Source organism: Zea mays, chromosome 5 (genome assembly GCF_902167145.1).
Source record: "Zea mays cultivar B73 chromosome 5, Zm-B73-REFERENCE-NAM-5.0, whole genome shotgun sequence".
NCBI classification, from domain to species: domain Eukaryota; kingdom Viridiplantae; phylum Streptophyta; class Magnoliopsida; order Poales; family Poaceae; genus Zea; species Zea mays.
Window position 1 is genome coordinate 162,938,185 of NC_050100.1, and position 72,089 is coordinate 163,010,273.

The 72,089-nt window shown below is 48.8% G+C and overlaps 1 protein-coding gene and 1 pseudogene across 1 annotated transcript; both read left to right on the forward strand.

The window, feature by feature from the left end:
- Positions 1 to 27,899: 27,899 nt before the first annotated feature.
- LOC111589500 (uncharacterized) lies at positions 27,900 to 28,079 on the forward strand (annotated as a pseudogene).
- Positions 28,080 to 48,828: 20,749 nt separating this feature from the next.
- On the forward strand, positions 48,829 to 50,464 carry LOC103627151 (inositol-tetrakisphosphate 1-kinase 4). Its single transcript, XM_008647458.4, has one exon. The coding sequence runs from the start codon at positions 49,134 to 49,136 to the stop codon at positions 50,256 to 50,258; it is 1,125 nt and encodes a 374-aa protein (XP_008645680.1). The 5' UTR covers positions 48,829 to 49,133; the 3' UTR covers positions 50,259 to 50,464.
- Positions 50,465 to 72,089: the final 21,625 nt, after the last annotated feature.

The following is a 72,089-nucleotide window of genomic DNA, read 5'->3' on the forward strand; positions in this document are numbered from 1 at the left end:
GCCCTCTTTTGCGGACTCGATTATATTTCTAACGCTAACCCGGCTTGTAGTTGTGTTTATATTTGTAAATTTCAGTTTCGCCCTATTCACCCCCCCCTCTAGGCGACTATCACTGCGTGATGACCGCAAGCCCCCGAGTGTATCTCTCGTAGGAGCTCCTGGCCTTCGGCGATGGAAATGCGTCGCTGGAGGACGCCTGAGGGGCTGCGGTGGTATAGCTCCTTCCCATCTCCCAGCAAGACGAACGACTTGGCGCGCCGCGCCAACCGCCGAGCTTCGGCTCGGTCGAGGGGTAGCTCTCCTCAGTGGAGATATTGCAGGTACGGGGTCTGCCAGTTTCGATTAGGCGCGACCCCGCTTCGCTCCTCCTCGACGCGCAGTGCCTCACCCTCGGAGGCCGAGGGTACTTCGGGCTGAACCGAGGGTGCCTCGGGCCGAGCTGAGGGTGCCTCGGGTTGAGCCGAGGGTGCCTCGGACTGAGCCGAGGGTGCCTCGGACTGAGCCGGGGGTACCTCGGGCTGGGCCGAGGGTGCCTCGGGCTCGAACGTGTCGTCGATCTTGATGGAGGGTTGATGCAGGTCTCGGGAGAAGACGTCCGGGGGAACCGTTGTTCGCCCCGAGGCTATTTTAGCCAGCTCGTCCGCAGTCTCGTTGTAGCGCCGGGCGATGTGGTTGAGCTCGAGCCCATAGAACTTGTCTTCCAGGCGCCGAACCTCATCGCAGTAGGCCTCCATCTTCGGGTCGCGGCAGTGGGAGTTCTTCATGACTTGGTCGATGACGAGCTGCGAGTCACCGCGAGCGTCGAGGCGTCGGACCCCTAGCTCGATGGCGATGCGCAACCCGTTGACTAGAGCCTCGTACTCAGCCACATTGTTGGACGCCGGGAAGTGGAGGTGTAGCACGTAGCGTAGGTGCTTCCCGAGGGGCGAGATGAAGAGTAGGCCTGCGCCGGCTCCTGTCTTCATCAGCGACCCGTCGAAGAACATGGTCCAGAGTTCCGGTTGAATCAGAACTGTTGGGAGCTGGGTGTCGACCCACTCAGCCACGAAGTCCGCCAAGACCTGGGACTTGATGGCCTTCCGAGGGGCGAACAAGATCGTTTCGCCCATAATTTCCACCGCCCACTTTGCGATTCTACCCGAGGCCTCTCGGCACTGGATGACCTCCCCCAGGGGGAAGGATGACACCACAGTTACCGGATGAGACTCGAAGTAGTGTCGCAACTTCCGCCGCGTCAGGATCACCGCGTACAACAGCTTCTGAACTTGTGGGTAGCGGATCTTGGTCTCAGACAGTACCTCGCTGATGAAGTAGACTGGCCTCTGGACGGGCAATGCATGCCCTTCTTCTCGTCTCTCAACCACAATCGCGGCGCTAACCACCTGAGTGGTCGCGGCGACGTAGATCAAGAGGGCTTCTCCGACAGCGGGGGGCACCAAGATGGGCGCGTTCGTGAGGAGCGCCTTCAGGTTCCTGAGGGCTTCCTCGGCCTCAGGGGTCCAAGTGAAGCACTCGGCCTTCCTTAAGAGGCGGTACAGAGGCAGGCCTCTTTCGCCGAGGCGTGAGATGAAGCGGCTCAGAGCCGCAAGACATCCCGTGACTCTCTGTACGCCCTTCAAGTCCTTGATGGGCCCCATGCTGGTGATGGCCGCGATCTTCTCCGGGTTGGCTTCGATGTCCCGCTCGGAGACGATGAACCCCAAGAGCATGCCTCGGGGAACCCCAAAGACACACTTCTCGGGATTAAGCTTCACGCCTTTCGCCTTGAGACATCGGAATGTCACTTCAAGGTCGAAAAGGAGGTCGGAGGCTTTCCTCGTCTTGACTATGATGTCATCGACGTATGTGGCAGAACCTCCCAAGTTATTGGGCCCACATGAACCTGTCCTTGTCTCAAAGACCTCAGACAGCCATGCATGTGCACTAAATAACTTAACAGGATCCGTCCGATTGCCCCAAGGACATCGGATAAACCACTTACAACCAGGATCACAAGATTAAGTAACACCAATCACACACACAACATTTTTGCAGCGGAAATCTTATTACCAAATTTTACAGGTTACAAAAATTTTACATTATTTTATCGGAGTGATTACAAAAGTATAAGTTTGAAATATATGCTAGCTCAAGTGACCATCCTCAGTAAGAAGTATAGAAGGGTTACTTAGACTAATAAGAAGGCCGAGCCCACCGGCACTTAACACCATCATCAGCAGCACAAAACTATGACCTGAAAAACAACAGGGGATAAAACCCTGAGTATGGAATTACTCAGCAAGACTTACCCGACTAAAGAAAAGACTCTCAAGGATATGCTGGTTAAGTAGGAATCAAGGAAAAGACTTTAGCAAGAATCAACTTAGATACTTTTGCAGAAATAGCTTACTAAAGTGAGTCCTTACTTTCAATATTTTAACGCCAGATTAAATATTAATAGACTCTGGTAGCATCTAGTCTAATTTCACCATCTCATCAATACAACAACATTTTTATTCATAATGTTTACATCCTGACTTAGGTTGCAGGGCAGCGATCAAGTCTCCACTCTCCGGGGATATAACGGCGATCCGAATCGATTTACTCAGCTGAGGATCTCTAACCACACGACATATGTAGCACTTAACCCTTGCATATGTCAACCATTCCCACGAATCCTCCACTGCATGAACAGGTCCGCGCCACCCGAGAGCACACCACCCTTTTTAGGCGGTCCTTTGCCAGGAGGGTACGTGCCACTCTCGCCATCTCTCCACTCCCAGTGCGCGATTGTCTTTTCATGTATGGAATAGCCGGGTTCAAGCTTACCCTGTCCCATATCCAGGGCATGTGGCCAGTTAAGATAGTCCTTGATCATACAGGCCTACATACGCATCCAATCCTTAATTAACCTGGGTAGAACATCACCTGTTCATAGCCCAAGTCCCGATTTAAGTACTTCCATCCTTAGGATTGTTTGTGTTCCTTAGGATGAAAAGAGCATTATAGGGAACTTTGGAGTAAGATCCCACCATGCTCCCAATGAAAATATTCTTGCAGGTAGAAGTCATCCTTCCTCAGGATAACCCCTGAGCTAGACATTATTGCAAAAGACAGCCTCTATCCACAAAATCTAAGCAGGGCTAAGCATTTTTGTAAATCATATTTTGATACTTCATCAGAAGTATCTATAAAGGTATGGATATCAAGGAAGGTAATGCATCAAAGGGTGCCAAGCAACTCCTATAAACCTAATGCACATTTCACTAGACTTAAAGTGTGCAAAAATTATTTAAAAACACAAGGAAGGGATTGCATGCACCGGGGCTTGCCTTATTGCAGTGAAGAGGTTCTAGATCCCTCTATTAAACCCAGTTAGATGGCTCCTCCACTTGATCAGTAGCCACTGGAGTAGATTCCTCTTCAGTCACCACTTCAGGTTGAATCTTCACTCCTTCTGGTAGGAGTTCTATATGAAATGACATGATCATGGATGTTTATGCTTATGCAACTTGAAAAGAAAATACTAAAAAACATCACAACACTTACACCTCTCTAAAGGTGCACACAAAAACTAACAAAACCTTAAGAGAGCTAAATACTCTAATATCACAACACAATTCACCAATCAATCTAGGAAACCTTGCCTCATAACCAACCAAGTGCTTCATTTATGCCTTAAGCAAGGATCCAAACTGCATGTACTACAAGTTAAGGTGTCCAAAATTCAGCCACCTTCCACTAAACTTGTTTTCAGTTTTCTGAAACAGACATCTCACACAGACTGACAGAAGAAACTTAGGCGCATTTGATTCTAAATTTTATACAGCTCCAAACTTATTTCTCTGTAAGAAACTTGTTCACCCAACACAGCTACAAATCTCTTCTGTAAGGTCTTTAGCTTATAACCATACATACCAAGCGTTAGGGTGCATTAAAGTTGAGCAAACACACGGAAAATCCATTTTCCCAATCTGAAACAGCACATTACTAGGTCTGACAGAGAGTTTTGTCACTCCTTTTTCTCCAAATTCTACAAAGTAGCAAGCCAACACTTTGCATGATACTTGCTCTCCTTTACATGGTCTTTGACTTTTCTATAGCATTCTTACCCCAATTCTTCTGGGATTAATTACCACAAGGACCCAAAACTGAATAAACACACAAATTCAGACTTAAATATTATTCGAAGTCTGAATCCTAACACCTGACAGTCCACCTTTTGGCCACTTTTATTTCCAAATTTATGTGGAACCAAGTCCACCTCACTTTACAAAACTTACTCTATTTACTATGGTCTCCAGCTTTGCTATGTAAACTTTAATCAGTCACAAATGAATTCCAAACTAGGCATACTGCTGCAATTCAGTTCACAGAACTGAATAAAAAATTCAGTTGTGTTCAGTCTGACAGTCCAACTTTAGCCAACCTTTTCTCCAATTTTTACACAGCAACAAACCAAGCTCACATTACCAAAGTTATTCCTTAGATATAGCTCTACTACTTTGGTATAGTACCCCTAGGTTGAAAACATTCAGAACAATTTTTATGAAGCACCAAAGTGGAGCTCAACACACTAGAATCTAGTTTCAGCTTTCTGCACTAAATCTGGGATCCAAAAATCCGATAGCCTATTTTTGAGCGAATTTTACACCTGGTTCCCAGCAACACAATGGTAGAGTTCAAGCAGTAAATGGTGTGAGCTTCACTGACCTGAGATGATTATAGAACAAGCTTCATACGGGCCAGCAACTCCTTAGGGCATCCGAGCCATGGCGAGGTGGGCGAACTGTAGGCGTGGTCACCACCGGCACTTGATGCTCTGGACAGAGCAGACTTGGTGGCTATGGGAGAGGGTCATCGCTAGCAGAAATACAAGAACCCCAACACCCATGTAGTGGTCTGTGAGTAGAGCTCGAGGTAGAGAGGAGATTTCCTCTACTCCCTGCCCTTTAAATACCTGAACATAGGGCAATTGTTAACATGCAGTGGAGGTGGGTTTCCAAAAGTGCCAGCAACATATCAGTTAGCCTACGTGGCTCACATGCCTTCATACAACACCAGCACCCAGTCCCAATTTAAACACTGAACCTGGGCCAATCCAACAACCAAATATCTGATTTATCTATTTCTGCAGCTAGTAAACACAACCGATATGTCCTCTACTTGTGGATAGGTTCAATGGTTCAGAGTTGACATTTTCAATAGGGGCTAGGGTCCCTAGAACCTTAGTTATATGTTCCAACTTTACTTCAGTCTTCGCAACACAATAGGCCACTGAACTGGGTCACCTTCAGCAGCCAAGATATTACTTGACATACACAAATATCATCCCTATCCATATCTACAGACAGCAAACAAAACTCATTAATGCCCCACTTCTCACTGCTCCCATATCACTCAGGTTCATAGGATCAGCCGATACACTGCACCTGGTTGATATATATTTTTTTACAGCCCAAATATCCCTGCCGTCCAACCTGCAGGCAGTGAATAAAACAATTCATAATCCAGCTGCCCACAGCTCATAACGCAGTCCAATTTGGATATTTTAGCGTGGAGCAGTCTCTAGATCTTTGGTGATGTATCTCATCCTTATCTCCATTCTATACATACAATGAAACACTGCAGGACATTGAACTTGGTCCAAACTGATAAAAAGCTTCACCACAATCAGCTTTGAATCCCCTTCCCACTTGGATATTTTCACTAGGTTCCTCTCTGCTAAACAACCCCAAGCTCTTCCCTAATATATTCCTACTAACACTTACCAACGTATCAATTTAACCACACCAGTGGAGTTTAGCAGGAGAGGGAGATTCTTCTTCAGTTTGCTACTTTCAGCAGTAGTGCTCCTTTTAATCTCTTCTCTGTTCAGACCCCTCTATCTCACAATTATTCATAACAACAGACCACTCTCCCTTAACCAAAATTAGTCTCTACTTGTAGCTCTACCTATTTTGTATAGTAACTCATGATTGAAATCATATAGAACAAAAGTTATGGTACCCCAATTTACAGCCAAGGTCACTGAAAATTCAGTTTTAGAAATCTGAAACAGCATACACTAATTCTGACAGGGCAAGTTTGGGAGCAATTTTACTCACAACCTTGTACAGTACCAGGCCCACTCGCTTCAAGAGACATGTTCCCCTTCATATGGACTTTGACTTTACTACAGAACTCTTAACCAAAATCTCCATAGATTAATTATCATAGAGCTCCAAACTGGGCAACTTGCTGCCATTCAGGGTTCAGAACTGAATTAAAATTCAGTTATTAACCAACCTGACAATCCAATCTTTGAGCAACTATTTCTGCACTTTTTGTATAGGATCAGGTCCACCACCCTATAAAAAAGTTGTTCCACATTATATGGTCTTCACTTATTCTATAAACACCATAGCACAAAACCTTATAGAATAGCCACAAATAGGCTTCAAAACTGCTATCAAAACACTAAAATTCAGTTTCAGTTACTGTTTCCAATCTGAAAATTCAGAAACACAGCAGCACCACTTGAAACCACTCTTTTTCCTGGGTTCCAAATGTTTTTAGGGGAAAGTTGCTTAATAAAGTTTATACTTCTATAGTTCCTCTACAAGTTTGATACAATGACCATTAACCAAAACCTCTTGGATTCCAAACTACAATAGCCCAAAGTTTGCACAAAATACTGAAATTCAGACTCTGAATTTTATTAAGTCTGAACTCCACACTTTCCAGCAGCTCTACTTTAGACCAGTTCTTCTCCAAATTCCATATAGATTTAAGGCTAGGTTACTTAATCAAAGTCACACTCCTCACATAGCTTTATAACTTTGTTACAATGAACACCTTCAAAATGTTTATAGATCAGAAGTTAAAAAGGACCAAAATTGCCTAGTTGCTACTATTTTCAGCAATTCCAATTTGAGCTCAAAACTGAACTTTTGTGATTTACTCCAATTTTCTTCACACAACATGGGAATCTCCAAATAAGAAAGTTATTCACTTTTCCAAGCTCTACACCTTTGGTACTTTGATTTTTGCCCAATTCTCTCTAGATTTTGAATTCCTCGTTTGGGGCAAATTTAGGGTTTCAATTGTGGTTCCTTCTCATCTAGTGATTTACCAACTCAATCCATCCTCCTAAAAGCCAAGTGACTCCTTAGTCTCAAATCCAACTTTAGTACATGAAACTCATGTCCAAAGTGTCCTTGGTTTAGGAGTTGCTTTGTTTATCCACAAATCATAAGGAAGGTTTTCAAATCTCACTTAAGGTTTTTAAGGTTAATTCAGTTCATCAATTAATTCTTCCACTTAACTTACCTCCGGAAGCAAAGTTTCTCTAGGTTCTAAGTCTTGCCTTCAGCACTCTAAGACTTCAAACCAACTTGTCACTTGCTGGAGAGATGATATACTCCTGTTTAACTTGAGCCAAGTCCTTAAACTAAACTCTAAACCCAACACACAACATCACACTTTTGAAAAATTTTAACCTAGTGAATGCATTCTAGGTATATCAAACAAGATAATGCAAGTGCTTATGATGACATGCCAGCGTTTTAGTTATCGTAACACCAGGGGTGTTACAACGTAGGCCTCGACCGTCCGGCCAATGTGTTCGCCGAACACATGGTTCATGCACCGCTGGTACGTCGCGCCCTCATTCCTCAAGCCGAACGGCATGGTGACATAGCAGTACATGCCGAAGGGTGTGATGAAAGAAGTCGCGAGCTGGCCGGACTCCTTTATCTTGATTTGGTGATACCCTGAGTAGGCATCGAGGAAAGACAGAGTTTCGCACCCAGCAGTGGAATCCACGATTTGATCGATGCGAGGCAGAGGGTAGGGAACCTTCGGACATGCTTTGTTTAGACCAGTGTAGTCTACACACATCCGCCATTTCCCTCCTTTCTTTCTCACAAGCACAGGGTTGGCTAGCCATTCGGGATGGAATACCTCTTTGATGAACTCTGCCGCCATTAGCTTGTGGATTTCCTCGCCTATGGCTCTACGCTTTTCTTCGTCGAATCGGCGCAGAGGCTGCTTCACGGGTCGGGCTCCAGCTCGAATATCCAGCGAGTGCTCGGCGACATCCCTCGGTATGCCGGGCATGTCCGAGGGACTCCACGCGAAAACGTCGGCGTTTGCGCGGAGAAAGTCGACGAGCACTGCTTCCTATTTGGGATCGAGCTCGGAGCCGATCCGGATCTGCTTGGAGGCGTCGCTGCTGGGGTCGAGGGGGACGGACTTAACCGTCTCCGCTGGCTCGAAGTTGCCGGCGTGGCGCTTCACGTCTGGCACCTCCTTAGAGAGGCTCTCCAGGTCGGCGATGAGGGCCTCGGATTCGGCGAGGGCCTCGGCGTACTCCACGCACTCCACGTCGCATTTGAACGCGTGTTTGTACGTGGGGCCGACGGTGATGACCCCATTGGGGCCCGACATCTTGAGCTTGAGGTAGGTGTAGTTGGGGACGGCCATGAACTTCACGTAGCATGGCCTCCCCAGTACTGCGTGGTAGGTTCCTCGGAACCCGACCACCTCGAACGTGAGGGTCTCCCTTCGGAAGTTGGAGGGTGTTCCGAAGCAGACATGAAGGTCGAGTTGTCCGAGGGGCTGGACGCGCTTCTCGGGGATGATCCCGTGGAAAGGCGCAGCGCCTGCCCGGACCGAGGATAGATCAACACGCAGGAGCCCGAGGGTCTCGGCGTAGATGATGTTGAGGCTGCTGCCTCCGTCCATGAGGACCATGGTGAGCCTGACGTCACCAATGACGGGGTCGACAACGAGCGGGTATTTCCCCGGGCTCGGCACGTGGTCGGGGTGGTCGGCTTGGTCGAAGATGATGGGCTTGTCGGACCAGTCTAGGTAGACTGGCGCCGCCACCTTCACCGAGCAGACCTCCCGACGCTCTTGCTTGCGGTGCCGAGCCGAGGCGTTTGCCGCTTGCCCACCGTAGATCATGAAGCAGTCGCGGACCTCGGGGAACTCTCCTGCCTGGTGATCCTCCTTCTTGTCGTCGTCGCGAGCCTTGCCACCCTCCGCGGGTGGCCCGACCCTGTGGAAGTGGCGCCGTAGCATGGCGCACTCCTCAAGGGTGTGCTTGACGGGCCCCTGATGATAGGGGCACGACTCCTTGAGCATCTTGTCGAAGAGGTTGGCACCTCCGGGGGGTTTCCGAGGGTTCTTGTACTCGGCGGCGGCGACAAGGTCCGCGTCAGCGGCGTCGCGTTTCGCTTGCGACTTCTTCTTGCCTTTCTTCTTGGCGCCGCGCTGAGTTGACGCCTCGGGGGCGTCTTCCGGTGGGCAGCCCTCGGGCTGCTTGTCCTTCCGGAAGATAGCCTCAACCGCCTCCTGGCCGGAGGCGAACTTGGTGGCGATGTCCATCAGCTCGCTCGCCCTGGTGGGGGTTTTGCGACCCAGCTTGCTGACCAGGTCGCGGCAAGTGGTGCCGGCGAGGAACGCGCTGATGACATCTAAATCGGTGATGTTGGGTAGCTCGGTGCGCTGCTTCGAGAATCGCCGGATGTAGTCCCGGAGAGACTCTCCCGGCTGCTGTCGGCAGCTTCGGAGGTCCCAGGAGTTTCCAGGGCGCACGTACGTGCCCTAGAAATTGCCGGCGAAGGCTTGGACCAGGTCGTCCCAGTTGGAGATCTGCCCCGGAGGTAGGTGCTCTAACCAGGCGCGAGCGGTGTCGGAGAGGAACAGGGGGAGGTTGCGGATTATGAGGTTGTCATCGTCCGTTCCACCCAGTTGGCAGGCTAGCCGGTAGTCCGCGAGCCACAGTTCCGGTCTCGTCTCCCCCGAGTACTTTGTGATAGTAGTCGGGGTTCGGAACCGGGTCGGGAACGGCGCCCGTCGTATGGCGCGGCTGAAAGCCTGCGGACCGGGTGGTTCGGGCGAGGGACTCTGATCCTCCCCGCTGTCATAGCGTCCCCCACGCCTGGGGTGGTAGCCTCGGCTCACCCTCTCGTCGAGGTGGGCCCGACGGTCGCGGTGATGGTGCTCGTTGCCGAGGCGACCCGGGGCCGCAGGCGCTGTGTTGCGCGTGCGCCCGGTCTGGACCGAGGCTTCCCGCATGAACCGGGAAGTCGCGGCGCGATGTTCCGAGGGGTACCCCTGCCTTCGGGAGGCGGAGCTTTCGGCCCGTCGGACCGCGGCGCCCTCCAGGAGATTCTTGAGCTCTCCCTGGATTCGCCGCCCCTCGGTGGTTGATGGCTCCGGCATCGCGCGGAGAAGCATTGCTGCTGCAGCCAGGTTCTGGCCGACCCCACTGGAAGCGGGTGGCGGCCTTACCCTGACATCGTCGGCGATGCGGTGTTGGATACCCTGGGGTAGATGATGCATTTCTCCGGCCGGAGATTGGCCCGCCCGTTTCTGCCCGACGTCCCGGCGGATCGGCTCAAGTGCTCCTGCTCCCTCGTCGAGCCTGGCCTGCACCCCGCGGATTTGCTCGAGCTGTGGGTCATGACCCCCCGCCTGAACGGGGACCACAGCTAGCTCCCGTAGGATGTCAACGCGAGGCACAAGCCTAGGGAGATCATCGTTCTCCGGCACACCAAGATGGTTGCCTTCGGAGGGACCCCCTAGATCGACGTGGAAACATTCACGACTTGGGCCGCAGTCCTCGTCGCCGAGGCTGCGGCTACCGTCGGAACAGTCGGAAAGGCAGTAGTCGCATGCGATCATGAAGTCCCACATGGCACTGGGGTTACCAAGTCCGGAGAAGTCCCAACAGAAGTCGGGCTCGTCATCTTCCTCGGACCCCAAGGGCCCGTAGGTCGAGACGTCCGTCAGTCGGTCCCAGGGTGACCGCATACGATACCCTAGAGGGTTCGGACTCGCCTCTACGAGAGCGTCCGCCAAAGCGAAGCCGCTTGGCGGGTCGAGGCTGAATCCAAGAGGCATGAGATGGGAATCGGTCGGTACCTCTTGGTCGACGGGCGGTGATGAAGTCACGTCAGGGACTGACTGTACCGTCGTCTCAGGTACGAGGGTGACGCCCAGCAAGCCTTTCGCGAGCGCGCTGGCGTCGTCCGTTTGCTTGGGATTAGCGTGTTGCGGGGAGACGGCGCTCGTCTTCGTCTCAAACGTGAGGTCGATGCCCGACGCGCCCCCCATTGGGGCGCCGGTGCCGTCGACTCGCTCGACAGCCGACGAGGTGCCGCCTCCTGCTTGGCCTTGGTTGCCCCGCCTCCTCCTCCGTCGGCGAGGGAGAGGGCGGGGCGAGCTCAAATGTTGTTCTTCCACCACACGGGGAAGACGTCGTCGATTCCGCCGCCGGTGGGCGGGATGTCGGCCGCCATTGTCGCTGTCGTACGGCGGGGGAAGGAGTATCATGTCGTAGCTGCCGTCGAGGGACATGAACTCAAGACTCCCGAAACGGAGCACCGTCCCGGGCTGGAAAGGTTGCTGGAGACTGCCCATCTGGAGCTTGACGGGAAGCTGTTCGTCAACACGCAGCAGGCCCCTACCTGGCGCGCCAACTGTCGGCGTTTCGAGACTGGGGGGGTCCCTGTGCCGACGAGTGAAATGTCGCCGCGTGCTCCAGCCCAGATGGGTCGGCGCGAGACGGAGCGCGAAGGGGGGAAGAAGGCGGCCGGAGCGAGAGAGAGAGAGAGAGAGGTGGAAATCCCGTGGCCTTCGTGTTTGTCCCGCGCCCGGGTCGGGTGCGCTTGCAGTAGGGGGTTACAAGCGTCCACGCGGGAGAGGGAGCGAGCGGCCTCACACGAGCGCCTGTCCCGTCCTCTTCCCCGCGCGGCCAACCCTTGGTAAGAGGGCCCTGGTCCTTCCTTTTATAGGCGTAAGGAGAGGATCCAGGTGTACAATGGGGGGTGTAGCAGAGTGCTAATGTGTCTAGCGGAGGGGAGCTAGCGCCCTAAGTACATGCCATCGTGGCAGCCGGGGAGGTTTTGGCACCCGGTTCGTGTGGTGTCGTGGCCGTCGGAGGAGCGCTGGAGCCTGGCGGAAGGACAGCTGTCGGGGCTGTCGAGTCCTAGCTGACGTCCTCTTGCTTCCGTAAGGGGGCTGGGAGCCGCCGTCGTCATAGAGCGTGCGGGGCGCCATCATTACTTGTCTAGCGGAGCGAGCCAGATGGGACGCCGGTCTTGTTTCTCGTAGCCTGAGTCAGCTTGGGGTAGGGTAATGATGGCGCCTCCTGTTGACGTGGTCGGTCCGTGCCCTAGGTTGAGCGATGTGGAGGCTCCTCCGAGGTCGAGGTCGAGTCTGTCTTCCGAGGCCGAGGTCGAGTCCGAGCCCCTGGGTCGGGCGAGGCGGAGACCGCCGGCGGAGGCCAGGGCTGAGTCCGAGCCCTGGGGTCGGGCGAAGCGGAGTTCGTCGTCTTCCGGGGTTGAGCCCGAGTCCGAGCCCTGGGTCGGGCGAGGCGGAGTTTGCCGTCTTCCGGGGCTGAGCCCGAGTCCGAGCCCTGGGTCGGGCGGAGCGGAGTTCGCCGTCTTCCGGGGCTGAGCCCGAGTCCGAGCCCTGGGTCGGGTGGAGCGGAGTTCGCCGTCTTCCGGGGCTGAGCCCGAGTCCGAGCCCTGGGTCGGGCAGAGCGGAGTTCGCTGTCTTTCGGGGCTGAGCCCGAGTCCGAGCCCTGGGTCGGGCGGAGCGGAGTTCACCGTCTTCCGGGGCTGAGCCTGAGTCCGAGCTCTGGGTCGGGCGGAGCGGAGTTCGCCGTCTTCCGGGGCTGAGCCCGAGTCCGAGCCCTGGGTCGGGCGGAGCGGAGTTCGCCGTCTTCCGGGGCTGAGCCCGAGTCCGAGCCCTGGGTCGGGCGAAGCGGAGTTTCCTATGGTGCCTGAGGCCGGGCCTGACTGCCTGTCAGCCTCACTCTGTCGAGTGGCACAGCATTCGGAGCGGCGCAGGCGACGCTGTCCTTCTGTCAGGCCGGTTAGTGGAGTGGCGAAGTGACTGCGGTCACTTCGGCTCTGTCGACTGGAGGGCATGCGTCAGGATAAAGGTGTTAGGCCACCTTTGCATTAAATGCCCCTGCGATTTGGTCGGTTAGCGTGGCGATTTGGCCAGGGTTGCTTCTTGGCGAAGACTGGGCCTCGGGCGAGCCGGAAGTATGTTCGTCGCTGGAGGGGGGCCTCGGGCAAGACGGAGATCCTCCAGGGTCGGCTGCCCTTGCCCGAGGCTAGGCTCGGGCGAGGCGTGATCGAGTCCCTCAAATGGACCGATCCCTGACTTAGTCGCACCCATCAGGCCTTTGCAGCTTTGTGCTGATGGGGGTTACCAGCTGAGAATTAGGAGTCTTGAGGGTACCCCTAATTATGGTCCCCGACAGTCGGATATTATGCTCAGCGTATGCATGTGTGCTAGATTTCAATCTGATCCTAAGGAGTGTCACTTAGTGGTGGTGAAGCGAATCTTTAGATATTTAGTCGCTACGCCTTGCTTCGGGATCTGGTATCCAAAGGGGTCTACTTTTGACTTGATTGGATATTTAGATTCTGACTATGCCGGATGTAAGGTCGACAGGAAGAGTACATCGGGGACGTGCCAATTCTTAGGAAGGTCCCTGGTGTCATGGAATTCTAAGAAACAAACTTCTGTTGCCCTATCCACCGCTGAGGCCGAGTACGTTGCCGCAGGACAGTGTTGCGCGCAACTACTTTGGATGAGGCAAACCCTCCGGGACTTTGGCTACAATCTGAGCAAAGTCTCACTCCTATGTGATAATGAGAGTGCTATCCGCATGGCAGAAAATCCTGTTGAACACAGCCGCACAAAGCACATAGACATCCGGCATCACTTTTTGATAGACCACCAGCAAAAGGGAGATATCGAAGTGTTTCATGTTAGCACCGAGAACCAGCTAGCCGATATCTTTACCAAGCCTCTAGATGAGAAGACCTTTTGCAGGCTGCGTAGTGAGCTCAATGTCTTAGATTCGCGGAACCTAGATTGAATTATAGCATACTTGTGTTTATGCCTTTGATCATGTTCCTTCTACATTTTGTTGCTTAGTTATGGTGCTCAAGTTGTACAAGCACTCCCCGGACCTCACAAGTCCTTGTGCAAGTGACGCACGCATTTAGGGGGAGATGTGTTACAACTTGACCCTTTGAGACTAACCATGTGCTTGAGTTTGCTTAATTTAGTCTTGAAGGAGGATTGAAAGGGAAAAGGTGGACTTGGACCATGCAAGACTTCCACTGCACTCTGATGAGAGGGTAACTTATTCCAAGTTCATCTCTTATACTCTTATTGCCTTCTTACTCTTAGTTGAAGATTTTGGTGAGGCAATGGGGTTAAAGGGCCAAAATTGATCCCGTTTTGGTGCTTGATGCCAAAGGGGGAGAAAATAAGGCCAAAGCAATAAATGGATCAACTACCACTTGAGAAATTTTGAAAATAGTAGAATAGAGCTTTTTGATTTGTCAAAACTCTCTTGTTGTCTCTTTTGTCAAAAGTTGGTCTCTTGTGGGGAGAAGGCTTAATCATGGGAAAAAGGGGGAGTTTTTGAATCCTTGATCAATTTCTCGTGAAACAGCTCTCATTATGGTTCAACATGTGTGTTTGACTTAGAGATAGGAAATTGAGTTTGATTTGAAAAAACAAACCAAGTGGTGGCAAAGAGTGATCCATATATGTCAAATTTGAATCAAAACAATATTGAGTTCTTATTTGAATTGATTTTGCACTTGTTCTACTTGCTTTATGTTGTGTTGGCATAAATCACCAAAAAGGGGGAGATTGAAAGGGAAATGTGCCTTTGGGCCATTTCTAAGTATTTTGGTGATTTAGTGTCCAACACAAGTGCCTAAGTGTTGATCTATGCAAAGTGGTGGACAAAGTGCAAATCAAGTCAAAAGGTATGTTTCTAGACTTAGTACATTGTTTTATGGACTGATGTATTGTGTCTAAGTGCTGGAAACAGGAGAAATCAAATTGGAAAAGAGATGGCTTTGTTCAGCCAAAGTCTGCTCAGTCTGGGTGCACCGGACTGTCCGGTGGTGCACCGGACAGTGTCCGGTTCGCCAGGCAGACTCAGGCGAACTTGCTGCTCTCGGGAAGTAATTAACGACGTACGACTAAAATTCACCGGACTGTCCGGTGAGCCAACGGTCGGCCGGGCCAACGGTCGGCCGCGTGATCCACGCGGGACACGTGGCCGAGCCAACGGCTAGTAGGGGGCACCGTACTGTCCGGTGTGCACCGGACAGTGTCCGGTGCGCCAACGGCTCCAAGGCTGCCAAAGGTCGGCTTCGCCAAATAAGGAAGGAAATCCGCATCGGACAGTGTCCGGTGATGCACCGGACTGTCCGGTGCGCCAGGCGACAGAAGGCAAGAATTGCCTTCCCAGATTGCTCTCAACGGCTCCTAGCTGCCTTGGGGCTATAAAAGGGACCTCTAGGCGCATGGAGGAGTACACCAAGCATCCTTTGAGCATTGTTGATCACTCACACTCCATTCTTGCGCACTTGTTCGACATTCTTAGTGATTTGAGCTCCGTTCTAGTGTGAAACTTGTGATAGTCTCTTGAGCTCAAGTCTGGGTCTTGTGTGTGCGTATTTGCTGTGATCTTTGTGTCTTGTGTGAGTTGCTTATCCCTCCCTTACTCCGTGCTTCTTTGTGAACATCAAAGTGGAAGGGCGAGAGGCTCTAAGTTGTGGAGATTCCTCGCGAACGGGATATAGAAAAGAAAAGAAAAACACCGTGGTATTCAAGTGGGTCTTTGGACCGCTTGAGAGGGGTTGATTGCAACCCTCGTCCGTTGGGACGCCACAACGTGGAAGTAGGCAAGTGTTGTACTTGGCCGAACCACGAGATAAACCACTGTGTCTATCTGTGTTGATTCTCTTGTGGTTATTGTGTTTCGCTAAGACTCTTCTCTAGCCACTTGGCATTACTGTGCTAACGCTTAACCAAGTTTTTGTGGCATTAAGTTCAAGTTTCCCAGGATCACCTATTCACCCCCCTCTAGGTGCTCTCATGGGTGCGAAACCCTGTCGTTCCTCGATGCCTACTCAGGGTATCACCAAATCAGGATGAAAGAGTCCGACCAGCTCGCGACTTCTTTCATCACACCCTTTGGCATATACTGCTACGTTACTATTCCATTCGGTTTGAGGAATGCGGGTGCGACATACCAAAGGTGCATGAACCACGTGTTCGGGGAGCACATTGGTCGATCGGTCGAGGCTTACGTCGATGACATCGTAGTCAAGACAAGAAAGGCCTCCGACCTCCTCTTCGACCTTGAAACGACATTCAAGTGTCTCAAGGCGAAAGGCGTAAAACTCAATCCCGAGAAGTGTGTCTTCGGAGTCCCCCGAGGCATGCTCCTGGGGTTCATCGTCTCCGAGCAGGGCATCGAGGCCAACCCGGAGAAAATCGCGGCCATCACCAACATGGGGCCCATCAAGGACTTGAAAGGAGTGTAGAGGGTTATGGGATGCCTTGCGGCTCTGAGCCGTTTCATCTCGCGCCTCGGCGAAAGAGGCCTACCTCTGTACTGCCTCTTAAGGAAGACCGAGCGCTTCACTTGGACCCCCGAGGCCGAGGAAGCCCTCGGGAACCTAAAGGCGCTCCTTACAAGCGCGCCCATCTTGGTGCCCACCTGCTGCCAGAGAAGCCCTCTTGATCTACGTCGCCGCTACCACTCAGGTGGTCACCGCCGCGATCGTGGTCGAGAGACGAGAAGAGGGGCACGCATTGCCCGTCCAGAGGCCGGTCTACTTCATCAGTGAGGTACTGTCCGAGACCAAAATCCGCTACCCGCAAATTCAGAAGCTACTGTACGCGGTAATTCTGACTCGGCGAAAGTTGCGACGCTACTTCGAGTCTCATCCGGTGACTGTGGTGTCATCCTTCCCCCTGGGAGAGATCATCCAGTGCTGAGAGGCCTCGGGTAGGATTGCAAAGTGGGCGGTGGAGATCATGGGCGAGACAATCTCGTTCGCCCCTCGGAAGGCCATCAAGTCCCAAGTCTTGGCGGACTTTGTGGCTGAATGGGTCGAGACCCAGCTTCCAGCAGCTCCGATCCAACCGGAACTCTGGACCATGTTTTTCGACGGGTCGTTGATGAAAATAGGAGCGGGTGAGGGCCTGCTCTTCATCTCACCCCTCGGGAAGCACCTTCGCTACGTGCTGCGCCTCCATTTCCCGGCGTCCAACAACGTAGCCAAGTACGAGACTCTGGTTAACGGGTTGCACATCGCCATCGAGCTAGGGGTCCGATGCCTCGACGCTCGTGGCGACTCGCAGCTTGTCATCGACCAAGCCATGAAGAACTCCCACTGCCGCGACCCGAAGATGGAAGCCTACTGCGATGAGGTTCGGCGCCTAGAGGACAAGTTCTACGGGCTCGAGCTCAACCACATCGCCCGACGATACAACGAGACTGCGGACGAGCTGGCTAAGATAGCCTCGGGGCGGGCAACGATCCCTCCGGACGTCTTCTCCCGAGATCTACATCAACCCTCAGTCAAGACCAACAACACGCCCGAGCCCGATAAGGTCTCGGCACTGCCCGAGGCGCCCTCGGCTCAGCCCGAGGCGCCCTCGGCTCAGCCCGAGGCATCCTCGGCCCCCGAGGGTGAGGCACTGCGCGTCGAGGAAGAGCGGAATGGGGTCATGCCCAATCGAAACTGGCAGACCCCGTACCTGCAATATCTCCACCAAGGAGAGCTACCCCTCAACAGAGCCGAAGCTCGGTGACTGGCGCGGCCCGCCAAGTCATTCGTCTTGCTGGGTGACGGAAAGTAGCTCTACCACCGCAGCCCCTCAGGCATCCTCCAGCGATGCATATCCATCGCCGAAGGTCAGGAGTTATTACAAGAAATACACTCAGGGGCTTGCGGTCATCACGCAGCGCCTCGAGCCCTTGTTGGAAACGCCTTCCGACAGGGTTTCTACTGGCCAACCGCGGTGGCCGACGCCACTAGGATTGTACGCACCTGCCAAGGGTGTCAATTCTACGCAAAGCAGACCCACCTGCCCGCTCAGGCCCTGCAAACAATACCCATCACCTGGTCGTTTGCTGTGTGGGGTCTGGACCTCGTTGGTCCCTTGCAGAAGGCACCCGGGGGCTACACGCACCTGCTGGTCGCCGTCGACAAATTCTCCAAGTGGATCGAGGTCCGACCCCTAAACAGCATCAGGTCCGAACAGGCGGTGGCGTTCTTCACCAACATCATCCATCGCTTCGGGGTCCCGAACTCCATCATCACCGACAATGGCACCCAGTTCACCGGCAGAAAGTTCCTGGACTTCTGCGAGGATCACCACATCCGGGTGGACTGGGCCGCCGTAGCTCACCCCATGACGAATGGGCAGGTAGAGCGTGCCAACGGCATGATTCTGCAAGGACTCGAGCCACGGATCTACAACGACCTCAACAAGTTCGGCAGACGATGGATGAAGGAACTCCCCTCAGTGGTCTAGAGCCTGAGGACGACGCCAAGCCGAGCCACGGGCTTCACGCCGTTCTTTCTAGTCTATGGGGTTGAGACTATCTTGCCCACAGACTTAGAATACGGATCCCCGAGGACAAAGGCGTACGACGACCGAAGCAATCGGACCAACCGAGAAGACTCACTGGACCAGCTGGAAGAGGCTCGGGACATGGCCTTACTACACTCGGCGCGGTATCAGCAGTCCCTGCGACGCTACCACGCCCGAGGGGTTCGGTCCCGAGACCTCCAGGTGGGCGACTTGGTGCTTTGGCTACGACAAGACGCCCGAGGGCGCCACAAGCTCACGTCTCCCTGGGAAGGGTCGTTCATCATCGCCAAGATTTTGAAGCCCAGAACATACAAGCTGGCCAACAGTCAAGGCGAGGTCAACAACAACGCTTGGAACATCCGACAGCTACGTCGCTTCTACCCTTAAGATGTTTTCAAGTTGTTCATATACCTCGCTTACATATGAAGTCTAACCATCAAGGAAGGGTCAGCCTTGCCTCGGCAAAGCCCGACCCTCCCTCGGGGGCTAGAAGGGGGGCACCCCCTCTGCGTCAAAATTTTCCTCGAAAGAAGTCTTCCACCAAAACAACTTTCGCGTCTCCCGGCTATATCAGTAACAAGACCCCGAGAAACGAATAAGAGTGCATGTAAGTGGCAAGGCCGACCGAGCCGAGGGACTCCTACGCCTCCGGGATACGGATACCTCACTCGTCACCTACCGCGAAAAATAACTCTTACTTGGGTAAGCAATCCTGCTACTGACGAACGAGTCCAGATATGCGAAACAGGAGGAAAAGAGACACAGCTCTATATCACAACGACAAAGTGTTCAGGCCTCGGCGGCCACAAAAGACACATACGTATTCAAAATAAACTGCTCCAGCAGAATCAGGCATCGCCCGGAGGAGGAGCTGCACCCTCGGCTTCGTTTCCACCCTCGGCGAGATCCGCCGCGGCCTCGGACGACGGCGCAAGCGGAAGGATCTCTGCTTCGAAGGTGGTCGCCAGCACCGCGCTTGGGCCCGCGGCGGCCGTGTCAAGCCTCTGGACTTCGGCCAGGGCAGCTTCATCTTCGTCGGGAAGGCAATACCCCTCGCTGACTCGCTCCAGATCCACATCATAGTGGGAAGCGAGTACGACGAAGGCCCGCCTAACGCCATGATGCAGCGCCTCGCGGAGTCTGCCGCGCGCGTGGTCACCCAAGGCCTGCAGGCGACTCTAGGGGGAGCTTCCTGAGGGGACGTCGTCAAGACCAAAGATTTGGCAGAAGGCCGAGATAGCCTCGGACATGGCCACGCGGTCGGCCTCCTTCTGCTTAGCCGCTTGGGCAAGTGCCTTGGCGGACTCGTCGAGGGCAGACTCGAGCTCTACAAACAGCCAAAGCAGAAGTCTTCAAACACGAGTTGAAGAATGACGCTGAATCAAAATCTTAAAACAGCCAAGACATACCTTTGGCTCGGGCACGCTGCTCCGAGGCTACGGCTTGGGCGGACTGAGCAGACCCGACGACCACGGCTAGGTCCGCCGCAAGGGCTCCGGCCCGAGCAGACGCCTCGGCTAGCTGGTCTTCAAGGGCCTCAGCCCGAGTTTCAGCCTCGGCGGCCCGACCCCGAGATTGGTCCCGCTCGCCGATGACCCGGCCAAGCTCCAACTGCCGCCGCTGCGCCTCTTCGCGTGCCGCCGCTTCCTCTGCCCCCAGATCAACACAGAGCAACCGAAGGTCCACCACCTCGGCGCTCCGTTGGGAGAGGCACTCGGCAGTCTCGGCAAGCGTGGTCCTCAGGAACCACAGCGAACCCCAGACATCGGCCTCGCGGCGGATGAACGACGACTTGGCAGCGCTCAGATCCGTCAGATCCTGAGGAAAGGAAGCGGGGCGTCATAAAGAATGCCTTGATCACGTGAAAGGTATGGCTGAAATCCTTACCTAGAGGATCTTGGGAACGTCCCTGCAAAGGACCTCCAAGGTCGACCGAAGCGACTCCACCGTTGCCTCAGCACACTCACGAAGCCCGTCCCAAGACTGCTCCTCTCGCTCATCAAGAACTAAGAGGGGATCCGAAGCACCACGGGTCCAGAACCGGAGCGACTGACGCCGCCCGTCGGGACTGCGCCGCGCGAGGACGAGGTTGCCGCTCCCCAGGACGGGTCGCGGTTCTGCGCCCCCTCCTCCGAGGCATCGAGTAGCGGCGCCTCGGCCATCTCAGCGTCGGCGGCGACGGGTGGCTCCACGGCCAGAACGGCAACAGCCTCGGCAGAAGCCGGTGCCAGTGCCAGCAACACGTCTGGTGGGCTCGAGGCCGCAGCCGCGCCAGCAGTCTCCTTCGGCACGATGGCCGCCTCGACGGAGGGGTCAGCCTCGGGAACTCGCCCCACGGCAACCTGTGCCACCTGAGCCCCCTGCTTGAGGGCACCTTGTGTAGAGGCCAGCCGACCGGCGAGGCCCGGTGCAGCACCGGCCGCAGAAGCTGGCGCCGTCTTAAGGGCCTTCCGAGGAGCCAGACCGGTCGAACCGTGCCTTCGTTTGCTGGGAAGAAAGGAAAGAGCAGGATCAGGACACACGAAGAAGGAGCCGAGACAGAGGTATCCTCAGATACTTACCCACTCCGGGCCACGACCAATCGTGCCTGCGGGGAGGCCCCTCGAGCCTCGATCCCCGCGGGCACCGCCATGGTTTGCCTCGCTGCCGGCTTCGGCACCATCCCTGCCTCGGGCGCCTGGGGCGCCGAAGGGACGGTCCGCCCGGGCGTAGACACGGCGACCTGAGATGCCTCATGTGCTGCCGGCACGAGCAACGGCTCTTCAGGGGCAGGCGGGTCGGCCCGACTCCCCGGGGCCTCCTCAACCACCTCGGCCAAGGGGTCAAGTCCCCCCTCGGCCTGGCCCTGTTCTTCGGACCGGGACCCTGATGTCCCGGCCCTGGATACCGACGGCGCCAGCCCACGCGGGGGCTGGCTCGACGACCCCTGGCCCAGCCTCAGATCCGGGCTGAGGCCAAAGCGGGCAGCCATGTCGTCATCTTCATCATCATCGTCGTCGTCGTCATCGTTAGGCGTCTCCGGCGACGGCTCCCTCGGGAGCCCGTCCCTCTCCTGCCGCCGACGACGCCTCTCCAAGGCGTCCCGAGCCCACATCCGCTCGCGGGCCCGAGCCTTTTCCGTGTCCTTCTTCTCCTTCTTCTTCTCCGCAGCGACCCTCCGCGTGGCTCGGTCCACCGCGTCCTCCGGGACAGGTGGCAGGGAAGGCTTGTGAGACCCCACCTGCTGGAAACGGATGAAAATCTCGGCTGTGAGAACCAGAGGCAATCTGACACAAGAAGGAAGAAGGAGCGGACACTCACCAGGGACACACACCCGCGCTCGGGACGCATCGAGAGCTGGGTGAGGGCGCCGGTGTCTAACCTCCCTACCGTGCCGGCTACCCGCCTATGGAGGTCATCGGCGGGGAGGGGGACCGAGGACATCTGCAAACCCTCCAAGTCGACCCCCGGCGTAATCTCTGAAAGTAGCAGCCGCCGCTCCATCAAGGGGAGCACCCTCCGGTGATGGATGGCGGCAACCACCCCCGCGGCGGTGAGCCCTCCTTCTCGCAGCTCCTCCAAGGCCTTCAAAAGGGGCTGGAGATTCTTCTGTTTCTCGCGTGGGGCCCCATAGCGCCAGTTGCCGCCGGCGGTGGTCACCACTCGTTGAGAAAACGACGGGAGCCTCCCATCGTCATTTCGGAGGTAAAACCACCGGCGCTGCCACCCCTTGTTCGAAGACACAAGGATGGCAGGGATGTACTGCTGCGCCCGCGCCTGCCTCAACTGGAGGATGCAGCCACCGGCCCGCACCGCCATGCGAACTCTTCTTTCCCCCGTCATCGAGGCAAAAAGCTCCGCGGAGAAGAGATGGGTCCACAGATCCCAGTGGGGGGCAATCCCCAAAAACCCTTCGCAAACCGCCGCGAAGATGGTTGCTTGCGCGATGGAGTTGGGGCTGAGATTGTGCAGCTCCACCCTGTAGAAGTACAGAATCGCCCGCATGAAACGACTTGCCGGCACTCCGAACCCCCGCTCGTGAAAAGAGATGAAACTCAGCACATACCCCGGTGGCGGGGACGGGGCGGCTCTGCTCGGAGGGGCCATCCACTTCGGCTGCGGGTCACCGAAGAGAGGACGAAGCAAGTCGTCGGCAGCGAGGGCCTCCAGATCGTCCGCCGTGACGGTGGAGAAAGGCCACGGGTCGCGAGGCAGAATGACGGACACCCGATCGGCCATCGCCAAGCGAAGGAGGTGGCGGCAGAGCGGACAAGGTGCACGGTTTTCTTTCTCTGGCTATTCCCTCAGGTTGCAGAAACCTAAGCGGGAGGCAAGCGGCAGAGTAAAGAACTGCCACCAGTCGCTCTTCCAAATATATAAAGGCCCGGGCGAGACCCGTTCAACACTCCGCCTGAACCCGCAGCGAAATTCAAAAACTCGAAGGCGAAACGCCCGTTCCTCGAACGGCTCGCGCACGCACAACGGCTGCCCCGCGAACCACTCGTCCCATCGCATTAACTCTGCGGCAGGACAGGCAACACCTTTGGTAGGAGAAGCGGACGACGCTTCACCTCCGCCATGATGACCGCGTCAAAAAAGGTGTGCCACGTCGTTCAAATTCACATCCCTTTTTTCTCTTCCCCTTTCTCTCTCTTGCTACAGGGACCAGGAAAGGGGATACTCTAAAAGGGATCCTTCTCCACGAAGGAAGCGGGCCCCGAGCCCTCCTATTGATCAGAGGTTCGAAGGCTGGCCCCTCGGAAGGGTTCGACAGCCGCCTCAGAGCGTTCGGGCTCCGCGCCTACTACTGATCAGAGGTTCGAAGGCTGGCCCCTCGGAAGGGTTCGACAGCCGCCTCAGAGCACTCGGGCTCCGCACCCACTACTGGTCAGAGGTTCGAAGGCTGGCCCCTCGGAGGGGTTCGACAGCCGCCTCAGACCACTCGAGCTCCGCGCCCACTACTGATCAGGGGTTCGTAGGCTGGCCCCCGAAGGGTTCGACAGCCGCCTTAGAGCACACAGAGCGAGGGATGACTCTGGGTACGTCCGATACATGGCCGAGGCTCGGGCTACGCTCCCGAGGTACCCTAGGACATTTCCGAGACCAGCAGGAGCGATTTTGTAACGGAATCCCATCAGAGGGAGGCATCGAGCCCTCGGACCCTATCAAACAGGACCGGGTCCGGCAAATCACCTGCAGGTACTTTTGGAGCGCGCCTCTGGGCTACTAGTTGACCCTTATCAAATGGGGCACGGGCGTCCACTCGGATCACCCGTTAGCAACTCAGTGGAGACACCATGTTCGGCGCCCTCCGAGGGCAACATGGCGCTTTCCCCCCTCCTCCTTGCCGAAAGGCGACGCAGGGGCGTATGAAAAAAGCCGAGTCAGTCCTTGACCATCCTCTCGCTCTGTGCGGAGGCTCGGGGGCTGCTCTCGCAAAACCGGCTCCGGCCAAACCGTTGACAGCGTCAACATACCAGCCCGAGAACTCGGAACCTGACTATGCACCCGGGCTACGGCCAGTTCGCAAGAGGGAACAACCAAACCGGCCGAGGCGTCACGAAACATGCTAAGACCTCGGAGGAGTCAAACCACTCCTCCGAGGCCTCGGGGGCTACACCCGGCGGGTGCGCTCGCGCGCACCCACCGGAATGAAATGCAACCGAGAAAGGCCGGTCCCCTTGCAAAAAAGTGCGACAAAAGCCTCCAAGCGAGTACCAACACTCCCTTCGAGGCTCGGGGGCTACTGTCGAGGACCATAATTAGGGGTACCCCCAAGGCTCCTAATCTCAGCTGGTAACCCCCATCAGCACAAAGTTGCAAAGGCCTGGTGGGCGCGATTTGGGTCAGGGCTCAGTCCACTCAAGGGACACGATCTCGCCTCGCCCGAGCCCATCCTCGGGCAAAGGCAGCCGACCCAGAAGGATTCACGTCTCGCCCGAGGGTCCCCTCAAGCAACGGACGCACCTTCGACTCGCCCGAGGCCCAGCTCGGGCAGGCTTCGCGGAGAAGCAACCTTGGCCAGATCGCCACGCCAACCAACCGTATCGCAGGAGCATTTAATGCAAGGATCGACTGACACCTTATCCTGACGCGCGCTCCTCAGTCGATAGGGCCAAAGTGACCGCAGTCACTTTGCCGCTCCACTGACCGACCTGACAGGAAAACAGCGCCGCCTGACCTGCTCCGACTGCTGTGCCACTCGACAGATTGAGGCTGACAGCAGCTAAGTCCAGCCTCGGGCGCCATAGGAAGCTCCGCCTCGCCCGACCCCAGGGCTCGGACTCAACCTCTACGCCGGACGACGGACTCCGCCTCGCCTGACCCCCGGGCTCGGACTCAGCCTCGACCTCGGACGACGGTCTCCGCCTCGCCCGACCCTTGGGCTCGGACTCAGCCTCAACCTCGGACGACGGTCTCCGCCTCGCCCAACCCCCGGGCCCGGACTCAGCCCCGACCTCAAAGGAGTCACCGCCTCGCCCGACCCCGGGCTCGGACCGACCACATCACAGGGGGCCCATCATTACCCTACCCCTAGCTAGCTCAGGCTACGGGAAACAAGACCGGTGTCCCATCTGGCTCGCCCCGGTAAAACAAGTAATGATGGCACCCCGCGTGCTCCATGACGATGGCGGTTCTCAGCCCCTTACGGAAGCAAGGAGACGTCAACAAGGACCCGATAGCTCCGACAGCTGTGCTCCTACAGGGCTCAAGCGCTCCTCCGATGGCCACGACATCACATGAACAGGGCGCCAAAACCTCTCCGACAGCCACGACAGCATGTACTTAGGGCTCTGGCTCCTCTCTGCTAGACACGTTAGCACATTGCTACACCCCCCATTGTACACCTGGGCCCTCTCCTTACGTTTATAAAAGGAAGGTCCAGGGCTCTCGTACGAGAAGGTGGCCGCGCGGGAGAACGGGCTGGCGGATAGTCTCCCTCTCTCTCTCTCTCCCTCGTGAACGCTTGTAATCCCCTACTGCAAGCGCATCCGCCCTGGGCGCAGGACAACACGAAGGCTGTGGTTTCCCCTTTGCTGTTTCTCCCCCCTTTTGTGTTCCGTCTCGCGCCGACCCATCTGGGCTAGGACACGCAGCGACAATTTACTCGTCGGTCCAGAGACCCCCCGGGGTCGAAACGCCGACAACTTGGTTGTCCAATATCTCAGATCTGGATTCGTCATCGCCAAGATAACCTAAGTGTGGCAGACGTCATTGTGTCCTCCTCGGCGGCACACACGAAGAAGGCCAGGAGCAAGACCGACTCGCCTGTACCCGCATCGATGAGCGTCGGTCGGCTCGCGGCTGCGACCATGGGCAGGGGCAGCAGGTTGAGGAGGAAGAACATGGGGAAGGCCGGGAAGATGAACGGGACGTCTGACGACGGCGAAAACGATGGTGCGTGCATACTGTGAAACATCCTCGTGGATGTGTAATAGCTACTGTGCGGGTCGGTGTCGAGGATGGTGTCGAACGAATACGGGGAGAATGCGCCTGCTCCCATGTCCTCTGTCGAGAATGGGTGGCACGGAGGCGGAGGCATGAGGGGAGAGAGAAAAGAAGCATAATGACGAACGAGGTGGCGGCAAATGAGGCGAGGATCATCATTATCGTGCGGAGGTATAGATGGTCAAATGGGTCGTGTCTAGCGGGCTAGTCCGGGGCACGACCCATTTAATAGTGCATGGGTCAGCTTGACACGAGCGTCGTGTCGTGCTTGGGCCGTAGCCTCGGCCCATATTGCTGACCCGACCCGGTACGATTATATTTTTTATTTTATAAAAAATCGTATACATATGTACAATTTATATTCAATATTAAAACACTTGACCATGATGTTCTACTGGTTAGACGTCTTCACTTAGTATCTCCTGTCCTTCCAACTCCTGCACGACTCTTTTAACATTTTACGCTAATTTAACCAAATGTCCTGACTGGCTAATAGGTCGCATCAGGTTAATTTGAGATAGATGTGAGGGGTTGGGCTAACGGGTCGTCGAAGTTGTGTGCATGGAGTGATGATTAATTTGAGATAGATGTGAGTGGTTATTTGTAAAAATATGACGCAAGACGACCGTTGAAAATGTTGCTTTAAGAGCAAGTCCAAGAGACTCGGTAAAATGCCTTTGCTCGGTAAAAAAAAATGAAAAGTGTCGTGGAAACAGATTCCAACAAACTCGCTTTCATACTCGTTTCTTCATCTGACTCGCCATCACCTTCCCGTCGCTGGCCATCTTTACTGAGCTGCTGTGACTCGCCAATGCATTGTTTCGCCCACTCGCAGTCCCATTTCCCGCCACGTTCTCGTACCTGCTGCCACGTTGTGCAGCATACAAGTTGTAGGTGCTAGGCGTTCTTGTGCCTGCAAGCAGTGTTCTCTAGCTGCATGTCACGGCGACAGGTGGTTGCAGTCGTTCTTGTTCCTGCCGGCAGCGTTTTGCAGCTCCATGTCAAGTCCTGGGGTGGCGGCAGATGCAATACGTGGATGATAAAAGTTAAATTTAGAGAATCTATTGGTTAACCCCACCTTCAAAAAGTTGCCTATTTTAAAAAGACGTCCATAAAACTCTATAATTGGCAAGGATTTATAACTAGACTCTTGAAGTTGCTCTAATATAGTAAAGATATAGAGACAGACTCTTCACGAATAGTCTGTCCCTTAATTTTTTTCACTTACCTTCTAAAGATACTTAAAAAAACTCCTCATTTTTTCACTTACCTTCTAAAGATACTTAAAAAAACTCCTCATTTAGGGCTGTTTGGTAGAGCTCCCACTGATTTTGATTCTGTATTAGAAGTGGTTCTCTGAGAGAAGTGATTCTGTGGCTGAAACTGATTCTCAAATGAAACCATATGATAAACTCTATGGAAAGTCTGACTATGTGGTGGGAGTGAATCAGGAGAAGCAACTTTTTTTAGCTCCCAACCTCCAGTTCATTTCGAAGAATCACTTCATAGAATTTACTATGAAAGTGATTCTCAGAAAACTGTTGTTTGACAGAGCTCTGCAGATTTACTATGTAGAATCTGGAGCGGAGCTCTGCCAAACGGGGCCTTAATTAGGTTCTACAAGCCCTCAAACTGCTTTCATCGGGGGTTGAGGCCGGCCACGACTGTCACGCGTCAAGCGGGTCAAAGTACCATGAGTGGGTCAAAACCTCGATCCTAAACCTAAAATATTAAAGACCATTTTAATATTAAACTTATTACTCTTTCTATTATTTTATTTTTTCTCTAATATATATTTATATGAGGAATTCTATTTTACACTTTACTTTTACCACATCCGTTCACCGCTTAATCTCTACACCTACAAAGGTTTTATAGGGTTCCACCGTCTTAAACTCGTATGACGTTAACTTCCAGATACGTCATAGAAAACCACCTAAATCCAATATGATATGAAGTTGTACGGAGCGTAACACTTCCACATAATACCACCCTGCTAGTTGATTGGGTACGAGCGGATGAGTGAACTATAAGAAAAGGTTAGAGCTTATTTTTAACTCATACATTTCTCAGCTTTTTGTCAAGATAAAGTGTAGTACAATTTAATATTTAGTATGTGAATCATATGTCCACTTTTATATTAAATTTATTTTATGGAAAGGGTCTACACATTGGCATGCCACTGCGTCCTCGTGTGTCATCAAGCTATTGTACTGCTGGTATGGCCTGACTCACCCCAACCAATACCATCAAATATAACTATATGTCGCCGTAACGCATGGGCTCAGTTGCCATTTTTTACATTTTACATGTATCATTACATAGACAAATTATGTTATATGTTACATCTTACTCCCTCTGTTACAAATTAAAATTCGTTTTAATTAATTAATGGGTTCATACAATACTTGATATCTATTTTTATATTTGTATCTAGATTTATCTTCATCCATAACCAAGAGTTGGAACAATTAATATTTTGGGACGGAGATAGTATGACATTAGATTGATGGAAATGTAAACGTCAAAAAATGTGGATCCCAAAATATATTTCTAAGGATATTAAACATGTGTCCTAGTTTAGCATCTGTCGGTACTCTAAATCAGGGGTACCCTCTTCCACAGTATGAAGGCGCTGCACCCGTACGACACCTCCAGGTCACACGGAGAGCGGCATCCGACCCCACCCCATAGACAGGCCTAAGGGCACCACATGGCGAGGAAGGATAATACGTCACAGGAAGCACCGTTGGGTCCAGACCTCCGCAGAGGAACACCGGACCCCTGTGAGTATGAGCCCGGAACTCTCGTGGAGACATGTCAGGTCCCCCTGAGTGAGGTCCGAGCCTTGGCAGGGTCCCGGGACGGAGAGGACCCCGGCACAAGCAAGGGTCCGGTGCCGACACGTGTCCAGACCTTGCCCTATGCTCCCCGCTCAGGCAGAAACCCGTCGCGGCCGCGTGGCTTGTGGCCCGTAACGTAAGCCAACGGGCCGAACCTGACAAAAGGCCCATGCGGTTGTGCAGTCCTTGCATTTATTGCGGAGAGGACGCGCCGCCTGTCACCACGCTGACAGGCGACACACCCTCTCAGCATTTAATGCGCCCTGTCCAATCCGCCGGCAGGCGGCGTCAGGGTCACCCAGCAAACGGCGTGCCTGACCAGTCTGTTGGCAAACAGTGCGCTCGTGCCAAGCGGCGCACAGTACCCATCACCCCTTCTACAAGAAGCTTCCCCTGCACGCCGAGGATACGGAGATCTCAGGCGTCAGGCAACAAGAAGATTACCCCAGCAACAAATATCGGTGGCTCCAAACGCTATATTCTTTATGTCTCTGGGCCCACATGTCGGGGCCCAGCACCTTTGTGCATGCCCCCCTTCAACTATAAAAGGTGAGGCATGCGATGTTACACAGGGGCAGAGGCCAGGACATCCAATCTTAGGCTCACTCAGACACTCACAAGTTCATACAAGTTCTCAAGCAATACATCACACAGTGGAGTAGGGTGTTACGCTCCGGTGGCCCGAACCACTCTAAATCCTTGTGTGTTCTTGTGTTCTTCCCACTTTTCCAACTAACAAGCAAAACGCTTAGGCCCCTCCTCATCTTAGGATTTAGAGCGGGTGCACTCCACCACCCGGCCGGAGATTTGCTCTCCGACATTTGGCGCGCCAGGTAGGGGGCTAGGCATTAGGTTTTTGCTTGTTTTCCTTGTCCAAGCATGATGGTGCAGATCATTGAGCACCACGCCGAGACTTCGGTGGATTTTGCGGTGGAGGGAGAAGCTACTTCCTCCATACCGCAGGTTCCCAATCGCCCAGTGCCAGGCACTGCTGTTGTGCACGCCGCACGACAGCACACGACAGCGCAAGCGTCCCGGACTCCGTCAAAGGCATCACCAGGGGCGTTGTCGGCAGCCAGGGAGTTGTTGCGACACCCTCAAAGCTCCACGGCCTCACCAGGGGCCATGAAGCAATGGCGGGACGACATCGACCGACTACTCGGTATGGCACATTCTACCTCGACTAGGTCGAGGACGCGGTCATCCCGGCGCCAACACGAGGCGTCAACATCTGTGCGCTCGCCCTCAGTAAGGGGTGCGCAGACCAACGACCTCCGGGCAGAACTCAACCGCAGGCGTGCGGGAGAGGATGCTCGGGTCTTTTTGAAAAGGGCGCGCGAGCGCCGCCAAAACATTGATGGTCGCAACCTCGATCAAGACTTCGCTACGGTTGCACCGCAGACGCCAATGGGCACGCGGTCTCAAATGGGTGTCCCCTTGGCTGGGGTGGGCTGCGCCTCTCTTCCGGATCATCTCCGCGCGGCGTCATGGCCACCCAAGTTCCGGCCGCACCTGCCAGAAAAATACGACGGAACGTCGAACCCGTCGGAGTTCCTGCAGGTGTACGTTACCGCCATCACGACAGCAGGTGGAAACACCGCTGTGATGGCAACATACTTTCATGTGGCCTTGTCTGGACCTGCCCAGACCTGGCTCATGAACCTCACCCCGGGGTCAGTCTATTCCTGGGAAGAGCTCTGCGCACGGTTCGTTGCGAACTTCGCCAGTGCTTACCAGCAGCATGGTGTAAAGGCCCACCTCCATGTGGTGAGGCAGGAGCCCGGGGAGACTCTACGGAAGTTCATCTCCCGCTTCACCAAGGTGCGAGGTACTATACCTCATATTTCTGATGCTTCCATCATCATAGCCTTCCGATAGGGAGTACGTGATAAGAAGATGCTGGAGAAATCGGCTACACATGACGTGGAAATTGTCCCCACACTCTTCGCCCTGGCCGATAAATGCACCAGAGCCGCCAAGGGCCGTGCATGGCATCGACCCCACAAACCGGAGCTGCCCAGTCGGGTGGCTCGGGCGCCGTCCCCTGGGACGGAAAGAAGAAAAAGAAGAAGGATCGCGACTACCAGAAGCCACGGTCCACCGCTCTAGTGGTCGCAGCCACGACCGGGGGCTAGGGCGACCGCAACAAACGCCCACGGGCGCAGAGGGGTAACAGCGGCTCATGCCCAGTGCACCCCAACGGTCGCCACAGTGCCGCGGAGTGTCGCGAGATCGTTGACCTCGTGAAAACGCGTCAGTGAGCGGCGCGAGCAGTTTTCCAAAGACGGCTCCCCACCTCGCCGCTGACCTGGCAAAGAAAAGGTGGACGATGGCGAGGTGGCCGCGGCTGAGCGGGATCTCGGGTATCAGTCGCCCGAAGGGGACCTGAAGGATGTTTTCGCCGGAGGCTCCTATTCCGGTGAAGACAACTAGGCGGACCCCAGGGGGACCCCGTGCTCCCTAGTCTATGGAGCTGAAGCATGCCTTCCTCCGGAAACCCTTCTGGATCTCCCACAGATCCAGGCAGCCAACAGGTACACGCAGAAGTGACCACAACCAAAGACAAGGGCTCCCGTGTCAAATGCAGGTGGGGACCCAGGGTCGGGACCTAGCCCTACAGCAAGTACCAAACCAAGAAGGGCTTCGTAACCCTCCCCCAGCTAGGAAGGACCCTTCAAGGTAACGGGAATACACTGACCCAGGGGCAGCCATCTAGCTATGACTGGAGGAGTGCCTTACCCCGATGCCGAAACATCTCTGTAAGTTCTATCCATAAAGCAAGTCTGAGGGGTCGAATCTGTTTTTTGTAACTAGGTAACGCATACGTGTACGACAACCCGGTGGGGTCTGTCCCCGTAAACCCGGCCTATTGGTCTGCACACATGCACGATGAGTTATAAAGAGAAACTACCCCCTCAGTTGTGCTCTTATGATAGTTCCATCTTGCCGCTCCATGGTCCTACCTTGCAGTCTTTCAGATAGTACTTTTTAGCTAACCCACCCGTACGGTTTCCATCTGTCTGACATGATGACATCCGAATTGAGCAGCTAGGCCCCTGATACGAAAGTAGGGAGGTCCGACAGCCTGGGGGCCGACTCTAGAGAACGGGACCCCGTTCCATGGGGTGGTCCGGAGCTCGTGTAGCCGCTCAGCCTGGTCCCGTACCGTGGGCCTGCATGCTCTGCCACCCTGTGACGGGAACTTAGTATCTGGAGTTATAAGTCATGCGGGTCCGACAACCTCGGGACCGGAGCTAGAGAATGGACATTAGTCTCCTGGGGTGGTCCGGAGCCCGTGCAGCCGCTCAGCCTGGTCCCGTATCGTGGGCCTGCACGAGCCACCGCCCTGCGACAAGTGTCCTAGTATCTAGAATCGCGACTCAAGGGGGCCCGGACACGCCACTTGGCCACCCGGACTAAAACCTGCGAGTCCTGTGCATGTATCAAAGGACGACTAATGTCAGACGAAGAACCATATGAGGTGTACTACTAATGCTTCCTAGCTAAAATTTGCGTACAGATCCAGATCCCGGCGAGTTTGCCTCACGAGGATTGTTGACAACCTTTTCAGAAACGCTGGTATCCAACCTCAACACATCAAGCCTACATCCCAGGCGGGGGGCCATGTACCAAGGAGGAGTCAACAATATCGCACACAGCAGGAACAAGTTGAAAATAGATAAGTGCTAATACTGCTTAACAAATAGTACTCTTGAGTACCTTACAAAAAGCAAAAGTATTACATCTGTTTTCAAGTAGAGCCCTAGTTCCATTTCTACTCTGCAGGAATGAACTACCTGAGAGCACCTAGAGGGGGGGGTGAATAGGTGATCCTGTAAAACTTGAAACTTAATGCCACAAAACTTGATTAGGTGTTAGCACAATAAAGCCAAGTGGCTAGAGAGGAGTTCTTGCAAAACACAATAACCACAAGAAGATCAACACAGATAGGCACAGTGGTTTATCCCGTGGTTCGGCCAAGTACAACACTTGCCTGCTCCACGTTGTGGCGTCCCAACGTACGAGGGTTGCACTCAACCCCTCTCAAGCGGTCCAAAGACCCACTTGAATACCACGGTGTTTTGCTTTGTTTACTATATCCCGCTTGTGAGGAATCTCCACAACTTGGAGCCTCTCGCCCTTACAATTTGATGTTCACAAAGAAGCACAGAAGTAAGGATGGGATGAGCAACGCACACAAGACACAAAATCAGAGCAACAACACGCACACAAGTCACAACACGAGCTCTCAACACAACTCAAAGAGTTCTCTACTCAAATGGAGCTCTAGTTGCTATCACAAAGAATCAAAAGTGCGGAATTGGAGTCTTGGTGCTTAGGAATGCTTAGAGAATGCTTGGTGTACTCCTCCATGCACCTAGGGGTCCCTTTTATAGCCCTAAGGCAGCTAGGAGTCGTTGAGAGCATTCCAGGAAGGCAAATCTTGCCTTCAGTCGCCTGGCGCACCGGACAGTCCGGTGCACCACCGGACACTGTCTAGTGCGGATTTCTTTTCTATTTTGGCGCAGCCGACCGTTGGCGATTTGGAGCCGTTGGCGCACCGGACAGTCCGGTGCCCCCTTCAGACCGTTGGCCCGGCCACGCGTCACGCGGATTACGCGGCCGACCGTTTGCTCACCGGACAGTCTGGTGCACCACCGGACAGTCCGGTGATTTATAGCCGTACGCCGTTGATCGCTTCCCGAGAGCGACGACTTCGCCTGTGAATGGCTCACCGGACAGTCCGGTGCACCACCGGACAGTCCGGTGATTTATAGCCGTACACTGTCATCGAAGTCCCGAGAGCAGCCATTTCACCAGAGCCAGCCCGGTGCACCGGACACTGTCCGGTGCACCACCGGACAGTCCGGTGCACCCAGACCGAGCAGAGTCTTGGCTGCTCGAGCCAAGACTTATCCAATTGTATTTTCTCTGATTCTAGCACTTAGACAAATATGTTAGTACACAAAAACTAATGTACTAAGTCTAGAATCATACCTTTGTATTGATTTGCACTTTGTCCATCATTTGGCATAGTTTAACACTTAAGCACTTGTGTTGGACACTAAATCACCAAAATACTTAGAAATGGCCCAAGGGCACATTTCCCTTTCAATCTCCCCCTTTTTGGTGATTTATGCCAACACAACATAAAGCCACTAAAAGAAGTGCAATTTTGAACAAGAAATGATTTCGATTCAAATTTGGCATATTTGGATCATTCTTTGCCACCACTTGATTTGTTTTTGCAAATCAAACTCAAATTCCTATCTCTAAGTCAAATTCACTTGTAGAGACATAAAGAGAGGTATGCCAAGAGAAATTGATCAAAGATTCAAAAACTCCCCCTTTTCCCATAAACAAACATTCTCCCCACAAGAGACCAACTTTTGACAATAAGAGATAACAAGAGTATTTTGACAAAACAAAGGCTCTAACTCTACTATTTTCAACCCCTTTTTCCCATAAACAAACATTCTCCCCACAAGAGACCAACTTTTGACAATAAGAGATAACACGAGTATTTTGACAAAACAAAGGCTCTAACTCTACTATTTTCAAAATTCTCAAGTGGTAGCTGATTCATTTCTTGCTTTGGCCTTATTTTCTCCCCCTTTGGCATCAAGCACCAAAACTGGATCAATCTTGGCCCTTAAACCCCATTGCCTCACCAAAATCTTCAAATAAGAGTACAAAGGCAATAAGGATATTGAGATGAACTTGGAGTAAGTTACCCTCTCATCGGAGTGCAGTGGAAGTCTTGCATGGTCCAAGTCCACCTTTCCCTTTCAATCCACCTTTGAGACTAAATCAAGCAAACTCAAGCACACGGTTAGTCTCAAAGGGTCAAGTTGTAGCACATCTCCCCCTAAATATGTGCATCACCCACACATGGACTATTGAGGTCCGGGGAGTGTTTGTACAACTTGAGCACCATAAATAAACAACAAAATGCATAAGGAACATGATCAAAGGCATGAACACATGTATGTTATAAATCAATCCAAGTTCCGCGAATCTAAGACATTTAGCTCACTACGCAGCCTGCAAAAGGTCTTCTCATCTAAAGGCTTGGTAAAGATATCGGCTAGCTGGTTCTCGGTGTTAACATAAAACACTTCGATATCTCCCTTTTACTGGTGGTCTCTCAAAAAGTGATGTCGGGTGTCTATGTGCTTTGTGCGGCTGTGTTCAACAGGATTATCCGCCATGCGGATAGCACTCTCATTATCACATAGGAGTGGGACTTTGCTCAGATTGTAGCCAAAGTCCCGGAGGGTTTGCCTCATCCAAAGTAGTTGCGCACAATACTGTCCTGCGGCAACGTACTCGGCCTCAGCGGTGGATAGGGCAACAGAGGTTTGTTTCTTAGAACTCCATGACACTAGGGACCTTCCTAAGAATTAGCACGTCCCCGATGTACTCTTCCTATCGACCTTACATCCAGCATAGTCGGAGTCTGAATATCCAATCAAGTCAAAGGTAGACCCCTTTGGATACCAGATCCCGAAGCATGGCGTAGCAACTAAATATCTAAGAATTCGCTTCACGGCCACTGAGTGACACTCCCTTGGATCGGATTGAAATCTAGCACACATGCATACACTAAGCATAATATCCGGTCTACTAGCACATAAATAAAGTAAAGATCCTATCATAGACCGGTATGCCTTCTGATCAACGGACTTACCTCCTTTGTTGAGGTCGACATGTCCGTCGGTTCCCATTGGAGTCTTTGCGGGCTTGGCATCCTTCATCCCAAACCGCTTGAGCAAGTCTTGCGTATACTTTGTTTGAGAGATGTAGGTGCCATCCTTGAGTTGCTTCACTTGGAACCCAAGGAAGTAGTTCGACTTGCCCATCATCGACATTTCAAACTTTTGAGTCATCACCCTGCTAAACTCTTCACAAGACTTTTGGTTAGTAGAACCAAATATTATGTCATCGACATAAATTTGGCACACAAATAAGTCACCATCACAAGTCTTAGTGAATAAAGTTGGATCGGCTTTCCCAACCTTGAAAGCATTAGCAATTAAAAAGTCTCTAAGGCATTCATACCATGCTCTTGGGGCTTGCTTAAGTCCATAGAGCGCCTTAGAGAGCTTACATACGTGGTCGGGGTACCGTTCATACTCAAAGCCAGGAGGTTGCTCCACGTACACCTCCTCCTTGATTGGCCCGTTGAGGAAAGCGCTCTTCACATCCATTTGGAACAACCTGAAGGAATGGTGAGCGACATATGCTAGCAAAATACGAATGGACTCTAGCCTAGCCACAGGAGCAAAAGTATCCTCAAAGTCCAAACCTGCGACTTTGGCATAACCTTTTGCCACGAGTCGAGCCTTGTTCCTTGTCACCACTCCGTGCTCGTCTTGTTTGTTGCGGAACACCCACTTGGTTCCCACAACATTTTGCTTGGGACGAGGCACCAGCGTCCAAACTTCATTTCTTTTGAAGTTATTGAGCTCTTCCTGCATGGCCAACACCCAGTCCGGATCTAGCAAGGCCTCTTCTACCCTGAAAGGCTCAATAGAAGAGACAAAAGAGTAATGCTCACAGAAATTAGCTAATCTAGAGCGAGTGGTTACTCCCTTGCTAATGTCTCCCAAAATCTGGTCGACGGGATGGTTCCTTTGAATCATCGCTCGAACTTGAGTTAGAGGGGCCTGTGGTGCTTCTTCCTCTTCAACTTGGACATCCTGTGCTCCCCCTTGATCACATGCCTCCTCTTGATGAACCTGTTCATCGTCTTGAGTTGGGGGATGCACCATTGTTGAGGAAGAAGGTTGATCTTGCTCCTCGTGTTCCTGTGGTCGCACATCGCCAATCGCCATGGTGCGTATTGCGGCCGTTGGAACGTCTTCTTCATCTACATCTAGGGATGGCAATGGGTCGGGTTCGGATCGGGTAGAGTAAATACCCGCCCGTGACCATACCCGCGGAGATTATCCATATCCGCCCATGACTATACCCGCGGGTAAAATTTTGTACCCGTGCCCGTACCCATCGGGTATCGGGCAGGATATCGGGTATCCGTCGGGTATAGCAGCTTGGTGCATTCTCCCTAAATGAAGTCTAGTGCAGTTCTGAGCGTCGCACATTGCCATGATCACCGGAGGCACGTAATGTTGTTGCACAGTGCAGTCGTGTAGATGTAGCCCTGGACATGTGTTGCTAATGTTTTTTTGTTAATAAACTTCCAACTCGTCAAAATTGGAGAGTAGCTAGCATAGTCGTCTGGTGTATTAACACTCTCTTAGCTCAAGTACTTGTACTAGATAGCACTGGTACTACGTACTGGCACTTTATCAAATGTGCTGGCACTAGTACTAGAACCAGATCAGAAGCATCAGCAGACAGGGAGGAATGGCAGTAGGATGAGCTGTCGAGGGTGGACGGCTAGCTAGCGTACTGGTAGGTTGAAAATCTAAAATCACTATTTTCGGATATCCGTCGGGTACCCACGGGTAAGAAATCAAATCCGTACCTGACCCGTAATAAAATCGGGTCGGGTACGGGTAAGACCCACGGGTCAAATTTCATGCCTGAACCCGTACCCGACGGGTCGGATATCCGACGGATATCCGAACCCGCGGGTAAAATTGCCATCCCTATCTACATCATCAAGATCAACAACTTGCTCTCTTGGAGAGCCATTAGTCTCATCAAATACAACGTCGCTAGAGACTTCAACCAAACCCGATGATTTGTTGAAGACTCTATACGCCTTTGTATTTGAGTCATAACCTAACAAAAACCCTTCTACCGCTTTGGGAGCAAATTTGGAATTCCTACCCTTCTTCACTAGAATGTAGCATTTACTCCCAAAAACTCGGAAATACGAAACATTGGGTTTGTTACCGGTTAATAGCTCGTATGACGTCTTCTTGAGGAGGCGATGAAGGTAGACCCGGTTGATGGCGTGGCAAGCCGTGTTCACGGCTTCCGACCAAAACCGCTCGGGCGTCTTGAACTCTCCAAGCATTGTCCTCGCCATGTCTATAAGCGTCCTGTTCTTCCTCTCTACCACACCATTTTGTTGTGGTGTGTAGGGAGTGGAGAACTCGTGCTTGATTCCTTCCTCCTCAAGGTACTCCTCCACTTGAAGGTTCTTGAACTCGGACCCGTTGTCGCTCCTTATCTTCTTCACTTTGAGCTCAAACTCATTTTGAGCTCTCCTTAGGAAGCGCTTGAGGGTCCCTTGGGTTTCAGATTTATCCTGCAAAAAGAATACCCAAGTGAAGCGGGAAAAATCATCAACTATAACAAGACCATACTTACTTCCTCCTATGCTTAGGTAGGCAACGGGTCCGAAGAGGTCCATATGCAATAGCTCCAGTGGTCTTGACGTAGTCATCACGTTCTTGATGTGATGAGCACTTCCCACTTGTTTACCTGGTTGACAAGCTGCACAAGGTCTATCTTTTTCGAATTGCACATTTGTTAGACCTAACACATGTTCTCCCTTTAGAAGTTTGTGAAGGCTCTTCATCCCAACATGTGCTAAACGGCTATGCCATAGCCAGCCCATGCTAGTCTTAGCAATTAAGCATGCATCTAGACCGGCCTCCTCTTTTGCAAAATCAACTAAATAAAGTTTGTCGTCTAGTACACCCTTAAAAGCTAATGAACCATCACTTCTTCTAAAGACAGACACATCTACATTTGTGAATAAGCAATTATATCCCATATTACAAAGCTGACTCACAGACAACAAGTTATATCCAAGCGACTCAACTAAGAACACATTAGAAATAGAGTGCTCGGATGAAATAGCAATCTTCCCTAGTCCTTTGACCTTGCCTTGATTCCCGTCACCGAATATGATTGAGTCTTGGGAATCTTTGTTCTTGACGTAGGAGGTGAACATCTTCTTCTCCCCCGTCATGTGGCTTGTGCATCCGCTGTCGATAATCCAGCTTGATCCCCCGGATGCATAAACCTGCAAGGCAAATTAGGCTTGGGTCTTAGGTACCCAACCCTTGTTGGGTCCTACAAGGTTAGTAACAATGGTCTTAGGGACCCAAATGCAAGTTTTGTCTCCCTTGCATTTTGTCCCTAATTTCCTAGCAATCACCTTCTTATCCTTTCTACAAATTTCAAAAGAAGCATTGCAAGCATGATAAATTGTAGAAGGTTCATTAATTTTCCTAGGAACATGAGCAACATTTCTCCTAGGCATATGATGAATGACATTTCTCCTAGGCATATCTCTACCATGCACATAGGAAGAACTTGAAGCAAACATTGCATTTGAATCATAAGCATTACAACTCCTATCATGATGAACATTTCTAGAAAATTTCCTATCATAAATAAATGCATGATTCTTTTGAGCACTATTAGCCATAGGGGCCTTCCCTTTCTCCTTGGTGGAGATGGGAGCCTTATGACTTGTTAAGTTCTTGGCTTCCTTCTTAAAGCCTAGCCCATCCTTAATTGAGGGGTGTCTACCAATAGTGTAGGCATCCCTTGCAAATTTTAGTTTGTCAAATTCACTCTTGCTAGTCTTAAGTTGGGCATTAAGACTAGCCACTTCATCATTTAACTTTGCAATAGAAACTAGTGTTCACTACAAGCATCAACATTAAAATCTTTACACCTATTGCAAATCACAACATGTTCTACACAAGAGTTAGATCTATTTGCTACTTCTAGTTTAGCATTTAAATCATCATTAACACTTTTTAAACTAGAAATTGTCTCATGGCAAGTAGATAGTTCACAAGAAAGCATTTCATTCCTTTTAACCTCTAAAACAAGAGATTTTTGTGCCTCTACAAATTTATCATGTTCTTCATACAAAAGATCCTCTTGCTTTTCTAACAATCTATTCTTATCATTCAAAGCATCAATCAATTCATTAATCTTATCAATTTTAGTTCTATCTAAGCCCTTGAACAAACTAGAGTAATCTATTTCATCATCGCTAGATTCATCATCACTAGAAGAAGTATAAGTAGACTTTCGAGTACATACCTTCTTCTCCTTCGCCATGAGGCATGTGTGACGCTCGTTGGGGAAGAGAGATGATTTGTTGAAGGCTGATGCGGCGAGTCCTTCGTTGTCGGAGTCGGACGACGAGCAATCCGAGTCCCACTCCTTGCCAAGGTGTGCCTCACCCTTCGCCTTCTTGTAAGCCTTCTTCTTTTCCCTCTTCTTATCTTGTTCCTGGTCACTATCATTATCGGGACAATTAGCGATAAAATGACCAATCTTACCGCACTTGAAGCAGGAGCACTTTCCCTTAGTCTTGTTCTTTTTGGGATGCTCCTTGCGGCCCTTTAGCGCCGTCTTGAAGCGCTTGATGATGAGGGCCATCTCTTCCTCATTTAGCCCTGCCGCCTCAACTTGCGCCACCTTGCTAGGTAGCGCCTCCTTGCTACTCGTTGCCTTGAGAGCAATGGCTTGAGGCTCATGAATTGGACCATTCAACGCCTCATCGACGTATCTTGCCTTCTTGATCATCATCCGCCCGCTTACGAACTTTCCAAGTATTTCTTCGGGGGACATCTTGGTGTACCTAGGATTCTCACGAATATTGTTTACAAGATGTGGATCAAGGACAGTGAAAGACCTTAGCATTAGGCGGACGACGTCGTGGTCCGTCCATCGCGTGCTTCCATAGCTCCTTATTTTGTTGACGAGGGTCTTGAGCCTGTTGTATGTTTGGGTTGGCTCCTCCCCCCTGATCATGGCGAATCTCCCAAGTTCGCCTTCCACCAACTCCATCTTGGTGAGCATGGTGACGTCATTTCCCTCATGAGAGATCCTGAGGGTGTCCCATATCTGCTTGGCGTTATCCAAGCCGCTCACCTTATGGTACTCATCCCTGCACAATGAGGCTAACAACATAGTAGTAGCTTGTGCATTTTTATGAATCTGTTCATTGATAAACAAAGGACTATCCGTGCTATCAAATTGCATTCCATTTTCTACTATCTCCCATATACTTGGATGGAGAGAGAACAAGTGACTACACATTTTGTGACTCCAAAATCCGTAGTCCTCCCCATCAAAGTGTGGGGGTTTGCCAAGAGGAATGGAAAGCAAATGTGCATTTGAACTATGCAGAATACGAGAATAATCAAAAGAGAAGTTTGAATTAACCGTCTTCTTTTTCTCATAGTCGTTGTCGTCCTTTTGGGAAGAGGAAGATTCGTCGCTGTCGTAGTAGACTATCTCCTTGATGCGCCTTGTTTTCTTCTTCTTCCCGTCTTTTCTTTTGTGGCCCGAGCCCGAGTCAGTAGGCTTGTCATCTTTCGGCTCATTGACGAAGGACTCCTTCTCCTTATCATTGACCACCATCCCCTTGCCCTTAGGATCCATCTCTTCGGGCGATTAGTCCCTTCGTGAAGAGAACGGCTCTGATACCAATTGAGAGCACCTAGAGGGGGGGTGAATAGGTGATCCTGTAAAACTTGAAACTTAATGCCACAAAACCTGATTAGGTGTTAGCACAATAAAGCCAAGTGGCTAGAGAGGAGTTCTTGCAAAACACAATAACCACAAGAAGATCAACACAGATAGGCACAGTGGTTTATCCCGTGGTTCGGCCAAGTCCAACACTTGCCTACTCCACGTTGTGGCGTCCCAACGGACGAGGGTTGCACTCAACCCCTCTCAAGCGGTCCAAAGACCCACTTGAATACCACAGTGTTTTGCTTTGTTTACTATATCCCGCTTGCGAGGAATCTCCACAACTTGGAGCCTCTCGCCCTTACAATTTGATGTTCACAAAGAAGCACGGAAGTAAGGATGGGATGAGCAACGCACACAAGACACAAAATCAGATCAACAACACGCACACAAGTCACAACACGAGCTCTCAACACAACTCAAAGAGTTCTCTACTCAAATGGAGCTCTAGTTGCTATCACAAAGAATCAAAAGTGCGGAATTGGAGTCTTGGTGCTTAGGAATGCTTAGAGAATGCTTGGTGTACTCCTCCATGCGCCTAGGGGTCCCTTTTATAGCCCCAAGGCAGCTAGGAGCCGTTGAGAGCATTCCAGGAAGGCAAATCTTGCCTTCAGTCGCCTGGCGCACCGGACAGTCCGGTGCACCACCGGACACTGTCCGGTGCGGATTTCTTTCCTATTTTGGCGCAGCCGACCGTTGGCGATTTGGAGCCGTTGGCGCACCGGACAATGTCCGGTGCCCCCTTCAGACCGTTGGCCCGACCACGCGTCACGTGCGGATTACGCGGCCGACCGTTGGCTCACCGGACAGTCCGGTGCACCACCGGACAGTCCGGTGATTTATAGCCGTACGCCGTTGATCGCTTCCCGAGAGCGACGACTTCGCCTGTGAATGACTCACCGGACAGTTCGGTGCACCACCGGACAGTCCAGTGATTTATAGTCGTACACCGCCGTCGAAGTCCCGAGAGCAGCCATTTCACCAGAGCCAGCCCGGCGCACCGGACACTGTCCGGTGCACCACCGGACAGTCCGGTGCACCCAGACCGAGCAGAGTCTTGGCTGCTCGAGCCAAGACTTATCCAATTGTATTTTCTCTGATTCTAGCACTTAGACAAATATGTTAGTACACAAAAACTAATGTACTAAGTCTAGAATCATACCTTTGTATTGATTTGCACTTTGTCCATCATTTGGCATAGTTTAACACTTAAGCACTTGTGTTGGACACTAAATCACCAAAATACTTAGAAATGGCCCAAGGGCACATTTCCCTTTCACTACCTCCACACCAGTAAGGGCCGCGGGATAGCTGGCTCCGAGCGGCTCGCCAGCGGAGGCGACCACATCAGCACCAACGGTGGCGGCCACCTCTGCATCGACGACTCGCCAAGCAGCGACGATCATCTCAGCATGTACGTCGCTGCGAAAGGGTCCTCGCCCCTGTCTTCCTACGGGGGGCGACAACGAGACCATTAAAGCCAAAGAGCCGGAGGTCCGACGGCAGGTGGCACTAACGGTCTCGCCAGCGGGGGCAACCACCTCTGCAGTGGGGAGCCTCACCAGCGGCGGCGACCACCTCAGCACCAACGATAGCGGCCACCTGCGCACCAGTGCCGTACCGGCGAACGGCGGCCGCCCCATCGCACGCGCGAAGAGGTCCTTGCTCTCGTCCTCACTGCGGGAGTGAGGACAAGACCATCCAAGAACGTCGCCGCCGCCCCCACAGCGTACGACGTCTTGTACGACTCCCCGGTGCGTCCGGCGACGCGAGAAAAGCCGTGGGTGTGGTCAACCTGCGCAGGTGCGACCGTCGCCCGTGCGGTGGACGGACAGCCACGCCCCATCCAAGCGGCAGGAGGCAGCGCCGGAGGCGGCACCAAAGCCACCCAGGCCGAGGAGCCAGACACGCGGCAGCTGACGGCACCTCAGACGGCCGACCCCGTGTAGCCGAAGTTCGCCTCCTTCGCAAGGCTGGCGAACGCCCTTCCCCCCCGAATGCTAGAGGAAGAAGCGGGCCGCCAGCCCGCGCGAGAGGCGGAGCCCCGACTCGACGCGCCCTCCTCCCCAGCACGGATGATGAACATCCTTGAAGCTGAGGGCAGGAGGGAGGTCGCAGCCCGACTTGCTTCTCCCCACCACAAGGCTGGTGGTCATCTCTCTAGATGACCATCGGTGGGAGATTGCAGCCAGGCTGCGTGATGAAAATCCTTGAAGTCGAGCGATGGCGGAAGGATGCCAACTCCCATGGGGTTGCACTCCTCTAACAACAAGAAGAAGGAGACAAGATCAGTGGTGCCACCACGAGCGCCAGCTCTTCAGCGATGAGAGCGCCAGAGGAGACGGCCCTGACCCGGATCCCTCCAGAGAACACCTGCGCACCCCATCTGGAGGCCCGGAAGGTGGAAGGGCGCAGTGGATGCAAGTGGAGCGAGGCATGGCTACTACCCGGGAGATCGACCCCTTTTTAAAGGCAGATCTCCCCACTCGCGCCCAGAAGCGTCATGAGCGAAGTCTCCCCCGACATGCACCAAGGTTCCCACCTTATGACATGGGGGCCAGGCCCCACATGTCATACAGACTGACATGAAGGAGCATGCAACTACCCCGCGGTTATGCACCCCTCCATTTTCGGGGCAACCAGCGGTCAGGAAGGCAAACCGCCGCACAAGGGGCATGCAACCGCCCCACGGTTAAGCTCCCCTTCATCTTCGCCGTAGCCAGCGGTCAAAAAGGTGAACCACCACGCAAAAAGCGTACAACCGCCCCGCGGTTGTGCGCCCCTCAGCTTCGCTGCAACCGGTGGTCCAACACGGGGGCCCAGTCCCACATGTCATGCAGCCGGCGCGCCGGTTACCGGGTGCGGAAAAATCGCACCGCCGCTTGCGCCAATGCCACGACTTCTCAGGGCCGTCGCGGAAGTCTGAAAAGATAAGTTTTTCAGAACCAGTGCAGCGACTCGAGGCACCCCGCGCATGGCCCAACAGTGACATCAAGTACGAAGGTCACGGGCCAGTCAGCCGTGGGAATAGGCATGGCAGACGGCATGACCATAGGCGGGCCGACAGTAATTACATCAACAGGCGCGCAGGTGCAGCAAGCCAACCACCAATCGGACTCTGGCCCCACCTACAGACTCACATCCTCCTCTGAGGCGGGTCCGGGGGCCACTGTCGGTACCCTGAATCAGGGGTACCCTCTTCCATAGTATGAAGGCGCTGCACCCATACGACACCTCCAGGTCACACGGAGAGCGGCACACGACCCCACCACATGGACAGGCCTAAGGGCTTGGCAGGGTCCCGGGACGGAGAGGACCCCGGCACAAGCAAGGGTCTGGTGCCGACACGTATCCAGGCCTTGCTCTACGCTCCCCGCTCAGGCAGAAACCCGCCGCGGCCGCGTGGCTTGTGGCCCGTAACATAAGCCAACGGGACGAACCTGACGAAAGGCCCATGCGGCTGTGCAGTCCTTACATTTATTGCGGAGAGGACGCGCCGCCTGTCACCACGCTGATAGGCGACGCGCCCTCTTAGCATTTAATGCGCCCTGTCCAATCCGCCGGCAGGCGGCGTCAAGGTCACCCAGCAGACGGCGCGCCTGACCAGTCTGTTGGCAAACAGTGCGCCCGTGCCAAGCGGCGCACGCCGAGGATACGGAGATCTCGGGCGTCAGGGCACAAGAAGATTACCCCAGCAGCAAACATTGGTGGCTCCAAGCGCTATATTCTTTATGTCCCTGGGTTCACATGTCGGGGCCCAGCACCTTTATGCATGCCCCCCTTCAACTATAAAAGGGGAGGCATGCGACGTTACACAGGGGCAGAGGCGAGGACATCCAATCTTAGGCTCACTCAGACACTCACAAGTTCATACAAGCTCTCAAGCAATATATCACACAGTGGAGTAGGGTGTTACGCTCCGGCGGCCCGAACCACTCTAAATCCTTGTGTGTACTTGTGTTCTTCCCACTTTTCCAACTAACAAGCAAAACGCTTAGTCCCCTCCTCATCTTAGGATTTAGGGCGGATGCACTCCGCCACTCGGCCGGAGATTTGCTCTCCGACAGCATCAATGCTCTATTTTTAAATGTCTGCATTTTTTCCAATTTCCATCACATAGATTTATGATGGGATGCCATTATACTAATATGGTGCTAACTTGGTAGATCCAGTAACGTCATAGTACTAAACTTTGGCTCGCCAAAGCCCAAAGCACATATAACAGGTAGATCTGTAATGGGCCACAAATATTATTTGGGCTGATTGTTTTCAACGTGTCCTGTTTTGTTTTTAGTTTCTTTCAGCCCATATTTCTTTTTTTTGTCCGAAATGAGTCCATATTTCATATATTCAGTTCACCTCAAATCATATATTCAATCTAGCCAATATCAAATACTTTATGCATTTTCTGTTGGCCCAAGATGGCACACATTATGTCACTAGCATAGCTATTTCATCATCAAACTAATAAAACACATAATACATGTCATATCTATGTGATAAGTACAGATCCCAATAACATAGTCATTTCATCATCAAACCAATCGCAAGAGTTTATAGCTACCTGCAAATATCGAACTCTATTTGAAAGCAGCGGCTACCTGCAAACACAAACAACAAACATTAGTCAAAATACCAAGTTTAGTGTTGACACACAGTCAATGCGTGTATATAATGCACAAAATCACGCCCGCAGTTCAGAATACTGAATTAACTATGGGCCAAGCAAGAAACTCAGGTTCTTCAGTCTTCACCTCGTACCTCCAAGATGCAGAAGTGGACTGAACAAATTCCTACTATTCTGTATCGTTCCTTGGTTTTTATGTCTATATTCAACTAAATGATAATAAATCTAGACATATATACACAAAACATATACATTAAGTATTACATGAATCTATTAAAATACCAAAACGAATTTTATTATGAGACATAAATAGCACGATACTTAAGGAGCAAGGAACTGCAGGGATAAGATATATTTAATTTAATTATTTAAAGCGCAAAGGCAGGCGGCTGGATGGCCAGAAAGTAGAGGATGGTGGAAAGCAAGGAAACAAAGATAATTTATTTAGCAAGTATTCTCATCATCAGGTTTAAATTAAATTTCTTCTATGGACGGAACTTTAACGCGCGTGATTGGAAGCATAGCGTTACAGAAACGCTTACAAAGTTGGCACGGATCATGCGTGCTGATATACGGCTCGTATTTTACCTTATGTCCCACGCCGCCACGCGTATTGCGCCCGCTACGGGCAGAAATAATGTCACGATAGCTTTGTAGATTTGTTTGTCCTTCTTCTGTAGCTGCTATTGTTTGTCGTTGATTCTGTTTATTAGTCTGTGTCCCGGCCAGCGCTGCAAGTTAATTAACACATTTGTTGAGCAACAGCTTTTGCCGATCGGCACCAAATCAACGTGGACAGGTAGCTCAATTACCAAACCCAGCCCATATCATCGTCCTTCCACATTTTTGTTGCCTTAATTACTAAATTCTTTTCCAACAGTTATGTAAAGCAGGTTATTGAAACCCGTTGTTTTACCAACTTCCTAAATCTACAGATTATGTGTACGGTCATGTGAGTAAAACTATGTGGAATTTCCAAACCAAACGTAAATTGGACTGCCCACTATAGAAAACCGCGCATAATGACATTCGAAAAACAAATGATTAATAGACTCATACTTAGAGCAACTCCAGTGGTTCTCTAAAAGACTTCCTAAATCAATAATTTAGGTAGTTAACATGAAAACTATTCTCCAACAGTTCTCTAAATAAACTTTCTAAATTTAACAACTTATCATCTAACCTCATTTTCTCTCTACATTTGACAACCATTTAACAACTCCCTAAACAAAAATGTTGACTGCATTATATAGTTTGTCACTTATTTTTTATGTGGATAAATACAAAACAAAATTACAACCTATATTTAGAGAACTATTGGAGAACTCACATTTTTTTTACTCCAAAAGTCATTTAGCAACTTTTAAAATCTGTGATTTAGAGAGCTAAAATTTACATAACTATTGGAGTTGCTCTTAGTACAGAAGACACATCCCTTACTCCCTTCCCAATTCCTATGGGCTAAATTGTCTTTAGTTAGGACTACACCCTACTAGAGGTACCAGAGGAAAGGAAAATCTTTATTTTCAACAGGATTTTGAACTTCTAGACTGTATTTTTTTCACCTAACAATATCTCTGCTTATTAGCAGACCATACATCGAACGAGCTGAAAAGGTTTTGCTCTGATGGAGAGACCACTCAAATACGTCATCAGTTCATTCAATTGGATTTGCATAACCAGCGCAACGACACAATACCAAGCCTGTAGGTTTGCATTCACCACTCGTCTTCTAAAGGATACATTAAGTGGGACAGAGCTTAACATGGATGCTACAGACACATTTTTCCTTTGAACTATATTATACAACGAAGGATATCTATGTTGCAGTGTAAAAATGCCTAACCATTTATCTTACTAGAACTGCACATTAACTCCATTATTCACCCGAAACGTCCCCATACTCAATTTTTTTTCTTTCACCTTCATAAGACCAGATCAGAACTAGGAATCCCTTGGTTTCTTTTGGACCTGACCTATAGTTTTGTCTTTCAAATATTTCCTCCACATCATTCTTTGCCACATGCCATCTTCATTCGTTAGTTTAAATAGCCACTTGCTTAGCAAGCATTGGTTTTGCACATATAGGTCCTTCACTCCCAGGCCCTCGAGATCCCTAGGCTGACAAATAACGCTCCATCTAGTAAGATGATATTTTTTCCTTATGCTCATCTGACTGCCAAAAGAAACGGGACCGAAAGTAATTCAACTTCTGAAGAATACTTCTAGGTATCTCAAAGAAGGATAGTATGAACATAACTATGCTAGTTACTACCGAATTAATCAGTACCAGGGGACCACAAGTGCTTGCTCTTTCAATTACAAAGGTTCTTCTCAAACCGCTGTTCAATTATATTCCAATCCGCATTCGACAGTTTTCGGAAATGCATCAGGATGCCAAGATATTTGAATGGGCATTTGTCTGGTTGTGCACATGGGGTTGTTTGACCAACGTAAATGCGCTAATAAACAAAAAGCATAAGTTGGGACCTAAAACTATGGTTGATCTCTTTCCATACCTTCGTGCGACGTGGTGCATGAATTAATTGACTTGCGCCAACCCCTCCTTAGAGATGATGGTGGAATTGAGATGGCTCAACAATTGAGCATCTTGAGTGAGCCATGCCTGGTACTCTTAGACCGTGTGCAGAAGTCTATCCATAGTTTACTAAAAAGCATGGTTTTGCATTGTTCTGCACTGTAAACCGTCTGCAACAGTCTATTCATAGTTTACCCAAAAGCACTATTTTGCACTGTTCTGCATTGTTCGTATAGTGAAGTTTGAATATGGGTAAGCTGCTGACTGCTGGAGAGAGTCTTAGATTGAGCACTTTCTCTTGGCTTTTGTGTTCGGTTTCTTCTCAATGCCTTCGAAGAGCTCAACAAGTTGAACCCCACGCACTGCCAGCAGCACTTGAGCTTTCCATAGAGGAAAGTTTTCTTGAGTAAGCTTTTCGTGGACTTGATGGCTGAGGATGTTGAAGCTTCCAATGGATGATGATGAACCGGCCATGATAACCAGGTGTCGGTGGCGAGCTACTAGGCATACAGAAGGTAGTGATTGTGGGATCTCTCGTTGGTGAAGAAGGCTTCGGTACTATGTTAAGCGATGGATTATTAACGTGGTGATTGCCTACACCTACACCAAAAAGCCCTCAGTATAGCTAATACAAAAGATAAGATATACAAGGGTTGTTATATGTATATGGATGGATATAGACGATCAAGCTGTACCGTCTAATTAACAACTTCGCATCTGATTCGAGCAAGAGCAGTGCCAGTCCGCCTAGAGCTGTACTGTACCTTTCTTTTGGTACTGCTGTGCTGTGCTACTTAAGATACACACACGGGCGGCTACGACTACGAATTGCCTCCGGCTAGAGCGATAGTCCACCAAGTCAATGGCGGCGGAGCAGTGCCAGTCCTCAGGCGGCAGCTCGCCGCGGCCTCGCGCCGCATACACCATCGGCTACGCGATGCTGCCCAACAAGCACGATACCTTCGTCCAGCCGTCGTTCATCGACCTGGCAGCGCAGCACGGCATCCGGCTCGTGGCGCTCGACGCCTCCAGGCCGCTCGCGGAGCAGGGCCCCCAGCTGGACCTCGTCGTGCACAAGCTGTACGGCCAGGCGTGGCGCGCGCGGCTGGAGGCCTTCTCGGCGCTCCACCCGGACGTCCCAATCATCGACCCGCCCGCCGCCATCGACCGCATCCTGGACCGCTTCACCATGCTGGACGTCGTCTCGGGGCTCGACTGCGTGGCCGTGCCCAGGCAGGTCATGGTCCACGACGCCGGGGCCCTGCAGCAGGCCGCCGACGCCGCCGCCGACGACGTGCTCGGCCTCGGCGGCCTCCGGTTCCCGCTCGTCGCCAAGCCCGTGGAGGTGGACGGCAGCGCGGCGTCGCACGACCTCTGCCTGGTGTACCGCCGCGAGGGCCTGCGCGGCCTGCGCGGCCGCCCGCCGCTCGTGCTGCAGGAGTTCGCCAACCACGGCGGCGTGCTCTTCAAGGTGTACGTGGTGGGCGACCGCGCCACGTGCGTGGTGCGGAGCAGCCTGCCGGACGTGCCGCCGGAGCGCCTCCGGGACCCCGCCGCCGCCGCCGCGGCCCCCTTCGCCAACATCTCCCTCCTCGCCCCCAGCGGCGGCGACGAGGGCTCCGAGAAGGTGGTACCGCCGCCCCAGGACTTCGTCGACAGGGTCGCCCGCGAGATCCGGCGGGCAGTGGGCCTGCACCTCATCAACTTCGACCTCATCCGGACGAGGGACGACGCTGCAGGCGGCGACGCCAATAAGTACCTCGTCCTCGACATCAACTACTGCCCGGGCTACTCCAAAATGCCCGGCTTTGAGCCTGTCCTCACTGAATTCTTCCTGGAGAGGCTTCGCTCTCGCAGCAGAAGCATCGATGAGCGGCCTGCCCCGGGGGCGGAGGCGAGGCAGGCAGAGGCAGAGGCAGAGGCCGAGCCCAGCAGCGCCACCATCCCCATCCCGCCGGGAGCGGAGGCGAGGCTGGCTCAGGCCTAAATTCGCCAGGTTCCTCACATCATCCAGTTTGTTTAATTTGGACCATATACACCAGTGAAGCGTGAAGTGAAGCCGCCTTGATTCTAACCTTTCATTGCAAAGGGAATTAAATAAACACCAGTTGCTTTGTACCCTTGATCCAACCAAATTATCGTTGCATGCGTTCAGCTGGTTCCTTTCAGCAAATTTCTGCTTCTTCTAACGCATAGAGTAAATGTCATCGTAGAATTTGTTGTGGTACGGTGCTGAAATGCATGCATGTGTTGGTGGACCATTGCACCGTACCTTTGATCGCTACAATGCTAGTGGATTGAGCAATGAGCATATGATTGCACCGAAACAAAAAAGACATGAATAATGAATGCTTCAAGATAAAAGATGCCATGCATGGTGAACCGTACCAAGCAGCAGCGCGCGTTCTGGGCAAGTATCATGCATCGACACTCATACAAGCAAAGGCAAAACGTTGACCATGAATACTAGTAGGAAGCAGCGCAAAACAGATTCCCCACACAATCGACCAGATCCGTCATCCGTGCCATGCATGTGTGCTCGCACGCGCACGCAAGTGCACACATAGATATATAATGTTCGTTTATTATATTGCTACAGTTTTCATACATCATATACATAATTTTTTTAATATAATAGTTGTTTAACTATGTTCCAAACATTTACTATGCGTATTCAAAAGTTACGAGAAGTCTATGAAGACGGTGGCCGTAGGTCCTACTCGTGTCCTCGCAACTTCATGCCTCGCAGGCATGATGGCGGCGGTGGGGTCCTGCTAGTGTCCCCACGACTTCATACCTCGCAGGTGTGATGGTCGGCAGTGGCACGACGGCGTCTCTGCTCTTCTCAATCAAACAACTACAATTTCGAATTGAACCTAACTAATCTTAAATTTATCGAACCGAAAACCCATGTATCTCAATTGATAATCTAACAGCTCGTAGCCCTGTCTACAATGGACATCGTCTTGATTGAGATGCGCAAATCAGATTCCCCACACAATCGAACAGACCCGTCATCAGTGTCATGCATGTGTGCTCGCACGCGCACACATGCATATAGATATATAATGTTTGTTTATTATATTGCTACGGTTTACATACGTCACATAGATAATTTTTAAATAGAATAGTTGTTCAACTATGTTCTAAACCTTTACAATGAGTATTTAAAAGTTCTAAGTAGTTTATGAGGATGGTGGCGATGGGTCCTGCTTGAGTCCTCGTGGCTTCATGTCTCGCATGTATAATGGTCGGTGGTCACGACGGGTGCCTACGATGACGTCCCTCTTCTCAATCAATCAACTACAATTTTGATGGTAATATATGGGGTGAAAAACACTATCTCGCCAACTTTTTGTCTCATGCAGCAATATAAAAAAGGGGTAAGTTGAATTCAACTGCTTGAGTGCAAAGAAAAATGCTTCCACAAACTATAGTTTGTAAGATATTTTGAAGACTTGAATTGTCCATGGTTGTTACTTGTTAGGTACACGTTGGAGAGCTTCATCAACAATCTATTGAACAGATTTTCCTTATGGATCATGGAAGTTACTGGCATCATAGGAAGTTTGACGCGTGTATACTACCGCTACTGCTACTACAAGTCTACAACACATGTTGATCACTATTAATTAAGTACCTTTAAAAAATGTAGGTACCTAAAAAGAGCATCAACCAATTATTGTAACAAAATGACCTTTGAACTCCATGACAATATGGTACCAATTATTGTAACAAAAATGTTGATCACTATTAAGATTGGCTCCTTGAAGAGACATCATCCATGCAAGGAGCCTTTTATAAGAACAGGATACAGAGCAACAAATCGGCTACCATGGGTGCCCTCTACGCCATGAGCGGCCCTCGGGTGTTCATCCACCTTAGCAGCTCCATCAACAAGACTTGCCCTGAGTCCATCTCACTTATATATATATATATATATATAAAAGTAGCCTATACGGAGGTGAATAGGTTACACATGAAAATTTCAACAAAAACTCGAAACCAACTGAGATGAACCAGTTCAACCGGTGCAGGCCAGTTCAACTGCTACCTTGGGCAATTCTATCGCTCTGAATCAGTTCAACTAGTTAGTTAACAAGAAAGCAGAATTATCTTAAAGATTGACATGTAAGCCTTTGATTTGTGAAGTCCTTAATGTTCCAAAGGTATGTGTGTAGTAGATCTGGGAGAGAGTGCTCCTCAAAACCTACACACAAATGGTTATGCACCAATCCTTGCATGCTATGGTGAGAATAAGATGAAATATGAAAAACCACAGCAGCCAAGAACATGAGATTTACTCAAAGGTTCAGTCACACCACTTAGGTGGCCTACTTCCTCATTGAGGATCCCACCAAGAGCCTCATCGACCACACAGATCAAGATGAGGTCAGTTAATTACTAGATGCTCAAGGAGTAGGTGACACAAACTTCTTGAGATCTTCCACAAATTTGGAGACTCTCACGCGATGTCTAGCCGTCTAGGAGCTCGAAGTTCTAAGAGTAACAAATCAGCTGAAGATCTTGATGTTTGCCTAAAGCTCAAAGCAAGTAAGATGGAGAATGGAGCTCAAAGATCGAAGATCTCAACCTCACACCAAGTTTTCCTGCAATGATTTGGGGAGAAAGAGATTTGAAGAGTGAGTCGGAAGGGGAGGAGTAAATGCTCTTTTTCAACTTTTGTCTCAGGTTTAGTGTGAATTGAATGTGTGGAGAGAGGTTGAAGAAAAATAATGAAGACTATATATGGGGGCGTCCAGATCTAGTCATTTGGGTGAAGTCTACGAGTTATGTGGTTGAACTGCTTCTCAGTAGAGAGAAACACGGTTGAGGTCGATGATTTGACTGCCCCGGGGCCAGTGGAACCGCCCTGGAGGGTCGGTTCAATTGCCATGCTCTAGATTCGAACCAAATGGAACCAAGTGAACTAGGCGATCGAACCGCCCATCTCAACTGGTGCTGGACTGGTTGAACCGCCTTTGAGGCCGATTCAACTGCCCTTCACTAGAGAGCATCTCAGGGTAGGGCCGATTGAACTACCCCCTGGGCCATTTCAACCACCTTCCATCGGAGAGGAGCTTAGAGATGGCAATGGGTACTCGAAACCCGATACCCGATGGGTAAAACCTTATTATGGTATGTGTATGGTGATTTTTGATACCCATGGGTATTTTATTGGGTCATTTGTTATACCCATCAGGTATGGTGGGCATGGGTATGCTACCTGATAGGAAACCCACCAACATATGACATGTGGGTTTGGATTAAGGGGTTTGTTCTCTCTTATGCATGTGATTGTATGGTGTTGCCATTTAATGTTGAATGTTGTGACCGTGTGATAAAATTATGTTGGGTTCAGATAATTTGCCATGCTGGGCATAAATATAATATGTTATTTTAGCATCTTTCAATATTGATAAAGTATGGGGTTTCAACATTTTGTATTTTGTACAAACGATCATGTATACTATAATGTTGGTGGGTATGGGTACCTGATGGGTACCCACTACCCGTGGTGGGTATGGGTATGGCATAATTTTGTACCCATGATCGGTAGTGGGTATGGGCCTTTTTCTTTAGTTTGTATGGGTATGGCGTTGTGTGCCCATTTGGTACCTTATCCACTGCCATCCCTAAAGGAGCTCAGTTCAGGTTTGCTCAGGATAGGTTGAACTACATAATTCACCTATAGTTGATCAAGGACAACATGGAAGTTTTGTAGCAGGGATTTTGAGCTTTTTGACAAACACCATTACATATTATGGATACCTCTTGATAGTACAATGGTTCATATAACCCAATAACTCAAAAATTAACACCACGATTGTTTAGAGATTGAGTGTTGGATCAAATCACCTCATGGTATTGTGTGATTTCCCATAGACATTTGCTTCTTTTGACGTTTGACGTGATTCAAAACACTCTTCATAGTATAGCAAACCGAGCACATTCTTTAAACAAACATGTAAGAACTTTTAATTTGTTTTGTTATTTGATCACAAAAACCCTCAAGAGGTTGATTGCACCTACAAGATTGGCTAAGGGCATGCGAGGCAGCATTGGCAATTGCAACTCCAGGGAGGCTAGGGAGGTGACGAAGCAGCTGACCTAGCCAGTCACAAGCGACGACCGGGTGTCACCATCTTCTGTGCCACCAAAGACTTGGGCGATGGCGTCATGTCTATGGGTGCCACGATGCTGGTGGTAGGAGGGGGTGAGGATGCAGTCGCTAGATTGGTGCTTCAACGCCGGCATGGTTTTATCGAGGATAGGGGCAAATGTGAGCGAGACGAACAGGTCACGACAGAGCACGTTATTGGATCGAAGGGTGGAAGGGAAATGGGCTAATAGCATTTATATATATATTTTGGTGATTAAGTGCCCAACACACCATCATGGACTAACTAATTTGCTATGAGTATGAGCACAAGTCTACTTGAATGCAATTTGAAGGTACTAAGTCATAAAGAGCTAAAATGGAGCAAGAAAGTGCAACTTTGGGTAAAACAGTAAAACATGAGGTTTGAATGTTTAAATAAGTTGCACATGCCTAATACTGTGTTTATAACTTTAGTTTGATCTCTAACTCTATTCTGTGAGAAAAGTGTTTCTAGGACTTAGTCGAAGCTAAACTGCAAATCCTAGTGAAAAGATCTAGAAAAGGTGAGTTTCCCATATTTAGGCCCTGTTTGGCATGGCTCCAACTCTAAACATTAGGGTGGAGGTGAATGGAGCCAGCCAAACACATTAACTCCATCTTTTTTTTGGAGGAGCTCAACTCAATGGAGTTTCTGGAGCTCTTGTTTATTTTGGTGGAGTACCTCTTTCACACTCTTCAAAATGAATCAATACATGGAGTTAGATGGAAATTACCCACCAATACTATTCGTTACATAAAAAATGATTCGATCTCTATTTATTTTCCCATCTCCTATTCAATTCTGCCTCTCTCTATCATGTTCCCATCCACATCACGACATCACGCAGCCACCAGAGCATGGACGCCGCACGGATCCTGCAGCCTGTCGCATGCTGCGCGGTGCCTCCAGCCGCAACCCCTCCTAACCGTTCCCTTCCGCAAAACCCCAGCCGCTGCCCGTCTTGTACACTAGCCACCGTCGGCCCTACACTTCCCTATCATGATCCAAATTGTCCCTACTATCCGGGTAAAGTACAAAAAAGTATGCGGTAGCTCAACATGCCTCTGATGAATCAACTCCGAAATCAAGCTTTATGACCATGGATACATTTCGTGATAATTTGGTTACATCTATTGCCTTAGTGTGGAACTAGAAAAAACAATAAACATTTTATACTACTAGTTATTTGGCTCTAGTCTATGGACATGTAATATTTTATATTTCAAACTTCTCTCGATTATCATTTTATATGCATATACATGACAAAAATATGCATAGAGAAATTATTTTGGACAAAATAATGTATCACAATCAAATAAAAGGACAATCAATCAACCAAGGGCAACAATGTCAATGCAACCTACAAATTCACTTTTTTAGAGCTAAGGACACCCTACTAGACAAACACCACATCCACACAACTCCAACTTCAACTGAAGCTAGCTCTAGCCAAAGTATGGAGTTAGAGAACATACCAATGGAGCTTGATCCATGCCAAACAAGGCCTTAGACAATTGGATTTTGTGCTAACTATGGTTGTCTAAGTAGTAAGGAAATTCCCAAGAATAGCCAAAGAAGATTGAAAAAGTTATGCTCAAAAGAGCGTGACTTGGGGCTGTTCTGAGCCTCACCGAACCGGTCCGGTGGTGCACCATACCGTGTCTACAAAGGCTTAGAACTCAGGTTTTTGGTGGCCTGATGCACCGGACCGCTCATACAACTAATCAACGAGGTCTCAACAATTATTTTTAATAATTCACCAGATCAGTATTGTGCACGGTCTAGTGGCGCACCGGACCGTCCAGTAATGGTTATCTCCGAGCGCCAACGGCTACTTCACGGGGAGGCGACACATGGCGGTCCGACGGTGCATGGACTCAGGTCGGCGCGCTCCCTAGAAGGAAGGAGGCTGTCAGATCCCAGAGATGGTGCACCAGACTGGTCCGGTGCCCCCAAGAACTACAAAAACTGAGCAACTTTTAGATGGAAGGAGCAACGACTATGTGGCTATCTTGGGCTATAAAAAGGACCCCATGGCGCACTTCTTCCGCACCCAAGCACTCCAAAAGCAATTCAACACTCACATATTCTACAACAATACATTCTAGTGATTCTAGCGAGATTCGAGCACCGATTCTGAGTTGTTCTCGTGACTTTGTGTCTTTGCGCTCTTGCGATCTTCTCTCTTGCGTTGTGTTGCTGCGTTTGCTATTGTGTGTGTACTATCCTCTCTCTTGTGTTGTTACTAAGTTATAAACTCCATTGATCTGTGTATGGATGCAAGAGACTCTAACTTGTGGAGATTCCTTGCGAGGAGATAATCTTCGACATAAAGAAGATTGTGACACTCAAGTTAATAGTTGGGCCACATGCTATCCTCGCTCAGGACTGGATCTAGGTTTTGGAGGGCCCTAGGCCAATCCTAATAGTTGGGCATGTATATTTTTCTTTTGTATCATCGATAATTATAGTAAACTAGAAGAAAATAAGAATAGTAAAAGAATATTAAATCTATATGATTACCTCAAGTGAGAATGAAATTTAGCGTATTAAATATTTTCAGACTATATATAATTCTAATGTCTCAAAATAAATAACATTGTCAAGTATTCCTTGAAGAAAAATCTGTGAGAACAATGTTCAGATCACTGTTTTCAATATATCCTTCTCGAAAGAACATGTAGCTAAGCTATTTAATATTTTTTTGCGATGTAGTTGATCTCAAATATTTTTTCAATAACTTCAACTTTGAGAAAGTTCTTTCAATTGAGGCTATGGCCTCTCTTTCTTTTATTCCTATTTTAAGCACCAAAATAAGTGCTTCTTAGGCAACCTTGTAAATTCATAAGGAAAAGTAAATACAACTATACTAATATATAAATGATGCACAATACATAATCAGAGACGCATATACAAATATAGCTTCAGGAGAAGAAGATTAGATATGTTGGTTTGGTATTAGGCTTTTCCAAGCAAAGATTTTATTTGAGTTTTGTTGATCATTTGTTCTTGAATGCTGTGAATCAAGAACAAGGCAATATAGTTGTTAAGAATTAAGGACCTTCGTCCTCCGAAACATTATCTCCTCTCGGATATAACGATCTTTAGATGAAGGTCTTGAAGGACATGCCTTCATCATTTAATACGTGAATGAAGATACATAAAAATAATGAATGTAATTCATTAGTTTATTCACATTTGTATTTCATAATGTACACATGAACATTAACAGGATTTATATTACATCGATACCTTCGGCTTGTTCGAAGATGTTGACGCGAGAGTGATTACAGTCCAGCGTGAATAGTACGGGGATACCGTTCACCTATTTATAGGCATGGGACGCAACTTGGGTAAAAGTACATTTATAACCTTTAACATTTGTTCATAATCGTAACACAAATCACTAGGGACTAGCTAGTCTTTTTCTCCTCTGTTTGGTCTAAGCCAAAGCTGGAGGAAGCTTCGACACTTGCCATCGTTGCTTCCAAACGAGATCTTCATCTTGAGGACCTTCAGTAGAGAAAAAGAAAGTCTTCATAATCACTTTATCGATGTTATCTTCGTCTTGAGGACCTTCGGCAGAGAAGAAGACCCCTAACAGTAGCCCCTTCGCGGTGCTAGATCGTTTTTTCATAACGAGCTCGATCCGTGAACAATACGAAGGCTTCGGAATGCCGAAGGTCCGAAAAACACCTTCCCTAAGATTGTTATTAAAAAACGAATAAAATATTCACAGCGCTTGCCGGTCCACCGATCAGCCAGTACATGCATCTTGGCGGTTCACCTTCTTCTCCTGCAGGGCTATATAAACAGAAGAGTTGGTGAGAAGTTACCACAGCATTCATTGCTATTGCACTGTTGTGCTGTTGAAAATTGTCAACGAAGCCGAAGCTTTCTGCATTATACTTCGAACAAGCATTTCACAGCTCAATCACAACTTCGTCTGTGAGAGTCTGAACAGCAAATTGGCTAGAGTAAGATCAACTGCAAGGGTAACCCACGAGGGAGATGAGACTGAAACGACTGAGATAGCTCAATCTTAGAAATGATGAGGCGCTCTAGGCTGGTTGTGCAGGAAGAAATTATTGCTGAAGGTACTTCTAATGCCGAAGCTGAACATGTCGTGGTTGAAGCTGAAACTGATAATTGAAAGTGCATTCATCCCTTTTGTGAGTTTTGGTGATTTTGATAACAACACATTTAAAGGTCTAACAAGTTTGCTAAGTGTTGAACAGGAAATTCGGTATGATGAATATACTTGAATAGTGTATAATGATTAGTGAACAAAGGTTCAACACAAGGTTAAATAACCAGTGAGATAATGCAAATGGATATAATATGATCTCTATATTGGTTTGAATATATGGACAAGACCAGAGAAATCACTATGCACAAATATGATCAGAATATAGGTTGAAGTGATTAAGAGGATTGGTCAAGCCAAAGTGAATGAGACATGAGGAATCATGAATTGGCTTGACCATATTACTATTAGTCCATATATACTTCTATGAGAATCAAACTAGAGCTTGATTGATCTTAGCATTTATATCTAGATGACATTCAAGCAAGGTTCACAATATTAAAGAAATGATTCTCTCAATGGATGCTCAATATGATGTGACTCAAGAATGGCTTGATAGGGTGAAGATAGCAAGGAAAGGGCTTCGAGGAACTAAGCGAAGGTGAAGGCCAAGCGACGGCTTATGGACCGAGGTACCATGGCTAAGGTGAAGAAGAGAGTACTTGCACTAAGTCGATGAACCAATCAGCTATGAAGAGTTATAATATGTTGATGCATCAGTAAGGTGACTTGAAGCCATGATTTGAACTCATATATGGTGAAATGGTACAAGTCACAGGGTTTGATTTGTGTTTGCTTCAAAAGGTGAGACAAAGATGTTTGTGATCCTGATGAAGCAACGCCATGGAGAAATCACACATGAGACACCAATGACTCAAGGAGTTTACTTAATTATATTTTATTTAACTTGAGTATAGGAATCGTCGTACTATCAAGGGGGATCCAAAAATAATGTTGGTGTTGGTACTAAAGCTCAGTCTAAATCTCTTCAAAATCCTCTAAGAAAACCTTTATTTTGATCATGAATGCTCTTGGAAAAACTAAATTAATTCCCCACTCAGACTTCCCCAAGTTTCTGTTCAATTTTCTAAAAACCAGCTCAGTCAGTTTGAAAACCACCTCACCCAGTTTTTGAAAACCAGCTCAGCCGATTTCTCAAAACCAGCTCAGCCGGTTTTTGAACTGTTCCACTTTTTTCGCTCTGCCAGTCTACTATGTCAGCCAAAAAGCTGTGCGCAAGCAAGTTTGTATTACTCGCTCGTTTGAGCAAAGATTAGTGTGTGGGCTTGACCTTTGTGGTAGGCAAAGGGAGGATTAAGGTTGAAAGAGACCCGACTCTTTGTGGGCGCCTCAACGAGGAAGTAGGGCACCTTGGTGGTGTGACCGAACCTTGGGATAAATCTTGTGTCCCTTGTGTTTTTGCTCATTGTGTTTGTTTGTGTTCTTCATTCTCTCACCATTTCGTGGAAGATTTGTTTATATCTTTTTGGTGTGTGGATCTTGAGAAGTGCCCTTCTCAGATCTACTACTTTGAACCCTATAGATCAACTAGAACATCTCATTTCCAAAGTTAACTGGGTGAATTTCAGGATCAGTTCAGTTTATATCTCATTCTTTAGTTGAGCTCGTGCAAACCGGCTGAACCGGTTTTAACATCGACTGGACCGGTTTTACCCAGATCGTTTCTCGTTTTTGTTGAAAAAGTTTTAACTTGCCTATTGACCCCTGTTGGGGGTATGCTTCGTAGCTGAAGATCCTAAAGAAAGAGAACACCTTCGGAAGATCTTCTCATGGGCAAGTGCCGAAGCTGTTACCTATAGAGCTTCGGCACAATGACAGATCTCAAGATGAAGGGCCGAACCGACTTAAAAATGGATTGACTTAAAGACCCATGATGTTTTGTGTCATTATTGTAGTCAATTGTAAAGGACATAAATGTAATCTTACGCAGGTTGCACCCTGTGCCTATAAATAGGTGAACAATACCCAACACTGTTCACGCGATCCTGTAACCACTGGCACGTTACGCTTGAATTATTGCTTTCCGCCAAGGCGAAGGTATAAATGTGCCCAAATATTATGTTTTAATACTTGTATATTCATATAATAAAACATGTGAGTATATTTTATACTTTATATTTCATTTCTCATTGTTTGTTGTTTTACAAATATGATCACGAAGGTGAAATCTTCGTGATACTTTACTCATGACCTTCGTCCGAAGCTCATTAAATCCTTGGAGAAATAATGCTTCAGCGGACGAAGGGCATTTATACTTAACATCTTTGTGTTGCCTTGTTCTTAATTCATAGCATTTGAGAACAAGTCCCCAACAACCCCCCTCTAGGCAACTTCTTAATTCATAGCATTTATGCTTCAGACCTAGAAAGCAGAGGCTTCGGAAGATGTCTGATGACAAAGCCGAAGGTGCTCGGAATGAAGTGAAAAGACTCCTCAGCACTGGAGTCATCAGAGAAGTAAAATACCCAGAATGGCTAGCTAACACTGTTATGGTGAAGAAAGCCAATGGTAAATAGAGGATGTGCATTGATTTCACTAATCTCAACAAGGCTTGTCCGAAGGATGAATTTCCATTACCAAGGATAGATTCTCTGGAAGACGCAGCAGCTTCATCAGAGCTCATGAGTTTACTAGATTGTTATTCAGGCTACCATCAAATCTGGATGAAGAAGGAAGACGAGCCAAAAACCAGTTTCATCACCCCCAGTGGTACATATTGTTACCTTCGGATGCCTGAGGGGCTCAAGAATGCTGGAGGAAGCTTCAGCAGAATGACAGCAAAGGTCCTTCATTCTCAGATAGGCAGAAACGTGCTAACATATGTTGATGATATCATAGTAAAAAGCACGAAGCAAAAAAATCACGTTGCTGATCTGCAGGAGACATTCGCGAATTTTAGGCAAGCTGGTCTGAAGCTGAATCCGGAAAAATGTGTTTTCGGGGTAAAGAAGGGGAAATTCCTTGGTTGTTTGGTTTCAACAAAAGGGATCGAAGCTAATCCAAATAAAATCGAAGCTATCCTTCGGATGGAGCCGCCAAGCACAAAGAAATGGGCTCAACGGCTGACAGGAAGACTGGCATCTTTGAATCGATTTATATCTAGATCGGCAGAGAGAAATTTACCATTCTTTGAAGTGCTGAAGTCAGCCGAAGTTTTTCAATGGGGATCAACTCAGCAAAAAACCTTCGAAGGACTGAAACAGTATTTGATAGATTTAACAACTCTAACTCCACCAGCGCCAGGGGCTCCTCTGCTGCTATATGTCGTAGCTTCGCACTCTGCAGTAAGTGCGGCGCTTGTTCAGGAGAAGCCTGAAGGGCAATTGAAAAAGCAGGATCCGGTATACTTTGTTTCCGAAGTTCTCAGTTTATCAAAGAAAAAATATACAGAATTGGATAAGGTGTTGTATGCTGTTTTAATGGCCTCCAGGAAGCTTCGGCATTATTTTCAAGCATACCATATAATCGTTCCTTCTTCACAGCCTTTGAAGGATATTATGAGAAACAGAGAAGCTACTGGAAGGATTGGAAAGTGGGCTGCGGAACTCAATGAGTTCTGCATTGATTATGTGCATAGATCTTCGATTCAGTCCCAAGCGCTAGCAGATTTCATCGTTGACTGGACGCCAGGGGCTCAGGAAGAAGAAGCAACTAAAGATGCCGAAGCTTGGACAGTATTCTGCGATGGTTCCTGGGGAACCTTCGGGGCAGGTGCAGCTGCCGTTTTAATTGCACCTTCCAAAGTCAGAACATGCTACACAGTGAAACTTGACTTTAGTTGTACAAATAATATTGCTGAATACGAAGCTTTGCTTTTGGGTCTTCGAAAGTTGAAGGCAATGGGTATAAGAAGGGCGGTTCTCAAAACTGATTCCCAAGTAATTTCTGGCCATATTGACAAAAGTTGCAAAGCAAGAGATCCAAAGCTGGAGAAATACTTAGATACAGTTCGAAGACTTGAAGCGTCCTTCGAAGGGTTTTCTGTCAAGAATATTCCACGAGGAGAAAATGAGCACGCTGATCTACTAGCCAAGTCAGCGGCACAGGGGCTGCCATTACCTTCGGAAGTATTCTTTGAAACAATAAAAGCACCTTCGGTTGACCTTATTGAAAGAGCAGTGCTCAATATATCTCCTGTTTATAGCGAAGATTGGAGAACTGAGATCATGTCTTTTCTTCAGGGCAATTTCCTTTCAGATGACGAAGCTTATCATAAGAGAATAGCGGCAAGAGCCCGTCCATATGTAATAATAGAAGGAGAGTTATACAAGCATGGAGTATGTTCTCCATTACTCAAATGTTTATCCAGAGCTAAAGGTATAGAGTTGATGAAAGAAATACATGCAGGCCTGTGTGGATCTCACATCGGATCTAGGCCTTTGTTGGGCAAAGTTTTTCGTCAAGGATTCTATTGGCCGAAGGCAGCTTCGGATGCAGCAGAATTAGTCCAAAAATGCGAAGGTTGTCAAAAATGTGTAAGAGATCAAAAACAACCTTCGTCTTTAACTCAATTAATACAGCCCACTTGGCCAATGCAAAGATGGGGCCTTGATTTGCTAGGCCCACTTCCACCAGCACAAGGGAATTTAAGATATGTTCTAGTGGCAGTAGAATATTTTTCTAAATGGATTGAGGCGAAGCCTTTAGCCATAATAACTTCGGTCACTATTCAAAAGTTTTTCTGGCAAAATATTGTGTGTCGCTTCGGAGTGCCGAAGGCCATTACCGTGGACAATGGAACGCAGTTTGATGCCGAAGCTTTCAGAGAGTTTTGTGAACAAATTGGCACGAAGATCCATTTTGCATCAGTTCGGCATCCGGAGTCAAATGGACTTGTCGAAAGAGCTAATGGCATTATAATGACAGGAATAATGAAGTTAATCTTCAACCAGCCCAGGGGGAAGTGGCCGGACGAATTAATCAAAGTGGTCTGGAGCCACAACACAACAATATCAAGGTCAACAGGTTTTACACCATTCAAATTGTTGTTTGGTGACGAAGCAATAACCCCAGAAGAAGCTAAAGCGGGTTCAATAAGAACAGTGGCTTCGATAGAGGACGAAGCTGATTATTCTGTGGCAAAAGATGCTATAGAAGGGATCAGGCTCCAGTCTGTGGAGAATATCAATAAATATCAAGCCGAAACAATAAAATGGCGTGACAGAAAGGTTCGGTTAAAAAATATTAAGCCAGGACACTTGGTACTTTGGAGAGTTGCCAACCCAGACACAGTAGGCAAGCTACAGTTGAAATGGGAAGGGCCTTTCCTGGTAGTATCTTCGTCAAGACCCGGTTCCTACAGGTTGAAGGATATGGACGACAGCGACATTCCTAGATCTTGGAATGCGGATGAGCTTCGGCGGTACTATGTGTAACCTGATGTAATCTTTTTTATTCTTTCCTATGGCACCCTTTTCCTTTCCAAAGGGGGAGAAAGGTTTTTAACGGGGCCATAGCATGTAATTTCTCTTTTTTCTTATATCAGCTCTACAAGAGCAGTATCCCCCGAAGATGTAAATGTAAAAACTGGGCATGCGCCATCGAGTGCAATGAGAAAAAGGAAAAACAGGAAGAAGCTCGAAAGACGTCCCTAAGGGGATGCAGAGCATGACGAAGCTACAAAAAGCCGTTCCTAAGGGAGCGCAGCGTAAGTTTTCTGCTCAAAAGTCGTTCCTAAGGGAATGCAGAGCTTACAGCGAAAAGTCAACGCTGATTCCGCCGAAATAAAAGGCGAAGCGCGAAAAGTCAACGCGAATACCGCCGAAATAGAAGGCGAAGAAGCTCCCAAGGGAGGCTTACAGCGAAAAGTCAGCGCTGATACACCAAAAAATAAGCGGTGAAGCCGAAAAATAAACGACAAAGATTTGTTATTCCTAAGGGAATAAGAGTTGTGATTGTGGTTTCGTATGTGTCTTTGAACATTCACTTGCATGATACATTACATCATACATTTGCATTCATAAACATTCATTTAGACATACATAGGATCATCATCATCATAACATACAAACTTGCTTCGGTTTTGAAAGAGAAGGCTTCGGAAATAAGAGAAAAAGAGGCAATTTTTATGCTTCGTTGTGTACGCAAAGAAGGGAAGGTGTTTTTCGCCTTCGGCTCAAAAGTATTAATTTCGTCCACACCAAAGCATTTCATACATTGACAGAAAAGTAAGATTATATTACAAAGTGAAATTTAATTACATCATACTTTATACAAGTTATCATAGGAGTTTTTTGAGCTATTTTTACAGACTATTCGAGCTTCGACAGCATCCTTGGAGCTTCGTCTTTTTACTCTGTAGCTTCAGCTTCGACTTGGCCAACCTATATGTAAGTATTATAAGCTAAATTCAAAATTCAAAAGAAAAGGTAAGCATAAGGTATGATTTTATTACCAGCTTAAGGTGACTTCGAACTTCGTCACCAGCTTTGCTCCGTCCACCCTTTGTCCATACTAATTTTATAAATCTATTCGCAATGCTTCGGGTCAGGCTGGGAATGTTATCTAGGTCTGCTGGTGACAGGCTGAAGTTGGGTCTATTAACAATCTTGCCGTGTTCACAGCCAGACTTCAAAAAGGCAACAGCTGTGCCCCGAGAAGCTGCCAGGGCACAGAAGTCGCCATGCCCAGCTATAACTTCGTCAAGATCATTAATTTCACCTTCAATATGCTCGAAGGCACCAGTCATGTCCTCAGCCGAAGGAGTGAACTCTTCGCTACTGGCTCCAACAAAATGGAACACCTGCTTCAACTGTTGAATGCATCGATTACTGAACTCCAGGCACTTATTCTGAAGATTTGTCAAGGACTCTTTCAGCTCTGAACCTTTTTGAACTTCGGCTTCAAGCTTTGCATCAAGTTTCAGCTTCTCTTTTTCGAAATTTTCTAATTGGGAAAGAAGCTTCGAATTCAGTTCTGTTATTTTGGCTTCAGCATCCGCTAATAAGCCTTCGGCTGTTTGAAGCTCGAAGTCTTTCTTTTCGTTGGCAGCTGATTGTTCCTTTATCTTATTTTCTAAGTTCTCAATTATAACTTCGTGCCTTTTATCCTCTAAGTCCTGCTGCATTTTTAAGGCCTTGCTCAAAAGCATACTCTGTGGACAAATAACCTTCGTTAGAAAATATTTGTGTTATTACAAATAGTAAGGGTTAGACATAAGATGTTTACCTTAAAATTAGAGTAAAACAAGCTGCCGACAATGTGTTGTTGTCGGTAGCGGCTGATATCCGCTTCGAGCTTCGGGAAACCGATACTCTTTGATAGAGTACCGATAACCTTCGCGCCAGTCTGATCTCGTATACAGCCTAAGCCTTCGTCATCAATGCCACCGAAGAGAAGCGCTCCCGACCGATACCCGCAGGATATATCATATTCTTTTAATTCCTCTTTCTCAGCTTTTGTCAGCTCTTGGCCAACTAAGTTTTGAAAGTCAAAAGTTTCATCCTCCGAAGTATCTTCGGTCATCTCTTCCTTTTCGGGTTTTTCGTCCGTAATCTCTTCGGTGGCTGCGACAGTTTCTTCCGCGGCCATGTTTAGCAGCATCTTGTCTATATCAGCAGCTATGCTCTCTAAATTAATATCTTCGGATTTGGCATCTTCGGCTCTGGCCTCTTCTGCGGCAGCCTCTGAAGGTACAACTTCAGTAGCTGTCGTGCTTTCAATAGCCGGCACCTTCGGAGCTGAGGCCCTTGGTGGTGTTGCTTCAATCACTTATGTCACGGTAACGATTCTTTGCCTCTTCGGCTTAGGTGCTTTCATTTTTACGGGCTCCTTTTCCTTCTGAAAAAGCTTCGTCAGATGTAGCCCCAGTGGACTTAGTTTGACAGGCAAAGTTTCAGTCATTACCTTTAGGATTTCCTCTATTTCAGTAGCAGAGGATGTCGCAGAAGTCTTTTCTTTTTCATCAATTGATTTTTGCTTTGGAGTCGAGGCCTTTCTTTTCTTCGAAGCAACTGCTTTCGCCTCAGACTCTTGTTTCTTCTTCTTTGAATGATCTTCGTCGTCCTTATCTAGAGCACTAGCCACTCTTTTTCTTTTTTGCCCTTCGGCACCCTTGTCCAGTCGCTCATAGTCAGGATATTCAAAGCCTATAGCATCCATAACTCGGTTCAGCCTTCATTTCGGACGGGTGCCGAAGGCCGCTGTCATCAATTGAACTTCTTTTTTAGAATAATTTCCAAGAATTTCGTTGCACATTACTTCGATTGTATCCAGTCATTCTTGGCAGGGTACCTTGAAATGTCTCTTGAATTTGTAGTGGTAGGGCAGCCGGATAAGTTCTCCCTCCTTCTTCTTTCCTTCAAGCTTCGGCATAGCCCACTCTTTCATAGTTGGAAATACTTTGAAAGCCAAAAATTCCTGCACCAAGTCCCTAGTGCCAATGTGCTCCACGATAATCCTGAATTCAGCCAGTGCAGTTTGGGTTGGACCCTCTGGTGTGATATTACATTGCGGTCTGGTCTCTCCGAAGATCAGCTCCAACGGGCTCTGTACCAACTTCTCCTTATCATCGTCAACTTTGACGTAAAACCATTCCGATTTCCAGCCTGCCGGCCACTTGCTTCGGTAGCTTATCACCGGAAATTTTGTAGTCTTCCTGTATGCAAAATTGTAGCAGCCAAAGTTGTCGTGTAACCCATCTTTTCTGGCCTTGGTTTGGTAATGCAGTTCATGCACTCGGCAGAAACCTTTGGCAAATGGTTCCACCCCTTGGCTTCGGAGAGCCCAGTTGTAAACGCTAAGCCTAACGATTGCGTTATGAGTTAGCTGATGAAAGTGGATCCCAAACTTCTTTAGCACATCGGCAATCATCTTATCTAAAGGGAATCTCAAGCCAGCTTTGAAGAAACTCTTAAAAACTACTATTTCATCTTTTCCTGGCTTCGGAGTAGTTTCTTCTCCACCAAAGCGAATCAGCTCTTTCTTTTCTTCATTAAAATAGCCCAATTTCAACAACTTAGGAAGGTCACCTTCGGAGACTGTGGATTTTCCAAAATCCAGATGATTGGGTTTGCTCGGCACCGCGCTGCTATAATCATCTTCAGAATCGGTCTCTTCAACATCAGCTCGCTCTGTTTCAGCAGCAGGGATGTCCTCCGGTGTTACCAACCCAGAGCGCTTCATTGCTTCCGAAATAGGAATAGTCTCAGTAGCTTCGGTCTCATCTCCCTCTCGATCGACTCTAGCAGTAGAGCGAACCCTGGCCATTTGATTATGACTTTCTTGAAATTTTTGGTCTTGACTTTTTTGTTCTTTCCCGAAGCTCTTACTCTTGCGACGAAGCAGAATTACAAGCGAAGTTTCGTCTGAGCACGATGATTAAGCTTCGGCTATGACTAAAATTTTGGCAGCAAAACAGTGCAATAGCAATGAATGCTGTGGTAACTTCACACCTACCCATCTGTTTATATAGTGCCGCAGGTGGGAAGGTGAATCATCAAGGTCCCCCACACCGAACAAACAGTCACCCGCACTCGCTGAACGGTGGGCCACAGGGTCCGAGAAGGTGAATCGCTGGGGCACGCGTAATTGCTGTAAGATGGGGCCATCGCGCGCGCGACGATTATTTTAATCGTTTCTCGCCAACAAGCTCAGGGAAGGTGTTTTTTTGGATCTTCGGCGTCCCGAAGCCTAGAAGACTTTTTTCATGGATCAAGCTCGTTACGAAAAACGATCTAGCACCGCGAAGGGGCTACTGTTGGGGGTATGCTTCGTAGCCGAAGATCCTAAAGAAAGAGAACACCTTCGGAAGATCTTCTCATGGGCAAGCGCCGAAGCTGTTACCTATAGAGCTTCGGCACAATGACAGATCTCAAGATGAAGGGCCGAACCGACTTAAAGATGGATTGACTTAAAGACCCATGATGTTTTGTGTCATTATTAAATAGGTGAACAATACCCAACACTGTTCACGCGATCCTGTAATCACTGGCACGTTACACTTGAATTATTGCTTTCCGCCAAGGCGAAGGTATAAATGTGCCCAAATATTATGTTTTAATACTTGTATATTCATATAATAAAACATGTGAGTATATTTTATACTTTATATTTCATTTCTCATTGTTTGTTGTTTTACAAATATGATCACGAAGGTGAAATCTTCGTGATACTTTACTCATGACCTTCGTCCGAAGCTCATTAAATCCTTGGGGAAATAATGCTTCAGCAGACGAAGGGCATTTATACTTAACATCTTTGTGTTGCCTTGTTCTTAATTCATAGCATTTGAGAACAAGTCCCCAACAACCCCCCTCTAGGCAACTTTCAATTGGTATCGGAGCCTAATCCTCATTCTAACGCTTAACCGCGTGAGGAAAAGATCATGTCGGGGGGGCTTAGAAACGAAAGTGCTTCTAAGCTTGAAAAAGTTGAGGTTGCCTCGACATTATCTTTTGGTGTAGATGTTGATCCTAGGGCAATAGATCTTTCCATGAGAATGACCGAAAGGATGTTCCTCAAAATGAAGGAAGATGAGGCGAATAACAAGATTGAGGAAGAAGAAAATGATTGATGGAGACCAAACACGAATCCACCTCTTCACAAGGTTCGTCTTTCAAATCCACTTCTCATATGTGCTTTGTCACTAATGGGAGTGACAGTGAAAGCGAAAGTGAGGATGAGGATGAACATTAAAAGTGATAGTGAAGATGAGAATGATCTTCAAAAATTCTTCGCTCAATTAAGCAAGAAGAACCGGATGAGCTTGCTCAAACTCATGAAAAGAGCGGAAGAACAAAAGGAAATGCTTCATAAGCAAGAAGATATCCTCATCGAAAAAATCAAAGGCTTGGAGAAGTTGACCAAAGAGCATGAGAAGCTAAAGTGCTCTCATGATGATTTGGTCCAAAGGTACGAAAAGATTTCAATTGAGCAAACTAGTACTTCAAATGTTTTATCTTGTGTTGCTCAATTAGAAAAATAAAGTACTATGCTCAAGAACACGATAGAAAAGCTAAATATTGAAAATCTAGCTTTGCAAGAAAAACATGATATGCTTGTGTGCTCTCATAATAAATTTATGGATTCACATATCATGTTAGAAATGACTCATGAGGTTGTGTTAACTAATTTGAAATCATACCAACCCCACTTATGCACATGTACTAAAATTGAAACTATATTACCGTGTGCTAACAATTGTTGTTATCAAGCAAGCCAATCTTCCATTGAGCTAGAAATTTCAGGAATTAGTGATATTTCTATCACACAAGAAAATAAAGAGCTCAAGGAAGAAGTTGGAAGGCTAATAAGGAGCTTAACTCTTTTGAAGGGAAAGTGTCATGCTCAACTTTCTCATGATAACCGTGATAACATGATGAAGAAGCTTGAGAAGGGGACGACCGTAGCATGCAAAAAACCCCTTCAAAAGAATGCTAAGTTCTCCAAGAAAGCCAAAGATCATGACAAGTGCCTCAACCACGCCTCCACATGCTCCACACAAGGTAGCAAACAAGCCACTCTTCCAAATAAGAGAAGATGCACTAGAAAGTGTTATCAATGTCATGAGAAGGGACATGAGATTCAGTCATGCCCCTACATAAAAGATAGTGGCTTAACTTTGGAAAGAAAGAGGCTCACTAACCATGTAGCAAACAAGAAGCAATGTAAGAAGGAGTCTTGCAAAATTAAAAATCATATTTGCTACACTTGCCGAAGAAAGGGACACCTTTGCCAGGATTGTCTTATGAGTTAGTATCCTAAGCCTACCATGTCAATTCATTCATATTCGCTTAGGAGACCCAAAAATGACACTTGTGCTAGAAAGGTAATTAGTTCACCTAAAACTAGCACAAAGGCCATTTGGGTGCCTAAGTACTTATTAGCTAACCTTGGTGGACCCATCCAAAAATGGGTACCAAAGTGTACTTAATAAGTTTTGCAGGTACTCAGAGATGATATGAAGCTTTGGGGTGCTTGAGCAGTTTAACTTAATTATTATCTCAAGCTATCAATCTTACATTGTCTATCCTTTAAGATTGATCCAAAGATGAATTGAGTTGTTATATCACTAACTTCATATTCATCTCTAGCAAGAAATTGTGTTGTAGGGAATAAGGATTAACTTTTGTGGGAATCAAGCAAAAGGTCTACAACTAAGGATATCCAAAGGATGGTAACAATTAAATCTTAAGTGCACATTGCTTTTAATTAGTATATTCATTTGTGTCTTTTGTAGCCAAATAAAGGAAAAATGAAGCACTTGAGAATGAACTTAAAATATTTTACCTTGTCTTTAAAAAAATTCAATCATATGGTAGATTGCATATTTGTTATTCTTATATGTGGCAATCTACATACTTTAATTGATGATAATTAATTCATGGCATATTTCAAATGAATTATCGTATTATTGCCATGACCTAGACATAAAGAGGATTATCCCATGTTCCTAAATGAATAGAGTGCTAAGTAAGAAATTCAAATTCTTAAAGCACTTATCAAAAGGGGAATTCTCTATATGACTAGAGTTGTGAGACTAATGTTTTTATCTAAGTGATTTATGTAGTTTCACAGCATGAGAATGTGTTTCCCAAATGGAGTGTGTCATTAAACATTCAAAGAAGATCGAACCAATACTTGTGATGTATTCATTCTTGTTTAAATTAGTTTTGAGTCTTCTACATTAATCACTCACCATGATGTGAATTAAACTTGCCCTGTAAACTTAATTAAATAATCATGCTAGTTTCATCTTATTTCAATTGATGTTATGCATGATGCTTGTAAGGGTAATTTAGTTCATATCATGAGGTTTACTTATTTTAGTGACCTTCTTGTCATTCATATACTAGTGGTTTCTAAATAGGAAATTATTGCTTATGTTTCAAATGCAATCTCTTTTAAGATATTTCATGGAAATTCATAAGTAGAGATTGTGCTCTTTCAATTGGTAAAATCACAAGCATTAAAGGTTAATTTTCACCTAAAAGAAAGATTAGGAATGCTCAAGGCAAAGGTATAGAACTAATTGCTTCAATTGGTAGTTGATCAATTGTAGTTCTTTTCAAGTGGCATTCTTTCAATTGGTAATAATATATTCTATGGAAATAAATGTCAATATGAAGGTTAAATTCCTTTTGGCTTAAATCTATAAAAAATGCATATTGCTAATTCACTCCTCCATGTGCATTAACTTAAAAGGAATTTAATTTATGCCTTTATGCTTCATAAATGATGATTTATTTGTCATTCATATATCAATATCATCATTCATTAAATACTTCCTTGTACCACTAATACCTCTTTTCAAAGTGCCTTTTTGACTAGTTTTAAAAGTAAAAGAGATAACAAGCTAAAGAAGGAAGTCTCCACAAATGAAGAAAAGAAGAATACTTAGATGCCACCATCTCATATAGTAAGACCTTTTAATTGATATGACAAATGGTACGTTCTATATGGTGGTAAGTATTCTTAGGCATAAGTTGATTCCTTGCAAATTTGGCATGCCTTGACCAATATATGTAATGTACTCCTCTTGAGAATCTTCACTGAATTGAAAGTGCATTTGGCAAGCCATGAAAATACTTGATGCACATATCTAGTGGGAGCACATTATATATCTTGT

Excerpts from the sequence above, each read along its gene's own strand:
- LOC103627151 (XM_008647458.4), top strand. The coding sequence starts at position 49,134 with ATGGCGGCGGAGCAGTGCCAGTCCTCAGGCGGCAGCTCGCCGCGGCCT.